This window comes from Aulostomus chinensis, chromosome 1 (genome assembly GCF_037954235.1).
Source record: "Aulostomus chinensis isolate RoL2024-O1b breed Wild chromosome 1, RoL_Achi_v1.0, whole genome shotgun sequence".
In the NCBI taxonomy this organism is placed as follows: domain Eukaryota; kingdom Metazoa; phylum Chordata; class Actinopteri; order Syngnathiformes; family Aulostomidae; genus Aulostomus; species Aulostomus chinensis.
This window is the reverse complement of record NC_141320.1, coordinates 27415841-27478573: the sequence shown is the minus strand read 5'-3', so window position 1 is coordinate 27478573 and position 62733 is coordinate 27415841. Positions and strand designations below refer to the sequence as shown.

Genomic DNA, 62733 nt, shown 5'->3' with positions numbered 1-62733 from the left:
TCATCAAGTGAACCAGCTTTGACAGGTTTACTTCTCTGTGTGTTCACAACTTTGGTCTTTAAACTCCTGACAAACTCACCACGTCACACATTTGGTGAATTAAAGCAACAAATAATGACATCATGATGATTCAGGTTAGGGGGGCACGGCCTGGAGGAAGAGTGGCCGTCTAGCAGAGTTGCTGGTTCAGTTCTCACTTCAGCTGGTGACCATGTTGAAGTGTCCTTGAGCAAGACACTGAGCCCCTCATTGCTCCTGATGACCAGCATCCAAGACCAACAAGCTTCTGATTGTCTCTGATTCTCTGAGCCAAAATCCAACACAGGAAACAGAAAATCTTGAGGTTGTCTCACTTTTTTTTAAAGAAACTCAGCACAGGACAGTGATAGGAGGCTTGTTTCCTTGATGTGGGCTTCACCTCCACTGTTGTCCACATTTAAATGCTGGCTGATGCTGGTCCCCTGTTGAAACCTGGACCAGACCAGGGACCTTCAGACCTTCAGTCTAACGCTGTTCCAGCATTGGATGAAAAAGTCTGGTCCTCTCATCTTCTTCAACATTGACTTGTTCTACCAGGACAAGAGAATCTGAGCTTGGATGTCATTTAGCAGTCAAAGGCTTGTTAAACTGGTCAACATCAGCTGGTGTTCACTCTGATGATGTAGCGATGGTCTGGATTCTTCCTTCTGGAGCACCAAGCTGCTGGGAAGAAGCCTGATGATGTCAGAGTTGTGTTCAGTGGCTCCTGCTGGGTCCATTTCCGACAAATGGGCTCCAAAGAGTTCAGCTGTTTCAAAGGTCAGGGTTGCTGTTAGCAGACGAGGTGGCCGAGTGGTTAAGGCGATGGACTGCTAATCCATTGTGCTCTGCACGCGTGGGTTCGAATACCATCCTCGTCGCAAGTGTCTCTAGTTTCTGCTCCTAGATTATGGAAAGACTCTTAACTGTGAGGCTTTTAACTGACACAGATACCAGTTGAGTCAACTTCCCTTTCACAACCTGACCAAAACAACTCTGACACCCAGAGCTCACATGTGTCAATCACCTCTGGAGAAGGTCCCGCCCCCTTAGAGCCATAAATCCTCCCATCAGTGAAGAAAACTGAAGACGCCTCTTGGATGAGAGCTGAAGCGTCTTCTAGAAACCTGAAACAGTCCACTTGGAACGTTTAAATAATTCTACAATCCTACAGTTTCACTGAGCTTTTGTCCAAAGCCACGTTCATGTATCACATGTATATAAAATATATGTGACACTCGTTCATCTACTCATTAACCAAAAATGCAGTCTAATACCAGTAAATTTGTGCAGAAGAAAACGTTATTTGTGCTGCTTCTTTATTCATTTATTTAGTTTAGTTAGTATTTTTTAATGTGTTTTCTTTCAAGTCACATTTTGTCCATTAACTTCATAATCAGAGTCGCCATCTCATCACATGACTAAAGTCTGGGTTCTGTATTGGTGGTAAAATATCCTTCCATGCCCCTCACTAGTTTGCACACAGAAAAGCATATTTTACTGGTTTCAGACCTCTTAGCTTGTTCTCTCTCTTAAAGCAGCTGAGGCAGCTTTCATTGTGTGATTCATTTTAAAATATAAATATGGAACAGAACCATTGGAATCAGATGTCAGGACATTTGAAGGAATGTCAATCTCCTGTTGAAATGTTGCAGTGTGCAGCTGAGGCTCTCTGGCAGTGGCACCAGGAGCCACAATGGCAGAACCTGGACCCTCCTGGAGGAGAACCACAGGTGAGGGCCTTCTTGGCTCCAGATTGATGGAAATCAAGTGTCTGAGGCTGTTAGCAGCCATGAAGTTGATCTGGTTGGCACTGGTATTTGTTCTTGCTGCAGCTCAGGAGTGATTCAGGAGAAGAGTTTCAGAACAGCCAAGGTTGGGGACTGGAATTTTAGAATTTCCCCTGGAACCAAACAACCTTGGAGGGTAAAAGCTCCAATCATAGCCACTCAGATGCAGCAGCAGAAGAAGCTGTCATCCACCCTGACAGTCAGAGCATCAAGTCAAGGAAACATCACCATCTTGTAGTTCCAAACCTCCACCTGTCAGATTCAGCTACTTGTTATTGTGGGACTTTAAACTTGAACACAATGGAATTTGGACAAGGAGTTTTCCTTCCAGTCCAAACATCATCGTCCAGCCTCCAACCAGAGGTCCATCAGTTATCATGGAGCCACAGGTGGAGTCTGGATTCTTTTCTAGAATGAGACGGCAATGAGAGTCCTGCCAAGTGACATCACTGACATGAATGGATGACTTCAGTCACGTGACTGGAGGACACCCAGATAGCAAAGGTCCACTCATGTGTGTCCTCACTGCTCCACAGGTCTGTCAAATGTTCTGTAAAATAGTTGGACCCAGCAGAGCTGCTAGATTAGGAGTTGATGGAGTCGTTGCAGATACCAGGGTCCAAAGTCCAGCTTGAACCTGGTTTGTGCAGTTCTTTGTCAAGCTAGCAGCCATTCTTTTCACTGCCAAGCTAAAGTGACTTCTGTCAACAAAGGTCAACATACAAAAGGATATTTCTACTGGCAGTTCAAGATTTTGATCAAACTCCTTTTTCAGAGCTGGAACCTTCCTCTTGTGTCAGCTTCCTGTTCCCATCTCTATGGTAACGGTCAGTTTTGACCCACGTCTTCAATCAGCTGTCAAATAAACTAAAACAGTTTTCTATCCTCCAAGTTGTTTCCATCTCTTGGTGACCTTGTTAGGCTTCCTTATCCATGGAAATATTGGTTTGAAGATTTAGTTGTGGGCCTCTGGACCTTTTTTTAGTCACTAAACCCTGGATTTATTTTTTCAGCAACAGAACTTTAATACAAACACAAAATGAAAAGCAGAACAAGCCAGAACCCAAAATATGGATTTGCAAGGTCAACAAACAACAACCAGTCAAGCAAACCAAACCAACAGAAACCAACTACAAATTGTTTGAGTCATGACAAAGTCCAGGACCCACTTTTCACCCTACAATGTAAACCAATGGGAGGCTGTCTCCTCAGACACACATAGCCTCAAACTGACGCTTCTCTCGTCTACACTGTAACTCTCGCCACTTCACAAATAACTTCACTACATTCCTGACAAAAATCCCGACTAAAATATGTTACATTCAACTTTTGACCACAATCTGGGGATTGATGAGCCTTTTTCAAACAACAAACTCTCCAAAAATCCTCTCTCCTCTCCACTCTGACAGAGAGCAGCGGGGGAGGGGCTCTTAAGAGGCTCAGCTCTGATTCTCACTTGGTGTCACACTGAGGCTTCTACCTCCTAAACTACAAGTCCCACCGCTCTCATAAAATACATCCTTGGATTCAGGACGACTCCTGCTACTTTTCTGCAGTGGACAGAAGGAGGCTCAGGCCCAAACTACACTGCCTCCAGCTTTAATTAAGACCTTAGTTTTGTTCTCTGCCTCCATGACAGGTTAATGGACATCAACTGGTCCTGAGTCACCGGGAGACACAGCGATGTCCAGCTGAGTGACATCAGCAGGACTGTGGAGGTTTATACTGAGTCTCCTGACGACAAGTGGCAGTACAGAGATATTAAAGAGGGTCTGAGCTAAAACTGAACCTTGGGGAACTTCAACCTTTGATCTCAGAGTTCTATTTTTAATCTTAGAATTCTTTCTTTGATCTCTCCTTGATTTCTCAATGATTTCTTTGTGGACTCCAATTGTCTCTGATCTCTCAGTGAGACAAAGACAGAGCAGCTCCAACCTCAGCCTCCAGGAGGCCCTGATCCTCTAGTGGTCAGTCCTCTGTGTTGTGGCTGCAGCAACCCTGGTTTGAATCAGGGTCCCAGCAGCAACATTCCTACTGACTAGTGTTTGTTGTTCAACTGGACAGTTTGTCTGGTGAAGCTCTCTCAGACACTCCTTTCTTCATCCTCCCTTCAGGCTCAGCAGCATCAGAGTCAATGTGTCTGACTAGGACCAGAACCCTCAACCTGGAGGCTGTGGTGCAATGAGAACACATCTGACAACCAATCAGAGGAGGGTCTGTTTGACCCCTGAAAACTCCATTAAAGCCTGAGAGGAACTTGTTCTTCATCTCCAAATTCCCTCCCTGCACGTTGTCTCTCCAGAAATCATTCCAGTCCAAGTTGAACCTTAGACTAAAAGCTCCCAGTAGGTGATGCAGGCTTCACCTCACTCCTGGTTCTGGAACCTCACCAGTTCTTGCTCTCTCACCACTTGGATCTCATGTTCCTGACATCTCTGAGCTTGTTTCCTATCCACCTGTCTCATGTTGATGAGGTCATCCAGCCTGATGATCTCCATGGTTCTCCTTTGAGTGGTTCCCTCTGGGAGAGTTCTCTCTCTGTAACTTGTGTGTGTGTTTGCTCGTATCCTGTTTCTCCTTGACAGCACTTTAGTGTTTTTACCACTGGTGTCTCATCTGTGGTTCACCTTTTATTTGACTTCTTTGTCAAAGATGAAGGTGTTTGTGGTCATTCATCAATCATGTGATGGCTCATGTGACTGTGAGTCTGATGGAGAGCTTGTAGCGTCTCTCACTCTGATCAATTCAGGCTATTGAAGCTACTCAGATGTAGCCTGACTAGCTCAGTCGGTAGAGCATGAGACTCTTAATCTCAGGGTCGTGGGTTCAAGCCCCACGTTGGGCGTTCATCTTGAACATCCCTGCTTGTCCTCTCACTTTCTGCAGCTGGAATTGAAAGAAAAATCGCTGAATGAACAACACAGGCTGTGTCTGAAGGTCCACACCTGCACCCGACTCAGAATGAAAAAACCAGTGTGGAATCAATTGTATCCACTGTCAATTCTGATTCTGGAGAAATTTCTTCATATGTATTGATGGGCGCGAGCCAAGCAGAAATTTCCCACAATGCCATAGTGTTTGGTCAGTGTTGAGCAGGCGTCAGTCTGACAATGATCTCATATTATTGTGTCATCACCTGACCAGACCCAAAAGTAGGCTCAGGTATCAGTTTCTTCTCAATGCTAATGTCTGCTAGCTTAGTCTGCTACTTTGATGGCTCTGCCTGCTCAAAGGTCCAGACCCCTGGATGTGGTGGTTCCTACCTGAACGTAGATTCTGTCAGCTCATGTTGTTAAATCAACTCACCAGGAACACCAGTAGATTTCAATGGACTGACAATGAGTCTCATTGAATGGGTGTCTCGTCCAACGAGAAACAATCAGTCTCAGGTTGAAGCTCATCAATGAGGTCTTGTGGATCAGTGGCTTGCATGAATGAATGAGTTGGAAGACTTCTTGGAAATTAAAGAGGATTTAATACAATTAAGAAAACCCTTAAGACAGAGTGATAATTCCAGCAGAGTAATTTAGGCCCATATTGAGTAGCAGGTATGAATTAGCCTGGATTTATCTGAGCTTGAACATGAATGGATGACTTCAGTCACGTGACTGGATGACTTCAGTCACATGACCCAAACAGCGACCATCAGTCTCCTTCCAATCCTGTACTTTGGTAAACAACAAAAACAGAGTAAAAGTCTCTGGCAACATATTTGTTTCCTGTAGGGTTTCTTCATGTATGTGTGGTGTACTTGCTTTCCCAGAGGACTGCCATCTTTGTTCTGTGGGCTGACATGTTTTAGTGTCAGCACAGGTCATCGCGCTGAGACTTAACTCTCATTCTCCTCCAAGTATTATTTCCACCTCACACTCCTGCAGATATTCAAGTGAACAGGGAACACAAATTCATGCTCAACTTCTCCTGTGTATTCATCCACAGTCACTAAACAACAACCAAACCAAACAAAAGAGGTTTGCTAGCATGGCGATCAGCTGTAGTTCACCATCATCTGGGTTCAAATCCCACCACTGCCATCATGTCCCAGGTCACAGGAGAGGTATGGCAGGTCTCTCGCAGCCTTTCCTTTCACTTCCACAGGTATCTTCAAACCTGTGACCAAAAGAAGAAGTAGGTCCTGAAAACTCTCCAGCTGGTCCAGAACACTGCTGCCCGTGTGTTGACTAGAACTAGTAGAAGAGACCATGTCTCTCCTGTACTGGCTTCTCTGCATGGCTCCCTGTCACATTCAGAATAGAATTCTAAATTCTCCTTCTACCATCAAAGTCCTCAACAGTCAGGCTCCTTCCTACCTGACAGAGCTCCTTGTCCCCTATTATCCAGCTAGAACCCTTCGCTCCCAGGATGCAGGGTTACTGTTGGTTCCTAGAGTTCTAGAAGTAGAATGGAGCCAGAGCCTTCAGCTATCAGGCTCCCCTCCTGTGGAACCGTCTCCCAGTTTCAGTGCTCACAGTGGTCCTCAGTGAGCTCAGGGAGCTTGTGAGGATAACCAGACACATGAAAAACTAGAGGGAACATTGGCTGGAGCTCAGTATCTCCTGATGTACATGGCAGGGAAGCTGCTGCTGATGTCATCAAAATGAGCCCTGGAATCACAAGGTTTGCTGTGACGAGAGGCACTGACATCAAGACATGTTTGGAGCTGTTTATGGTTGATGGTTCTGTTCATGCCACTGTCACTAAAAAGAGTCAGCATTGCTGTGACAAACCTCAAAGGAAAAAAAGTCCATGGTGACAAGTGGAAAGACATTGATGAGGGACACCTGGATGCTTCTGTTGGTGTTCTTCTTCTTCCTGGAGTGTTCAGATCCTGCAGTGAGGCCACTGATCGTCTCTGGGACGCATCGACAGGCAGAAATATTTTCCGGGCCACAAGGCCACTTCAGAACTTTCAACAAACATCAAGAGTCCTCAGATTTGACGACAGAGACACCGGAGCAAGAACTGACAAGCTTGCCCCCATTGGGGATGTCTGGGAAAGATGGGTGCAGCTCCTTGCACCAACATTCATCCCAGGGCCAGAGGTGAGAGTGGATGAACGTCTTGTCCCTTTCTGAGGAAAATGCCCCTTCCAGCAGTCCATGCCCAGTAACCAGGAAGGACGGCAGAGCAGAGTTTGTGTTCTGGCTTGTTCTGCTTTTCATTTAGTGTTTATATTAAAGTTCTGTTGCTGAAAAAAAGACTTTTATGCCAAACCCAAAGGTTCATTTTATCATTTTTTTAATTGAAATCGAGGGTTTACTGACTAAAAAAAGGTCCAGAGGCCCACAACAAAATATTCAAATCAATATTTCCATGGATAAGGAAGCCTACCAAGGAAACCAAGAGATGGAAACAACTTGGATGATAGAAAATTGTTTTTAGTGAATTTTACAGCTGATTGAAGATGTGGGTCAAAACTGACCGTTACCATAGAGATGGGAACAGAAAACTCAAATGGAAGCTCAAAAGGGGACTTAGCTCCAATGGTAGAGTGCTAGCTTAGCATGTGGGAGGTAGAGGGATCCATGCCCTCATTCTCCAGAATACTTCAGCTTGGTCTGTTGATCAGAGGAGCTGCTGGGTGATGAATGCTGATGTTTGTCCACTGGTGTGATAAAGTGTCCCCTGTTACTGAGATGAGGATGAACACCTGCTCAGGTCAAAGCTGCAATCAAACCAGGGACTCTGAACCTCCCACACAGTGAAGGAGTTTGTCCTGCAGGTTGATGGACGCTTATTAAGTTCTATCTTTGATCAAATATAAGAAATGTAAAATAATTCAACATTGATTGCATTTCCCTCCTTTCTTTGGTGCCCTCAGACTTTCTGAGAACTGTAGGAGGAACTGCTCTCTGTTCTGTGTTTGTTCTGCTCAGTGTAGGAAGGAACGAAAGACCGGAGCTCTAAGTTTTCCAGTTCCTACATCAGTGAACAGACTTTCTGTGCTGCAAGGAACCAAAGCTACTAAGGAGGATTACAGAGTTTGGGAGTCAGTGACTTAATAGAGTCTAACAAAGGGTTGAACCTGAATGAGACAGTCACCCTTCAACATGGGGCCATGGCAGAGTGAACCAAGAACACTACAATGGGGGTGAGAGTGGAGCCATGATGGATTCACAGTTCATCACCTCCACCATCATGTGGACCACCTGATCACCTCTCCCTCAACCTCTAAATAACTCATTCCCTGACTGGGAACCGAACCCGGGACGCGGCGGTGAGAGCGCCGAATCCTAGCCACTAGACCATCAGGGACCACACTGATCTCTCCAACAACAGAGACTATAGACAATGACTCAAGAACACAGGACTCTGTGGTCTCAGCTTGAGATGCAGAGGGTCCACCAAGACCACCAGACACCTCAGCCTCCTAAAGACAGTCCACCCCAAGGATCCTGTCCCCCTCTGCTCCAACTCAGCCCTCCATTCATAACTGACTTTGTCTCAGTCTCTTCACAATGCCAGTCACTGAAACACTGACAATGTGATGGGGCTTCCTGTCTTTATTACATTTTCTTCAAAGGATCCCGTGTGTCTTCTTTCTCTCTGTCTGTACTGGAGTGTGGTACCAGGCCCAGCTTGAACGGGTGACTGTGTCTGAGTGGGTCGAGGCTGGGCTGCAGGTATTGGGAGGTTAGAACCCATCTGTGAGGCTCCAGGTGGAGCGATCACCTGTGAGGGTCCAGGGACAGCAGGAAGCTGCACAGATGGTAAAGACATGGAGGGGAGACAGGTGGTGCTGGAGCAGTGACAGGAAGTGTCTGGCATTTTGGTTCATCCTGTGAGATGACGTGAGGTTGTGGTTTTGCCTCCAGCCTCACCTCCTCATCAGTGTTCAAAAGGTTCAAAGGTGAAAAAATGGGATTCAACCAAACAGCTGGAATGCAGAGTTGGTAACACTTGCAGAGCTGCAGGGAGCTGGACAGGTCTCACCGTGGGGGGATTTGTCCCACAGATCCTGCTGAAGTGGCTCCTCCTCCTGAGACCTGCAATGCTGGCTGGACCTTTGGAAAAAGAACACAACAAATCTTCATAAACATTTACTTCAGCAGGAACACACAAGAAGGTGGGACTGGTTCCTTTTTCATGTTCACTATTTTGTCGTCTTGGTTCATGTTTTGGTTGTCAAAGTTAATTCTGAATATTTGTGGAAAGTTCGCCTGCCTTTACTTGTACCAATACTTCCTTTAGTAACAAATTAAAAAGCTCAAGCTAAACTTCAGACAGGACAACCATTCTTTCTCATTCTTCGGCCTCTGTTTTATGTCCATGACCATCCTGTCTGTCACCTTTGGTGATGGAGACATCAGTTGATGACATCAGCAACGGTCCTCAACCTAACTGCCTCTGCCAGAAGCGAGCTGTCATCTGTCTCAGGGGACACAGTCAAGTGGACCAGGGCGGATGAGGGCCTGCTGCTTCCTTGAAATATTTCTCAATATTTCAGTTGCAACTGTATAGTGATGGTGGCTCAGTTTAGAGCTGTCAATCAATGTTAATAATTGATCTTAGCATCTGGAGATTATTTTAGGAACACAAATACTTTTACTTCATTCTGAGGATGAGCAGACGTTCAATATAATGATTATTTATTAGTCAAAGACTCCTGCTGGTCAGAGAGGATCTGGGCTGGATTGTAAAGCTTCAGAGAGGGAAACCTTCACTCTGGATTGGACTGAGAACGGAGCAGCCTCAGCTTCCTGGAGCCTGACTTGCCTCTGTGGTCTAAGGTTGTGTGGGCTGACATCACAGTGAAACTACCTAGATCACAGAGCCTTTGAGATCACAGGCTGACTTCCTTTTTTCCCTAAAATGAAGAATAATAATTTAAAAAATGTTGTGTCTGTGTTTGTGTTGCTGAATCAGTTAAACAGTGACTCTGACAGAGGGGATGTAGCTCAGTGGTAGAGCGCATGCTTTGCATGTATGAGGCCCCGGGTTCAATCCCCGGCATCTCCAGCTGGTCCTTTGGAGCCTTCATCTTATCAGCTAAATTGATCTATAAATGTGACAACAGTTGATAACAAACTACCAGAAGAGAAACCAGTCTGTTGCATATCAAAGTATTTGTAGCTGCGTCAGTGTGACTGTGAGCCTTCATTTGTTTCCTCCAAAAAGTTTAAAATGAACTCAATGCTGAATCCCTCGTCGTCATCACTGAGCTGCAGAACTGGTCCATGCAGGAGGCTGAGCAGGTCTTCCTCTCTGGTCCAGTGTCTCAGCACAGGTCAGAGTAGAGAATTAAAACATGAACACAAATCTTTATCAGCTGTTTACTGATATCAGTGACTACCTTCAAGTAAGAGTGTTCGTGAATGGACCCTTTTTAAAGTTTATGTTATAATGTTTGAAAAATGATGCTCACAAAATCAAAATAAAAGTGTTTGTGGTAAAATGATTCCAGTAGATTTTATTGCCATTTTAAGAGTTCAAGCGTAATTTGATGACATTGTTTGATGTCATGACTCTCAGTTACTTTAGCAGGACCATCGTGACATGACATCTTCCTCATCATCCCATATCGACCCTCAACCCCTCACACAGAACCAGGAGCCCTCAACTGAAGGAACCTTTAAAACTGAGAAGTTGGACAGAAAGCAGTATTTTGGTGGAATGAACCTTTAAAACTATAAATTAGAAAGTATTTTGGTGGAATGAACCTTTAAAACTATAAATTAGACAGTATTTTGGTGGAACGAACCTTTAAAACTATAAATTAGAAAGTATTTTGTTGGAATGAATCTTAAAAACTATAAATTAGAAAGTATTTTGGTGGAACGAACCTTTAAAACTATAAATTAGTAAGTATTTTGGTGGAATGAACCTTTAAAACTATAAATTAGAAAGTATTTGGTGGAGTGAACCTTTAAAACTATAAATTAGAAAGTATTTTGGTGGAATGAACCTTTAAAACTATAAATTAGAAAGTATTTTGGTGGAATGAACCTTTAAAACTATAAATTAGAAAGTATTTTGGTGGAATGAACCTTTAAAACTATAAATTGTAAGAGTTGCTAATGAACTCAAAATGATGCTAACAGTAATGTAGTGATAGTTGCTAATCAATTCAGTGATGCTTACCGTAATGTAGTAAGTGTTTCGAATAACCTCTAAGTGATGCTGACAGTCATGTAGTACGAGTTGCTACGAACCTCAAAATAATGCGACAGTAATGTAGTAAAAGTCGCTACGAACCTCAAAATTTTGCGACAGTGATGTCGGAAGAATTGCTAATGAACTTAAAATGATGCTAACAGTAATGTAGTGATAGTTGCTAATCAACTCAGTGATACTTACAGTAATGTAGTAAGTGTTTCGAATAACCTCAGAAGTGATGGTGACAGTCTTGTAGTAAGAGTTGCTACGAACCTCAAAATAATGCGACAGTGATGTCGGAAGAATTGCTAATGATCTCAAAATGATGCGACAGTGATGTAGTAAGAAGTGCTCATGAACTCAAAATGATGCTAACAGTAATGGAGTGAACGTTTCGAATAACCTCAAAGTGATGCTGACAGTCTTGTAGAAAGAGTTGCTACGAACCTCAAAATAATGCGACAGTGATGTCGGAAGAATTGCTAATGATCTCAAAATGATGCGACAGTGATGTAGTAAGAATTGCTCATGAACTCAAAATGATGCTAACAGTAATGGAGTGAACGTTTCGAATAACCTCAAAGTGATGCTGACAGTCTTGTAGTAAGAGTTGCGACGAACCTCAAAATAATGCGACAGTGATGTCGGAAGAATTGCGAATGATCTCAAAATGATGCGACAGTGATGTAGTAAGAATTGCTCATGAACTCAAAATGATGCTAACAGTAATGGAGTGAACGTTTCGAATAACCTCAAAGTGATGCTGACAGTCTTGTACTAAGAGTTGCTACGAACCTCAAAATAATGCGACAGTGATGTCGGAACAATTGCTAATGATCTCAAAATGATGCGACAGTGATGTCTATGAATTGCTAATAAACTTAAAATGATGCTAACAGTAATGTAGTAATAGTTGCTAATAAACTCAAAGTGATGCTGACAATAATGTAGTAAGAGTTGCTACGAACCTCAAAATATTGCGACAGTGATGTCGGAAGAATGGCTAATGATCTCAAAATGATGCGACAGTGATGTCGTAATAATTGCTAATGAACTCAAAATGATACTAACAGTAATGGAGTGAAACATTCAAAATAACCTCAAAGTGATGCTGACAGTCATGTAGTAAGAGTTGCTACGAACCTCAAAATAATGCGACAGTAATGTAGTAAAAGTTGCTACGAACCTCAAAATATTGCGACAGTGATGTCGGAAGAATTGCTAATGAACTCAAAATGATGCTAACAGTAACGTAGTGATAGTTGCTAAACAAGTCAGTGATGCTTACAGTAATGTGATAAGTGTTTCGAATAACCTCAAAGTGATGCTGACAGTAATTTAGTAAGAGTTGCTACGAACCTCAATATAATGCGAAAGTAATGTAGTAAAAGTCGCTACGAACCTCAAAATATTGCGACAGTGATTTAGTCAGAATTGCTAATGAACTCAAAATGATACTAACAGTAATGGAGTGAACCTTTCGAATAACCTCAAAGTGATGCTGACAGTCATGTACTAAGAGTTGCTACGAACCTCAAAATAATGCGACAGTGATGTCAGAAGAATTGCTATTGAACTCAAAATGATGCGAACAGTAATTTAGTGATAGTTGCTAATAAACTCAGTGATGCTTAGAGGAATGTAGTAAGTGTTTCGAACAACCTCAAAGTGATGCTGACATTCATGTAGTAAGAGTTGCTACGAACCTCAAAATAATGCGACAGTGATGTCAGAAGAATTGCTAAAGATGTCAAAATGATGCGACAGTGATGTCAGAAGAATTGCTAATGAACTCAAAATGATGCTAACAGTAATGGAGTGAACGTTTCGAATAACCTCAAAGTGATGCTGAAAGTCATGTACTAAGAGTTGCTACGAACCTCAAAATAATGCGACAGTAATGTAGTAAAAGTTGCTACGAACCTCAAAATATTGCGACAGTGATGTCGGAAGAATTGCTAATGAACTCAAGATGATGCTAACAGTAATGGAGTGAAACTTTCGAATAACCTCAAAGTGATACTGACAGTCATGTAGTAATTGTTGCTACGAACCTCAAAATAATGCGACAGTAATGTAGTAAAAGTTGCTACGAACCTCAAAATATTGCGACAGTGATGTCGGAAGAATTGCTAATGAACTCAAAATGATGCTAACAGTAATGTAGTGATAGTTGCTAAGAAACTCAGTGATGCTTACAGTAATGTAGAGTTTCGAACAACCTCAAAGTGATGCTGACAGTAATGTAGTGATAGTTGCTAAGAAACTCAGTGATGCTTACAGTAATGTAGTAAGAGTTTCGAACAACCTCAAAGTGATGCTGAAAGTCATTTAGTAAGAGTTGCTAATGAACTCAATTTAATGCTACAGTGATGTCGTGAGAATTGCTCAACAACTCAAAATTATGCTAACAGTAATGTAGTGATAGTTGCTAATAAACTCAAAGTGATGCTGACAGTAACGTAGTAAGAGTTGCTACGAACCTTTAAATAATGCAACAATAATGTAGTAAGAGTTGCTACGAACCTCAAAATATTGCGACAGTGATGTAGTAAGAATTGCTAATGATCTCAAAATGATGCGACAGTGATGTAGTAAGAATTGCTAATGAACTCAAAATGATGCTAACAGTAATGGAGTGAAACTTTCAAATAACCTCAAAGTGATGCTTACAGTCATGTAGTAAGTGTTGCTACGAACCTCAAAATAATGCGACAGTAATGTCGTAAAAGTTGCTACGAACCTCAAAATATTGCGACAGTGATGTCGGAAGAATTGCTCATGAACTCAAGATGATGCTAACAGTAATGTAGTGATAGTTGCTAATCAACTCAGTGGTGCTTACAGTAATGTAGTAAGTGTTTCGAAAAACCTCAAAGTGATGCTGACAGTCATTTAGTAAGAGTTGCTAATGAACTCAATTCAATGCGACAGTGATGTCGTGAGAATTGCTCAACAACTAAAAATGATGCTAACAGTAATGTAGTGATAGTTGCTAATAAACTCAAAGTGATGTTGACAGTAATGTAGTAAGAGTTGCTACGAACCTTAAAATAATGCAACAATAATGTAGTAAGAGTTGCTACGAACCTCAAAATATTGCGACAGTGATGTCAGAAGAATTGCTAATGATCTCAAAATGATGCGACAGTGATGTAGTAAGAATTGCTAATGAACTCAAAATGATGCTAACAGTAATGTAGTGATAGTTCCTAATTAAGTCAGTGATGCTTACAGTAATGTAGTATGTGTTTCGAATAACCTCAAAAGTGATGCTGACAGTCATGTAGGAAGAGTTGCTACGAACCTCAAAATAATGCGACAGTGATGTCAGAAGAATTGCTCATGAACTCAAAATGATGCTAACAGTAATGGAGTGAACGTTTCGAATAACCTCAAAGTGATGCTGACAGTAATGTACTAAGAGTTGCTACGAACCTAAAAATAATGCGACAGTAATGTAGTAAAAGTTGCTACAAACCTAAGAATATTGCGACAGTGATGTCGGAAGAATTGCTAATGAACTAAAGATGATGCTAACAGTAATGGAGTGAAACTTTCGAATAACCTCAAAGTGATGCTGACAGTCATGTAGTAAGTGTTGCTACAAAACTCAAAATAATGCGAAAGTAATGTAGTAAAAGTTGCTACGAACCTCAAAATATTGCGACAGTGATGTCGGAAGAATTGCTCATGAACTCAAGATGATGCTAACAGTAATGGAGTGATAGTTGCTAAGAAACTCAGTGATGCTTAAAGTAATGTAGTAAGAGTTTCGAACAACCTCAAAGTGATGCTGACAGTCATTTAGTAAGAGTTGCTAATGAACTCAATTTAATGCCACAGTGATGTCGTGAGAATTGCTCAACAACTCAAAATGATGCTAACAGTAATGTAGTGATAGTTGCTAATAAACTCAAAGTGATGCTGACAGTAATGTAGTAAGAGTTGCTACGAACCTTAAAACAATGCAACAATAATGTAGTAAGAGTTTCTACGAACCTCAAAATATTGCGACAGTGATGTCGGAAGAATTGCTCATGAACTCAAGATGATGCTAACAGTAATGGAGTGAAACTTTCGAATAACCTCAAAGTGATGCTGACAGTCATGTAGTAAGTGTTGCTACGAACCTCAAAATAATGCAACAGTAATGTAGTAAAAGTTGCTACGAACCTCAAAATATTGCGACAGTGATGTCGGAAGAATTGCTAATGAACTCAAGATGATGTTAACAGTAATGTAGTGATAGTTGCTAATCAACTCAGTGATGCTTACAGTAATGTAGTAAGTGTTTCGAATAACCTCAAAGTGATGCTGACAGTCATGTAGTAAGAGTTGCTAATGAACTCAATTTAATGCTACAGTGATGTCTATGAATTGCTAATAAACTCAAAATGACGCTAACAGTAATGCAGTGATAGTTGCTAATAAACTCAAAATGATGCTAACAGTAATGTAGTGATAGTTGCTAATGAACTCAAAGTGATGCTGACAGTAATGTCGTAAGAGTTGCTTCGAACCTCAAAGTAACGCGACAGTGATGTCAAAAGAATTGTTAATGATCTCAAACTGATGCGACAGTGATGTAGTAAGAATTGCGAATTAACTCAAAATGATGCTAACAGTAATGGAGTGAAAGTTTCGAATAACCTCAAAGTGATGCTGACAGTCATGTAGTAAGTGTTGCTACGAACCTCAAAATATTGCGACAGTGACGTCGGAAGAATTGCTAATGAACTCAAAATGATGCTAACAGTAATGTAGTAATAGTTGCTAATTAACTCAGTGATGCTTACAGTAATGTAGTAAGTGTTTCGAACAACCTAAAAGTGATGCTGTCAGTCATGTAGTAAAAGTTGCTTCTAACCTCAAAATGATGCTAACAGTAATGTAGTGATAGTTGCATATCAACTCAGTGATGCTGACAGTGATGTAGTAAGTGTTTCGAAACACCTCAAAGTGATGCTTACAGTCTTGTACTAAGAGTTGCTCCGAACCTCAAAATAATGCGACAGTAATGTAGTAAAAGTTGCTACGAACCTCAAAATATTGCGACAGTGATGTCGGAAGAATTGCTAATGAACTCAAGATGATGCTAACAGTAATGGAGTGAAACTTTCGAATAACCTCAAAGTGATGCTGACAGTCATGTAGTAAGAGTTGCTAATGAACTCAATTTAATGCTACAGTGATGTCGTGAGAATTGCTCAACAACTCAAAATGATGCTAACAGCAATGGAGTGATAGTTGCTAATAAACTCAAAATGATGCTAACAGTAATGTAGTGATAGTTGCTAATGAACTCAAAGTGATGCTGACAGTAATGTCGTAAGAGTTGCTTCGAACCTCAAAGTAACGCGACAGTGATGTCAAAAGAATTGTTAATGATCTCAAACTGATGCGACAGTGATGTAGTAAGAATTGCGAATTAACTCAAAATGATGCTAACAGTAATGGAGTGAAAGTTTCGAATAACCTCAAAGTGATGCTGACAGTAATGTCGTAAGAGTTGCTTCGAACCTCAAAGTAACGCAACAGTGATGTCAAAAGAATTGTTAATGATCTCAAACTGATGCGACAGTGATGTAGTAAGAATTGCGAATTAACTCAAAATGATGCTAACAGTAATGGAGTGAAAGTTTCGAATAACCTCAAAGTGATGCTGACAGTCATGTAGTAAGTGTTGCTACGAACATCAAAATAATACGACAATGACGTCGGAAGAATTGCTAATGAACTCAAAATGCTGCTAACAGTAATGTAGTAATAGTTGCTAATTAACTCAGTGATGCTTACAGTAATGTAGTAAGTGTTTCGAACAACCTAAAAGTGATGCTGTCAGTCATGTAGTAAAAGTTGCTTCTAACCTCAAAATGATGCTAACAGTAATGTAGTGATAGTTGCATATCAACTCAGTGATGCTGACAGTGATGTAGTAAGTGTTTCGAAACACCTCAAAGTGATGCTTACAGTCTTGTACTAAGAGTTGCTACGAACCTCAAAATAATGCGACAGTAATGTAGTAAAAGTTGCTACGAACCTCAAAATATTGCGACAGTGATGTCGGAAGAATTGCTAATGAACTCAAGATGATGCTAACAGTAATGGAGTGAAACTTTCGAATAACCTCAAAGTGATGCTGACAGTCATTTAGTAAGAGTTGCTAATGAACTCAATTTAATGCTACAGTGATGTCGTGAGAATTGCTCAACAACTCAAAATGATGCTAACAGCAATGGAGTGATAGTTGCTAATAAACTCAAAGTGATGCTGACAGTAATGTAGTAAGAGTTGCTACGAACCTCAAAATGATGTGACAGTGATGTCAGAAGAATTGCTAATGATCTCAAAATGATGCTAACAGTAATGTCGGAAGAATTGCTAATGAACTCAAAATGATGCTAACAGTAATGTAGTGATAGTTGCTAATCAAGTCAGTGATGCTTACAGTAATGTAGTAAGTGTTTCGAATAACCTCAAAGTGATGCTGACAGTCATGTAGTAAGAGTTGCTACGAACCTCAATATAATGCGACAGTAATGTTGTAAAAGTTGCTACGAACCTCAAAATATTGCGACAGTGATGTCGGAAGAATTGCTAATGAACTTAAAATGATGCTAACAGTAATGTAATGATAGTTGCTAATCAACTCAGTGATGCTTACAGTAATGTAGTAAGTGTTTCGAATAACCTCAAAGTGATGGTGACAGTCAAGTAGTAAGAGTTGCGACGAACCTCAAAATAATGCGACAGTGATGTCGGAAGAATTGCTGAAGATCTCAAAATGATGCGACAGTGATTTAGAAAGGATTGCTCATGAACTCAAAATGATGCTAACAGTAATGGAGTGAACGTTGCGAATAACCTCAAAGTGATGCTGACAGTCTTGTACTAAGAGTTGCTACGAACCTCAAAATAATGCGACAGTGATGTCGGAAGAATTGCTAATGAACTCAAAATGATGCAAACAGTAATGGAGTGAAACTTTCGAATAACCTCAAAGTGATGCTGACAGTAATGTAGTAAGTGTTGCTACGAACCTCAAAATAATGCGAAAGTTATGTAGAAAAAGTTGCTACGAACCTCAAAATATTGCGACAGTGATGTCGGAAGAATTGCTAATGAACTCAAGATGATGCTAACAGTAATGGAGTGAAACTTTCGAATAACCTCAAAATAATGCTTACAGTAATGCAGTAAAAGTTGCTACGAACCTCAACATAATGCGACAGTAATGTAGTAAAAGTTGTTACAAACCTCAAAATATTGCGACAGTAATGTAGTAAAAGTTGCAACGAACCTCAAAATATTGCGACAGTGATGTCGGAAGAATTGCTAATGAACTCAATATGATGCTAACAGTAATGTAGTGATAGTTGCTAAGAAACTCATTGATGCTTTCAGTAATGTAGTAAGAGTTTCGAACAACCTCAAAGTGATGCTGACAGTCATTTAGTAAGAGTTGCTAATGAACTCAATTTAATGCTACAGTGATGTCATGAGAATTGCTCAACAACTCAAAATGATGTGACAGTAATGTAGTGGTAGTTGGTAATAAACTCAAAGTGATGCGACAGTGATGTAATAAGAATTGCGAATGAACTCAAAAACATGCTAAGAAACTCAATTTAATGCTACAGTGAAGTCGTGAGAATTGCTCATAAACTCAAAATGATGCTAACAGTAATGGAGTGAAACTTTCGAATAACCTCAAACTGATGCTGACAGTCATGTATTAAGTGTTGCTACGAACCTCAAAATATTGCGACAGTGATGTTGGAAGAATTGCTAATGAACTCAAAATGATGCCAACAGTAATGTAGTGGTAGTTGCTAATTAACTCAGTGATGCTTACAGTAATATAGTAAGTGTTTCGAACAACCTCAAAGTGATGGTGACAGTCATGTAGTAAGAGTTGCTACGAACCTCAAAATAATGTGACAGTAATGTAGTAAAAGTTGCTATAAACCTCAAAATATTGCGACAGTGATGTCGGAAGAATTGCTAATGAACTCAAAATGATGCGACAGTAATGTAGTGATAGTTGCTAATTAAGTCAGTGATGCTTACAGTAATGTAGTAAGTGTTTTGAACAACCTCAAAGTGATGCTGAAAGTCATGTAGTAGGAGGTGCTACGAACCTCAAAATAATGCGACAGTAATGTAGTAAAAGTTGCTACGAACCTCAAAATATTGCGACAGTGATGTCGGAAGAATTGCTAATGATCTCAAAATGATGCGACAGTGATGTCGGAAGAATTGCTAATGAACTCAAAATGATGCTAACAGTCATGTAGTGATAGTTGCTAATCAAGTCAGTAATGCTTACAGTAATGTAGTAAGTGTTTCGAATAACCTCAAAGTGATGCTGACAGTCATGTAGTAAGAGTTGCTACGAACCTCAATATAATGCGACAGTAATGTAGTAAAAGTTGCTACGAACCTCAAAATATTGTGACAGTGATGTCGGAAGAATTGCTAATGAACTTAAAATGATGCTAACAGTAATGTAGTGATAGTTGCTAATCAACTCAGTGATGCTTACAGTAATGTAGAAAGTGTTTCGAATAACCTCAAAGTGATGGTGACAGTCATGTAGTCAGAGTTGCTATGAACCTCAAAATAATGCGACAGTGATGTCGGAAGAATTGCTAAAGATCTCAAAATGATGCGACAGTGATTTAGAAAGAATTGCTCATGAACTCAAAATGATGCTAACAGTAATGGAGTGAACGTTTCGAATAACCTCAAAGTGATGCTGACAGTCATGTCGTAAGTGTTGCTACAAACCTCAAAATAATGCGACAGTCATGGAGTAAAAGTTGCTACGAACCTCAAAATATTGCAACAGTGATGTCGGAAGAATTGCTGATGAACACAAGATGATGCTATGAGTAATGTAGTGATAGTTGCGAAGAAACTCAGTGATGCTTACAGTAATGTAGTAAGAGTTTCGAACAACCTCAAAGTGATGCTGACAGTCATTTAGTAAGAGTTGCTAATGAACTCAATTCAAAACTACAGTGATGTCGTGAGAATTGCTCATAAACTCAAAATGATGCTAACAGTAATGTAGTGATAGTTGCTAATAAACTCAAAATGATGCTAACAGTAATGTAGTGATAGCTGCTAATGAACTCAAAATGATGCTAACAGTAATGTAGTAAAAGTTGCTAATAAACTCAAAGTGATGCTGACAGTAATGTCGTAAGAGTTGCTACAAACCTTAAAATAATGCAACAATAATGTAGTAAGAGTTGCTACGAACCTCAAAATAATGTGACAGTGATGTCAGAAGAATTGCTAATGATCCCAAAATGATGCGACAGTGATGTAGTAAGAATTGCTAATGAACTAAAAATGATGCTAACAGTAATGGAGTGAAAGTTTCGAATAACCTCAAAGTGATGCTGACAGTCATGTAGTAAGAGTTGCGACGAACCTCAAAATAATGCCACAGTAATGTAGTAAAAGTTGCTACGAACCTCAAAATATTGCGACAGTGATGTCGGAAGAATTGCTAATGAACTCAAAATGATGCTGACAGTCATGTACTAAGAGTTGCTACGAACCTCAAAATAATGCGACAGTCATGTAGTAAAAGTTGCTACGAACCTCAAAATATTGCGACAGTGATGTCGGAAGAATTGCTAATGAACTCAAAATGATGCTAACAGTTATGTAGTGATAGTTGCTAATTAACTCAGTGATGCTTACAGTAATGTAGGAAGTGTTTCGAAAAAACCAAAAAGTGATGCTGTCAGTCATGTAGTAACAGTTGCTTCTAACCTCAAAATGATGCTAACAGTAATGTAGTGATAGTTGCTAATAAACTCAGTGATGCTTACAGTAATGTAGTAAGTGTTTCGAACAACCTCAAAGTGACGCTGACAGTCATGTAGTAAGAGTTGCTTCTAACCTCAAAATGATGCTAAAAGTAATGTAGTGATAGTTGCTACGAACCTCAAAATAATGCGACAGTAATGTAGTAAAAGTTGCTACGAACCTCAAAATATTGCGACAGTGATGTCGGAAGAATTGCTAATGAACTTAAAATGATGCTAAAAGTAATGTAGTGATAGTTGCTCATCAACTCAGTGATGCTTGCAGTAATGTAGTAAGTGTTTCGAATAACCTCAAAGTGATGCTGACAGTCATGTAGCAAGAGTTGCTACGAACCTCAAAATAATGCGACAGCGATGTCGGAAGAATTGCTAATGATCTCAAAATGATGCTAAAAGTAATGGAGTGAAACTTTCGAATAACCTCAAAGTGATGCTGACAGTCATGACGTAATCGTTGCTACAAACCTCAAAATAATGCGACAGTCATGTATTTAAGTTGCTACGAACCTCAAAATATTGCGACAGTGATGTCGGAAGAATTGCTAATGAACTCAAGATGATGCTAACAGTAATGTAGCGATAGTTGCTAAGAAACTCAGTGATGCTTAAAGTAATGTAGGAAGAGTTTCGAACAACCTCAAAGTGATGCTGACAGTCATTTAGTAAGAGTTGCTAATGAACTCAATTCAATGCTACAGTGATGTCCTGAGAATTGCTCATTAACTCAAAATGATGCTAACAGTAATGTAGTGATAGTTGCTAATAAATTCAAAGTGATGCTGACAGTCATGTAGTAAGAGTTGCTACGAACCTTAAAATAATGCAACAATTATGTAGTAAGAGTTGCTACGAACCTCAAAATAATGTGACAGTGATGTCAGAAGAATTGCTAATGATCTCAAAATGATGTGACAGTGATGTAGTAAGAATTGCTAATGAACTCAAAATGATGCTAACAGTAATGGAGTGAAAGTTTCGAATAACCTCAAAGTGATGCTGAAAGTCATGTAGTAAGAGTTGCTAAAAACCTCAAAATAATGCAACAGTAATGTAGTAAAAGTTGCTACGAACCTCAAAATATTGCGACAGTGATTTCGGAAGAACTGCTAATGAACTCAAAATGATGCTAACAGTAATGTAGTGATAGTTGCTCATCAACTCAGTGATGCTTCCAGTAATGTAGTAAGTGTTTCGAACAACCTCAAAGTGATGCTGACAGTCATGTAGTAAGAGTTGCTACGAACCTCAAAATAATGCGACAGTAAAGTAGTAAGAGTTGCTTCAAACCTCAAAATAATGCGACAGTGATGTCAGAAGAATTGGTAAAGATCTGAAAAAGACGCGACAGTGATTTAGTAAGAATTGCTAATGAACTCAAAATGATGCTAACAGTAATGGAGTGAAAGTTTCGAATAACCTCAAAGTGATGCTGACAGTCATGTACAAACAGTTGCTACGAACCTCAAAATAATGCGACAGTAATGTAGTAAAAGTTGCTACGAACCTCAAAATATTGCGACAGTGATGTCAGAAGAATTGCGAATGAACTTAAAATGATGCTAACAGTAATGTAGTGATAGTTGCTAATAAACTCAGTGATGCTTACAGTAATGTAGTAAGTGTTTCGAATAACCTCAAAGTGATGCTGACAGTCATGTAGTAACAGTTGCTACGAACCTCAAAATAATGCGACAGTGATGTAGTAAGAATTGCTAATGAACTCAAAATGATGCTAACAGTAATGGAGTGATAGTTGCTAATCAACTCAGTGATGCTTAAAGTAATGTAGTAAGAGTTTCGAACAACCTAAAAGTGATGCTGACAGTCATGTAGTAAAAGTTGCTACGAACCTCAAAATGATGCGACAGTGATTTAGTAAGAATTGCTAATGAATTCAAAATGATGCTAGCAGTAATGGGGTGAACGTTTCGAATAACCTCAAAGTGATGCTGACAGTCATGTAGTAAGAGTTGCTTCTAACCTCAAAATGATGCCAACAGTAAATTAGTGATAGTTGCTAATCAACTCAGTGATGCTTACAGTAATGTAGTAAGTGTTTCGAACAACCTCAAAGTGATTCTGACAGTCATGTAGTAAGGGTTGCTACGAACCTTAAAAAATGCAACAGTAAAGTAGTAAGAGTTGCTTCAAACCTCAAAATAATGCGACAGTGATGTCAGAAGAATTGGTAATGATCTCAAACTGATGGGATAGTGATGTCGTAAGAATTGCTAATGAACTCAAGATGATGCTAACAATAATGTAGTGATAGTTGCTAATGAACTCAGTGATGCTTACAGTAATGTAGTAAGAGTTTCGAACAACCTCAAAGTGATGCTGACAGTCATGTAGTAAGAGTTGCGACGAACCTCAAAATGATGCGACAGTGGTGTCGGAAGAATTGCTAATGAACTCAAAATGATGCTAACAGTAATGGAGTGAAAGTTTCGAATAACCTCAAAGTGATGCTGACGGTCATGTAGTCAGAGTTGCTACGAACCTCAAAATAGTGCGACAGTGATGTAGTAAAAGTTGCTACGAACCTCAAAATATTGCGACAGTGATGTCGGAAGATTTCTAATGAACTCAAAATGATGCTAACAGTAGTGTAGTGATAGTTGCTAATCGACTCAGTGATGCTTACAGTAATGTAGTAAGTGTTTCGAATAACCTCAAAGTGATGCTGACAGTCATGTAGTAAGAGTTTCGAACGACCTCAAAGTGATGCTGACAGTCATGTAGTAGGAGTTTCTTCGAACCTCAAAATAATGCGACAGTGATGTCGGAAGAATTGCTAATGAACTCAAAATGATGCTAACAGTAATGTAGTGATAGTTGCTAATTAACTCAGTGATGCTTACAGTAATGTAGGAAGTGTTTCGAAAAAACCAAAAAGTGGTGCTGACAGTCATGTAGTAAGAGTTGCTACGAACCTTTAAATAATGCAACAGTAATGTAGTAAAAGTTCTTACGAACCTCAAAATAGTGTGACAGTGATGTCAGAAGAATTGCTAATGATCTCAAAATGATGTGACAGTGATGTAGTAAGAATTGCTAATTAACTCAAAATGATGCTAAGAGTAATGGAGTGAACGTTAGCATCATTTTGAGTTCATTACAATTCCCTGGTTCAGATTTGACTCGTCTGAATCCAAACACAGCAGCGTTCTTCCACCAGGCCAGATGAGTTGATCATGATAACAAGATATCTTCATGCTACTACAACACACAAACTCATCACAAGAAAAGACTTCATGGTGGAACAACAAATCTCCTCCCAATGGGAAAAACATTGAGTTGAACAATCAACTTTTCCATGATGACATGGAGAGCTTGGCAGCAGCAGCAGGCTTCCATTGGGGGCTGATATGCCAGCTCCACTTAGCCTTCTTTGGAATGGTTTCACCTGGAGTGATGCTGTTATTGAGACCTTTTATCTGGAACAACACCACCTGCATGGGAACTGAGGACTTCAACAGATGCAGATGTTGACCCAGAATAAATCTAAATATTCCAGATGTGTTAAATCAATCCAGCAGCAGTGGTGGGAGCGTCGTAAACTCACTCACTCAGCAGCCGTCAGCCTCCGTACCTGCACGGAGTCCAGCCTGATGTGGTCTCTGTTGTCTGCTCCCAGAGGTGGTCTGTCACCTCTGAACCAGGGGGCTCATCTCTCTGGTGGGAGGTTAGTGGAGGAGCTGCAGCGGGGGAGGCCAGGATGGGCTCCTGTAGGAGGAGCTCTGGCCCTCCTTCAGCACCAGCCAGTGGGAGGGAGTTTGGAAACCTGAGGAGACACAGGAGGAGCTACAGGGGGAGGGAAGGTGGATCAGAACCGTTCTAACAAGAGCGCTGAGGGGACACAGGAGGAGCTACAGGGGGAGGGAAGGTGGATCAGAACCGTTCTAACAAGAGCGCTGAAGGGACACAGGAGGAGCTTCAGGGGGAGGGAAGGTGGATCAGAACCGTTCTAACAAGAGCGCTGAGGGGACACAGGAGGAGCTACAGGGGGGGGGAAGGTGGATCAGAACCGTTCTAACAAGAGCGCTGAGGGGACACAGGAGGAGCTACAGGGGGAGGGAAGGTGGATCAGAACCGTTCTAACAAGAGCGCTGAGGGGACACAGGAGGAGCTACAGGGGGAGGGAAGGTGGATCAAAACCGTTCTAACAAGAGCGCTGTCCCACTAATGTTCCTCACCAGAATCCTCCTGTCAGGGGGGAACTGTCCATGGGTGCTGATGCAGCGGACTGAAGGTTCAACGTAGTCCATGCTGAACTGGTCTTTAGGCACCAGGTGGACTTTGTGCTAAAAACAGCAGAAAAAAAAGACAAAAAGGGGAGAATTTCAACAAAAGTATGCAAATGAGCTGAAGATCAAAATACAAAAAGTAAATCAAGGTTTTTTCAAATGATTGCCAGCTATTTAGCTAAGAGAAGGACAAATGTCAATCAAGATGTCAGAATGGAACGATCCCACTGGCTTCTGGTCAAGGGAACCATGGAGATGCTAACTTCCTGTTGGACTATCAGGGTGTCTCATCCCTGACATGCTAACTTCCTGTTGGACGATAAGGGTGTCTCATCCCTGACATGCTAACTTCCTGTTGGACGATAAGCGCGTCTCATCCCTGACATGCTAACTTCCTGTTGGACGATAAGCGTGTCTAATCCCTTACATGCTAACTTCCTGTTGGACGATAAGCGTGTCTCATCCCTGACATGCTAACTTCCTTTTGGACTATCAGGGTGTCTCATCCCTGACATGCTAACTTCCTTTTCGACTTTCAATCACTTTCATCAATCATCTTTCAATTCATTCGTAGTATTCGTACCTCCGCCGTAGCCTGAAACGCGCCTCCAAAAAATCCTGCTTAAGCATCGCGTCGACGCGTGGTGACGTCAACGTCGAGGACTGTGATTGGTCCGCTCAGAACGTTATTTCCGGTTCAGTCGCAGCACAACACCGCCATTTTCAAAGTTTCTGTGGTGAAGGCTCCAAGAAAAAATGGACCAAGCTGAAGAAAGGATTATCGAGGAGGTGCTCAAGTACGACCACCTCTACAACTCCTCTTCGCGGCACTACAAAGACTGACAAATGGCCAACAATTGTTGTCTGTGACCGGAAGAAAACCGAGGAATCCGACAAGAGCCCCGTAAACAATACAAAGACAAAGCCACACCCCCTAGCGGTTCGGCGGTGTATTGCAGAGCAACGCGTTCCCTCGACGCAGAATAAACCAGGCTTTCCAGTCGCACCTGTTTTACGCCCCCGTGCCAGATAAGGACCCCCATCGGGCTGTGCCACTCTGGAGGGAGCGCGTCTCACAGTCAGTCAGCGGAACCATGCGGATCCGGGCCGGAGCTGTGGGAAGGAGCGCCAATTGTATCGGGTTGTTGTTTTCTGGACTGCAGCAGAACAGGAGCAGCCGGGACTGGAATGTAGACGTAGGTTATCTTGAAGTTGACTCAGTTATGGTGAACGATATTGTGGTTCAACACTTTAATGAGCTTTAAGGCAAACATATTTCATGAGGAAACAACGCCGGAATTGGACGGATTTCAGCGGCACACAACAACGTATCCGATACACCTCATTGGAAACCTGGTGGTCTAAGACTAAGAAACACCAGTCACCATGAAGAAAGGAACTTTTAGCTGAGCACTCATGTTCTTTTCTGCAGGTTGAATGTGTCATTTGTTGGACAGAAGCGTCTCATCTCAACAAAAGCACCTCTTCAGTGCTGAGGCATGATGGGGCCAGGCATGAGAATGAAGTCCCAGATCCACCAGGATGAACTCAGGTATACAGCCACTCTCCAACTGACTCACAGTTGCTTCATTGATCATTAATTCCTCTTCATTTCTTCTCTCCTTCATCTTTAACCATCCAGCTTCCAGGAAGCAGATGCTGGATGAGGCTCTGCTGAATTTCATCCTGAAGGACTGCCAGCCCCTCAGCACTGTTGAGAGGGAAGGGTTCAGGGAACTGGTTCAGGTCCTTGAGCCTCATATGTTTGCCAACCAGAAAGGTTTGTGTGGAAATGATCTAAAGCAGTCGTTGATATCTCCAGTTTATTTCATCTCTAATTTCAATGTCTTGATTTACTCTGGGTGTCATTTTCAGACCATCAAACAAACGGTGGCCAAAAAGTACCAGGAGGAACGGGAAGGAGTGAAAAAGGAAGTCCAGCTGCCATGTGGACATCTGTGGACATGGAGGCTCCCTTGGCTCTGACCTGTCACTGCATTTGTGAGAATGAATGTGTTGGGAGTGCAAGACTTTCCACAAAGTCACCCTGCATCATTTTGAGGTTCGTAGCAACTCTCACTACATCACTTTCAACATCATTTTGAGGTTTGTAGCAACTCTTAATACATCACTGTAGTTTCATTATGAGCTTCATCGCAATTATCGCATCACTGTCGCATCATTTTGAGGATCGTAGCAACTCTCATTACATCACTTTAGCATCATTTTGAGGATCGCAGCAACTCTCACCACATCACTGTCGCATCATTTTGACATTTGTAGCAACTCTCATTTCATCACTGTAACATCATTTCTTAGGTTAGTAGCAACTCCCATGACATCACTGTGGCATCATTTTGAGGTTTGTAGCAACTCTCACTACATTACTGGAAGCATCAGTTTGAGCATCGTAGCAACTCTGCCTACATCACTGTAGCATCATTTCTTCGGTTAGAAGCAACTCTCATGACATCACTTTAGCATGATTTTGAAATTACTATCAACTCTCACCACAACACTGTCAGTATAATTTTTTAGGATAGTAGCAACTCTCACTACATCACTGTAGCATCATTTCTTCGGTTAGTAGAAACTCTCACGACATTACTGTCGCATTATTTTGAGGTTCGTAGCAACACTTACTACATGACTGTCAGCATCACTTTGAGGATATTCGAAAGTTTCACTCCATTACTGTTAGCATCATTTTGAGTTCATTAGCAATTCTTACTACATCACTGTCGCATCATTTACAGATCATTAGCAATTCTTCTGACATCACTGTCACATTATTTTGAGGTTCGTAGCAACTCTTACTACATGACTGTCAGCATCACTTTGAGGTTGTTCGAAACACTTACTACATTACTGTAAGCATCACTAAGTTTATTAGCAACTATCACTACATTACTTTTAGCATCATTTTGAGTTCATTAGCAATTCTTCCGACATCACTGTGGCATTATTTTGAGGTTCGTAGCAACTCTTAGTACATGACTGTCAGCATCACTTTGAGGTTATTCGAAACTTTCACTCCATTACTGTTAGCACCCTTATGAGTTCATGAGCAACTCTTACTACATCACTGTAGCATTATTTTGAGGTTCATAGCAACTCTTACTAAATGACTGTCAGCATCACTTTGAGGTTGTTCGAAACACTTACTACATTACTGTAAGCATCACTAAGTTTATTAGCAACTATCACTACATTACTGTTAGCATCATTTTGAGTTCATTAGCAATTCTTCCGACATCACTGTCGCAATATTTTGAGGTTCGTAGCAACTTTTACTACATTACTGTCGCATTATTTTGAGGTTCGTAGCAACTCTTACTACATGACTGTCAGCATCACTTTGAGGTTATTCGAAACACTTACTACATTACTGCAAGCATCACTGAGCTGATTAGCAACTATCACTACATTAGTGTTAGCATTATTTTAAGTTCATTATCAATTCTTCCGACATCACTGTTGCAATATTTTGAGGTTCCTAGCATCTTTTACTGCATTACTGTCGCATTATTTTGAGGTTCGTAGCAACTCTTAGTGCATGACTGTCAGCATCACTTTGAGGTTATTCGAAACGTTCACTCCATTACTGTTAGCATCTTTTTGAGATCATTACCAATTCTTACTACATCACTGTCGCATCATTTACAGATCATTAGCAATTCTTCTGACATCACTGTCACATTATTTTGAGGTTCGTAGCAACTCTTACTACATGACTGTCAGCATCACTTTGAGGTTGTTCGAAACACTTACTACATTACTGTCAGCATCACTAAGTTTATGAGCAACTATCACTACATTACTGTTAGCATCATTTTGAGTTCATTAGCAATTCTTCCGACATCACTGTCGCAATATTTTGAGGTTCGTAGCAACTTTTACTACATTACTGTCGCATTATTTTGAGGTTCGTAGCAACTCTTACTACATGACTATCAGCATCACTTTGAGGTTATTCGAAACACTTACTACATTACTGTAAGCATCACTGAGTTGATTAGCAACTATCACGACATTACTGTTAGCATCATTTTGAGTTCATTAGCAATTCTTCCGACATCACTGTCACAATATTTTGAGGTTCGTAGCAACTTTTACTACATTACTGTCGCATTATTTTAAGGTTCATAGCAACTCTTACTACATGACTGTCAGCATCACTTTGAGGTTATTCGAAACACTTACTACATTACTGTAAGCATCACTGGGTTGATTCGCAACTATCACTACATTACTGTTAGCATCATTTTGAGTTCATTAGCAATTCTTCCGACATCACTGTCGCAATATTTTGAGGTTCGTAGCAACTCTTACTACATGACTGTCAGCATCACTTTGAGGTTATTCGAAAGTTTCACTCCATTACTGTTAGCATCATTTTGAGTTCATTAGCAATTCTTACTACATCACTGTCGCATTATTTTGAGGTTTGTAGCAACACTTACGACATGACTGTCAGCTTCACTTTGAGGTTATTCGGAACACTTACTACATTACTGTCAGCATCACTTTGATTTTATTAGCAAGTATCACTAAATTACTGGAAGCATCACTGAGTTTCTTAGCAACTATCACTACATTACTGTTAGCATCATCTTGAGTTCATTATCAATTCTTCCGACATCACTGTCGCAATATTTTGAGGTTTGAAGCAACTTGTACTACATTACTGTCGCATTATTTTGAGGTTTGTAGCAATACTTACGACATGACTGTCAGCATCACTTTGAGGTGATTCGAAAGTTTCACTCCATTATTGTTAGCATGATTTTGAGTTCATTAGCAATTCTTACTACATCACTGTCGCATCATTTTGAGATCATTAGCAATTCTTTTGACATCACTGTCGCATTATTTTGAGGTTAGTAGCAACTCTTGCTACATGACTGTCAGCATCACTTTGAGGTTATTAGAAACACTTCCTACATTACTGCAAGCATCACTGAGCTGATTAGCAACTATCACTACATTAGTGTTAGCATTATTTTAAGTTCATTATCAATTCTTCCGACATCACTGTTGCAATATTTTGAGGTTCCTAGCATCTTTTACTGCATTACTGTCGCATTATTTTGAGGTTCGTAGCAACTCTTAGTGCATGACTGTCAGCATCACTTTGAGGTTATTCGAAACGTTCACTCCATTACTGTTAGCATCTTTTTGAGATCATTACCAATTCTTACTACATCACTGTCGCATCATTTACAGATCATTAGCAATTCTTCTGACATCACTGTCACATTATTTTGAGGTTCGTAGCAACTCTTACTACATGACTGTCAGCATCACTTTGAGGTTGTTCGAAACACTTACTACATTACTGTCAGCATCACTAAGTTTATGAGCAACTATCACTACATTACTGTTAGCATCATTTTGAGTTCATTCGCAATTCTTCCGACATCACTGTCGCAATATTTTGAGGTTCGTAGCAACTTTTACTCCATTACTGTCGCATTATTTTAAGGTTCGTAGCAACTCTTACTACATGACTGTCAGCATCACTTTGAGGTTATTCGGAACACTTACTAAATTACTGTAAGCATCACTGACTTGATTAGCAACTATCACTACATTACTGTTAGCATCATTTTGAATTCATTAGCAATTCTTCCGACATCACTGTCGCAATATTTTGAGGTTCGTAGCAACTCTTACTACATGACTGTCAGCATCACTTTGAGGTTATTCGAAAGTTTCACTCCATTACTATTAGCATCATTTTGAGTTCATTAGCAATTCTTACTACATCACTGTCGCATCATTTACAGTTCATTATCAATTCTTCCGACATCACTGTCGCAATATTTTGAGGTTCCTAGTATCTTTTCCTGCATTACTGTCGCATTATTTTGAGGTTCGTAGCAACTCTTAGTACATGACTGTCAGCATCACTTTGAGGTTATTCGAAACGTTCACTCCATTACTGTTAGCATCATTTTGAGTTCATTAGCAATTCTTACTACATCACTGTCGCTTCATTTACAGATCATTAGCAATTCTTCTTACATCACTGTCACATTATTTTGAGGTTCGTAGCAACTCTTACTACATGACTGTCAGCATCACTTTGAGGTTGTTCGAAACACTTACAACATTACTGTTAGCATCATTTTGAGTTCATTACCAATTCTTCCGACATCACTGTAGCATTATTTTGAGGTTTTGAGGTACCTTTGTTTGTAACTGATCTGCTGACCAGCGAGACGCCACCACGCACGGCTGTCAGCTCTGTAAAGGAGGGAGAGGAAGTGGAAAGGACGGAGAAGGGTCGGACCAGGTCTATTTCTAGGTGACCACTCACTATCGTCTGCCACACTGCCCCTCATGGTGGGGAGTGTAGCGCTATCCTGCCACAGTACATTTGTTTCATTCTTTTGCTCTTGCACTTTAATTAAAATGGACTTGACTTGAGAATGTTTTGTTTCAAAATATAGATGAATTCCCAGATTTATAGGTAGCATGAGTATGAAGTTGCACTTGCACCCGGTGGGAAAATGTCCTCTGCATTTGACTCTAACTATGTAGGAGCAGTGGTAGCAGTGTCAGCCTGGGGGCTTGGTCAAGATCAATGACAGGAGTAGCAGACAGGTAATATCCATAGCATGCTTGTTGTTTGAGAGGAGTAAGGGTACACTGTTGGTCTCTCACCTGATGCGCTGTCATCAGCACAAATGATCTGTTCCTAAACATCAAAATCTACCATCCCCCCTGATTGTTTTTTACAACTGGAGTACTGGTTAACTCTTTCGAAAGCCTTCATTCAGAGCTGTGAAGAACCTTGAACCTGATATCCCAGACATCAAAGTGGGCCACTAACTGGCCAGATGACGCTATGCTAGGCTGCTGTACTCTGAAGAGCTAAAGTAGCAGCTTCTGAGAGGGATGCTAACCTGGATGTGTTCATCTCCTACTTTAATGTCAGCCCCCAACTTGGAGCTCTGACAGCCTCCAGCTTGTTGTTCCTGTTTCTGCTTCAGTCAACAGGGAACTCCAACCTGCAGTAGAATCTTCAACAATGGAATAGAAAAGAGAGGAGGAAAAACTAGAATAAACTTACAAAGCTGAGAAATGTTCATGAAGAAGAAAGGCACACGTTATGATTGAGGCCAGAAACTAAAACTCCACACCAAATGTACTTTGACTTGTAGGATAATGAACTTGAATGTGTTGAAACAGCAGATCAATGAATCCACTACCACACAACAAGATGATGACCCCCTACCACAAGATGGCGTCACAGATCCTGACGGTCTGAGCAGGAAACACCGAGCAAAACATTACAACAAAGCTCCTGTTGTTCCCTCCAGGAAAAACTGTGGTTCTGATGAGAAGAAGGATCCCAGCCTCCTCTGAGGATCCATGGCCGCACCATTGGGTAGAAGGACGAGGGGGTCGGCACCATGAGGAACCCTGGTGTCTCCGATGCAGGGAAGATGGAGCAGTGAAGAGACCACATTGTGGCGTGCTAAAGAGGACATTTGGTGGAGCCTGAGACAGCAAACATCACGCCCCCTTCATCAGAAGAACCACAGCACCAGAAGAAAGAATCCTGGCAGTGACGACAGGCAGGATCAGGGTGACCTCCTCACCTCCACCTTTGAACCTTCAAATGAACTTTAAAAAGCTTTAGAGTGGAGAAGGATTTTAAAACCTTTTATTGTTTTTTCCTTTCATTCTCATTTGTGCGATTGTCTGATTTATGAGAAATAAACACTGTCTGCTGGGTTTCCATCGACTGTGATTCTCTTTTTGCATGCAAGTTGAAAGTTCTGCCAATAAAAACACAAGTATTTGAAGACCAAAGGAAGAACCCCCAAAGACAGGACCCTGAGATCAAAGTGAGAGCTCTGATCTCAGAGGTCTGGGATATTTCCCATCCCATGGCCCTTCAAATAAGAGCCCTGTGTCACTGTCTCAAAGTTTTCAACCGTATTTGTTTGTTAAATTAAAACCAGACGACCACTGTGGTCCTTTTTACACGGTAAGTAAAGCACAGATGCCCTGGTGGACCTGTTGGCACCCTGGACTTTGAATCCAGTGACCTGAGTCCAAGTCTCAGTTCCAGCAGGTTTCCTGCAGCCTTCAGCAGAGCTGCCATGTTTCTCTGTAGAGAACTAAGTGATGCTCTCAGCAGGTTGAGGGCACCACCAACAAGTGAGGTGTGAACCTCTGACTTCCTTCTTGTCAAACAGGAAACTCCTAATACGTCATTTGAGTAAAGTACCTCATATTCCTGACATCCAAGTAGTAGTGAAGTGGAGGAAGAAGGTAGGAGATCTCCAACAGGATCCTTCTTCCCTCTGTCCTCCTTGATCTCATGGATCACCACAGTCAAGGGGAGACCCAAGCTCCCGGATGGATCTGGCACTCAGGAACTGCTGAGTTTTCCAGTGGACTTTGTTCCATCCATGGTTCAGGAACAGGACTCCTCCTGGTTAACCTGGTATCTTTCCACCCAACTGTGGGTTCTTGGAGAATTTTTCATGTCATGTCAAGAAATCAGGCTGGTGGGTTTTTCAATGAGAGAAATTCTGGTAACTTAATTAAGTGGCATGTTTGTTGAAGCAGTAATTAACTGATAAATTAAGGAAGGCCTGGCCAGTCTTTGCTCCCAGGTCATACGATGGAGTTAGAAAGTCCTGAATCAATCTGGAGTTCCTTGATTTCCTTGTGGTTCTTGTTCCTTTTGCCAATGTAGTCTGGAACAAGAGCAAGATGAACCTCCAAATATCAACAGGTTGATTGCAGGTGATGTCAAGTGGTATTTTGAGGAACCTCCTCCTTGTGTTTGGTTCCATGGTGGAAGGGTGAGCACTCTGGACTCTGGATCCAGTGATCCCAGTTCAAGTCTTGGTGGGACCTTCCTGTCTGGAATGTGTCCCATGTAACAAACTGATCAAGAGATGCAATGTGGTTCAAATGTTCTGGTTCATTTCTTACTGCCATGAACTCAGACTGTGTGTTTAATGTTAACAATAAATGCAACAAATAAGGAGCCAGTAGCTCCTGTGGAAAAAAATTCTACTTTGTCAGTGAATTAATTCAGTCTGCATCTAAGTTTCTGTCAGGATGGCCGAGCGGTCTAAGGCGCTGCGTTCAGGTCGCAGTCTCTCCTGGAGGCCTGGGTTCGAATCCCACTTCTGACAAAGGACATTTTCTCCACATTCCTATGCATCCACAGTGGTACATTCCAAACCCAGTTGAAGCTGCTCTCCACTGAGGGGAGTGAGTGGTTGAACTGGCAGCAGAGGAGGCAAAGGAGCTTCCCTGTGACGGTCCAACATCGCCTGGTTTCCTCCAACATGGAGCAGCCACCAAACTCTAACTTCAATGTTGGATCAAAGTCTGCTGAAGGAATGTGTTTTCTCTCAATTCACATTTTGTCCATTAACTTCATAATCAGAGTCTCCATCTCATCACATGACTAAAGTCTGGGTTCTGTATTGGTGGTAAAATATCCTTCCATGCCCCTCACTAGTTTGCACACAGAAAAGCATATTTTACTGGTTTCAGATCTCTTAGCTTGTTCTCTCTCTTAAAGCAGCTGAGGCAGCTTTCATTGTGTGATTCATTTTAAAATATAAATATGGAACAGAACCATTGGAATCAGATGTCAGGACATTTGAAGGAATGTCAATCTCCTGTTGAAATGTTGCAGTGTGCAGCTGAGGCTCTCTGGCAGTGGCACCAGGAGCCACAATGGCAGAACCTGGACCCTCCTGGAGGAGAACCACAGGTGAGGGCCTTCTTGGCTCCAGATTGATGGAAATCAAGTGTCTGAGGCTGTTAGCAGCCATGAAGTTGATCTGGTTGGCACTGGTATTTGTTCTTGCTGCAGCTCAGGAGTGATTCAGGAGAAGAGTTTCAGAACAGCCCAGGTTGGGGACTGGAATTTTAAAATGTCCCCTGGAACCAAACAACCTTGGAGGGTAAAAGCTCCAATCCTAGCCACTCAGATGCAGCAGCAGAAGAAGCTGTCATCCACCCTGACAGTCAGAGCATCAAGTCAAGAAAACATCACCATCTTGTAGTTCCAAACCTCCACCTGTCAGATTCAGCTACTTCTTATTGTGGGACTTTAAACTTGAACACAATGGAATTTGGACAAGGAGTTTTCCTTCCAGTCCAAACATCATCGTCCAGCCTCCAACCAGAGGTCCATCAGTTATCATGGAGCCACAGGTGGAGTCTGGATTCTTTTCTAGAATGAGACGGCAATGAGAGTCCTGCCAAGTGACATCACTGACATGACTGGATGACTTCAGTCACGTGACTGGATGACTTCAGTCACGTGACTGTATGACAGTGTAGATGCCAATGTAGAGGTTGGGGAAATAGTCTCTGAGAATCCAGCTTGAACCAACAGCCTCCTTGTTTTCCAAAAACCCAAACAGCGACCATCAGTCTCCCTCCAATCCTGTTCTTGGGTAAACAACAAAAACAGAGTAAAAGTCTCTGGCAACATATTTGTTTCCTGTAGGGTTTCTTCATGTATGTGTGGTGTACCTGCTTTCCCAGAGGACTGCCATCTTTGTTCTGTGGGCTGACATGTTTTAGTGTCAGCACAGGTCATAGCGCTGAGACTGAACTCTCATTCTCCTCCAAGTATTATTTCCACCTCACACTCCTGCAGATATTCAAGTGAACAGGGAACACAAATTTATGCTCAACTTCTCCTGTGTATTCATCCACAGTCACTAAACAACAACCAAACCAAACAAAAGGGGGTTTGCTAGCATGGCGATCAGCTGTGGTTCACCATCTTATCCAGGTCACATGACTCAGGAGTAGCGTGGCCGTCTGGCAACCAAAGGGTGGCTGGTTTGATCCTCACTTTCTCCAGTGACCATGTCAAAGTGTCCTTGAGTAAGATACTGAACCCCTAAATACTTCTGATGAGTAGGTTGGCTCCTTGCATGGCAGCCTTCAGCATCAGTGTGTGAGTGTGTGTGAATGAGAGGACATTGTTCAGCTCCTTGAGTGCTGCTGAGGTAGAAAGGCTCTGTACAAACTGAGTCCTTTTACCATTTCTTTCCTGCTTCTAGCAGCGCTGTTGTCACTTCCTGTGACCGTGGGGGGAAGGGGTCCCCCTTCAGAATAAGTTTGATGTCATGATGTTACTTCCTCTTCAACATGCCTTTGGCAGACCAACTCAGAGAGCAGCACAGTGAGGTAGTGTGGCCGAGCGGTCTAAGGGGCTGGATTAAGGCTCCAGTCCTCTCAGGAGGTGTGGGTTCAAATCCCACCACTGCCATCATGTCCCAGGTCACTGGAGAGGTGTGGCAGGTCTCTCACAGCCTCTCCTCTGACTTCCACTGGTATCTTCAAACCTGTGACCAAAAGAAGAACCCTCCCCATGAGTCCACAGACCTGAGCACCACTGCTCTGACTACCAGGTTACCTCCTGGTGATCAGGGTGAAGTCATGGGGAGGTAGTCAGTTGTTCCTTTGTTTTTTGACAGAGGCTTCATTGTGAATTAAATAATTTTAATTCTTTACTTGAAGTTTCACGCTGTTTCGACTAAAAAAGGCCAGTTCCTGGAGAAGATCTTCTTAGGGTCCAGGTTAAAGCAGTGCCCCAGCTGGCACCAGGTGCTGACCCAGGTCCTGCATGGGAGATACTGTCAGTTCTGTTCTGCCCTGCTCACAACCACAGGCTGGTGTTGAGGCCTGCAGCAACCAGGGCCCCAGTCACCAAGAGTATAAAGGCTGGTCATTGTGGCAGTGGGAGGAGTCAAAATGAAGACAGACCAATGAGAGCAGGACGTTCCTGGAGAAGTCAGAAGAACTTGACCATGTTTCCTACAGTACCCAGGAGGCCTGGTAGTTGTTGGGAAGGAAGCTCCAAAAGCAAAGAGCAGACAGCAGGACATCAAAAGAAAAGATCCAGACACTAAAACTACAAGTAGAAACAAGAAGAAATACTAAAAGCTTTGGAAAGATACTACAAGGTTGGATATACATTATTATATACACTACTATTCTCACTGACTCCTAAAGAGGGACAGGAAACATTAGAATGTGGATCAGATCAGCTGATTTCAGTGTTGAGTCCATCCCTCCATCCACTTTCTGTTCTTATCCTTTAAGGGTCATGGGGGGGGGGGGCGATCCCAGGTGACATTGGGCAAGAGGCAGGGTTCACCCTGGACAGGTCAGAATTCCTGATGATGTCATCAGGGCTTTGACAGTAGCTAGAATTCTGTCTTTGATCTCAGGAGGACATGAAAGAAACACAACTGAGGAAAGTAGAAGAGAACATTCAGCTTCATTAGAAACACTTGAACTGTTGAACAGTAGAATTTGTTTGAAACAGTTTACAACACTGAGTGACAGGATTGAAGAGGGAAGAGTTTTCTACTTTAAATTTAATTCTAACTTAAAACTGTGCATGAACATTTTTAGTCATTCATATTCTAACATACAGAGGAAGTCATGTCATTCCCTTTTTAAAAAAGAAAAACATGTGAAGCTCCTCCCCCCAGCTCCAGATGGACAGACAGACATGAGAGTGGCCAGGAAGCAAAGAAGTGTTGTGCTTCTCTCCAGTGCTCTGGTGTTGTTGTGTTCTTCTCAGCTTCATCATGTAGACCTGCTGGCACTGGGAGCTGGTGGAAGTTTGCAGCTCTCACTGGAAAGTCCTGAGGCTCCTCCCACTCTGAAGCAGGCAGTTGCTCCCAGCCAGCCCACACTTTCACTCTCTGGTGTAGGAGTGAAGAACAAAATCAGAATCAAGAACCATCACTCTTTCATTGGGGCTCCTTTCTCCTTGTTCTGATCCAGAAATTCAACAGCTTCTATCATTGATTGACAGGAAATGTTGATGACACACTGGGATTTTTGTTCTCCTGCTGTCACTGTCAAGTGCAGCTGAACATGAGAGGTAGCAGGATCATTCATGTGTTCATGTTTCCAGCAGACAAGGAGGAAACCTGGGAGGACTTCAGTGACTTTGATCACTGGTTCTCACTTCATCTTCTCAGTATAAAGTTCAAAGCGAGCTGGCCAGGAGTTGAACCTAGAATCTTCTGATCCGAAGTCAGACGCGTTGTCCATTGCGCCACCAGCCCTACAGAGGGGAGGTGCTTATACAAAAAGAGTCAACACCTTCATTTGTATGTCAGAAAATTTCAATGATATGGTGGCATTTTCTGTTTTTGTGCTGTCTGATTGTCTAAATATCAGGTTTAGATCATCAAATTAACACTGGAACAAAACATAATAAACATTAATTATTTAACATTCAAAAAAAATAAGAAAGAGAACCTGCATCATCCCAGCCATGAAGACCTCAACATGGTTGAAGAGAAAGTCTTGTGGTGGATTCTTGTGTTTTGCAGCATCCTTGATGAGTCTGCATAGAAACATTGGTGTTGTGGACCAACATCCACCAGGAGTGGAGCTCAACCAAGAAGAGCAAGAGGAGAATGTTTGTGGAGGAGCTGGGAAGTTCCCTGGTCAAGCCACACACTGAGGGAAGGGAACGGACGCCCCGAGACCCAGACGCTGCAGCCTTGCTCAGACACCTGCAGAGCTCAGCAGCACTCCATCCATGCCATCAGCAACACAGAGAGCATCCACACCAGCGTCCTCCTCAGCAGCCCTGCCTCAACACCAACCAGAACAGCCACAGCCACAACCCCCTCAGGACCTGGTTCAAGACGAAAGAGGGTCAGGACTGCCCAAGCAGTCGGGACAGCAGGACGGACGGATGGTGCTTCAACTGCAGGAACATCTCTGGAAAGAACACACAGAAGTGACACACAAGCATCTGAACACACACACACACACACACACACACACATACACACACACACACACACACACACACAGGCACATACACACACACACATATACACACACATACACACACACACACACACACACACACACACACACACACACATGCATGTTCTTCCACACAGAGACTTTTCCTCTGTTTTTGTTTTTTCCTGGTTTTGAACCAGTAACTGGTTTCTGTTGGTTTGGTTTGCTTGACTGGTTGTTGTTTGTTGACCTTCCAAATCCATATTTTGGGTTCTGGCTTGTTCTGCTTTTCATTTTGTGTTTGTATTAAAGTTCTGTTACTGAAAAAGAGACTTTTTTCTCTTTTTCTTGAAGTAAATATATGAGGTTCTAAACTGACCCGTAACACCATGGATGTTCCAATAGTTAATGATATTAAAATGAATACTAAATCAAACCAGTCCATGTCAGAGATGTGTTCTAACACCCTCAGTAACGGTCAGGAAACACAACAACCTTTGGTTTATTTCTAGGATTTTCTTGAGGTTCATTTTGCCATTTTTTTTAACTGAAATCGAGGGTTTAGTGACTAAAAAAAGGCCCAGAGGCCCACAACTAAATCTTCAAACCAATATTTCCATGATAAGGAAGCCTAACAAGGAAACAAGAGATGGAAACAACTTGGAGGATAGAAAATTGTTTTATTTTATTTGACAGCTGATTGAAGACGTGGGTCAAAACTGACCGTTACCATGGAGATGGGAACAGAAAGCTGACACAAGAGGAAGGTTCCAGCTCTGAAAAAGGAGTTTGATCAAAATCTTGAACTGCCAGTAGAAATATCCTTTTGTATGTTGACCTTTGTTGACAGAAGTCACTTTAGCTTGGCAGTGAAAAGAACGGCTGCTAGCTTGACAAAGAACTGCACAAACCAGGTTCAAGCTGGACTTTGGACCCTGGTATCTGGAACGACTCCATCAACTCCTAATCTAGCAGCTCTGCTGGGTCCAACTATTTTACAGAACATTTGACAGACCTGAGGAGCAGTGAGGACACACATGAGTTGATCACATGATCCACTGAAGCACCATTTTACCTGCCACTGAGGTCACCAACATGAGCTGGAGTTGGGACTCTTGAACTGAACCTGGTATCACAGCGACCCCTACTGCTGCAAAATGGAACAGCAACACTGAACCAAGTACAGGATTGGAGGGAGACTGATGGTTGCTGTTTGGGTTTTGAAGAACAAGGAGGGCGTGGCTTCAAGCTGGATTCTCAGAGACTATTTCCCCAACCTCTACATTGGAATCTACACTGTCATCCAGTCACATGACTGAAGTCATCCAGTCATGTGACTGAAAACTCCCCCCAAAAAATCAATCTCCTCCTAAACCGTAAATGCCAAGGCTTCCAAACTTTCACACATTACTCTCCCAACTGTGCTGATTAAAAGTTGTTCAAGGTTAATATACTACGCGCTCGGTTTGGATTTTATAAGCCGTCAAAGTGGGGGAGACACTTTTCGCCTTACAATTGAAGTCTATGGGGAGAGTGTGTCCTCTCAGGGTACATACTCTCAAACAAATGCTTCTCACATCTACACCATACATTCCACAGCTTTTAAAAACACACCACTGTATTCCTGACAAAAATCCCTACAAAAATATGGTATTTTGTGTGACTTTTGACCAACGTATGCCGACTTATTCAGCTTTTACACACTACATTTCTCTGAATCCTCCACTCTCTCCACTCCAGCACAGATCAGACACAGTGCAGCGGGGGAGGGGTTCTTAAAGGGCCAGCTGGCAGCTCTGCTCTCAGCTCTGCTCTCAGCTCTGACAGAGATGGCAGAGAGCGAGCAGAGAAGGGAGGGGCTCTTAAAGGGCCGGCTCTCAGCTCTGCTCTCACACTGTGCAGCGCACTGAGGCTCGTATCTCCTAAACTACAAGGCCTAGGGATTTGCCGATTACACCGTTGGACTCGGGCCGGTGTCAAGGACGCGGCCATAGGCCGCGCGGGGGCTCAGGCCCTAACAACGCTGCTTGCAGCTTTAATATTTAACCCTGTGTTTTCTCCTGTTCGTCCTGGTTCCATTAAGTTTTGTGACGTTTAGTTTATGTCTGATTCGCTTTCTCCCATCGTCCAGTCTCCCATCATCCAGTCTCCCATCGTCCAGTCTCCCATCGTCCAGTCTCCCCGCCATAATCAATAAACCTCTTTTGTGCACTGCCCTACACTGTCTGCAATTGGGTCTCCATCATTCCCTCACCATCCTCAACCCCCAAATCCTGACAACTTCTTGCCCCAACGCCAGGGACGACACATCTGCGAATGCTGACTCCAGGACAGGGAGACGATCTCCAGAGCTCTGGATTCTTTTCTGTTGATCTGAATAAATTCTTTTGAACCAACTAGAAGGTGTCCTCTCCAGATTTTGAACAGCACAGTACAGAGTCTGTGGGTCCTGATTGATTAATGATGACTTGGTGAAAAATTCCTACACGAGCAAAAATAACAGGGTCTTTGCCCCGGAGGTACCCCGAGGTAGAAGTGGGACAAAGTGAGAGTGCAGAGGGGAGAGTCGAGGCTTGAAGCGCCCCTCCCCCGCTGACGTAAAGTGAGAGCGCAGAGGGGAGAGTCGAGGCTTGAAGCGCCCCTCCCCCGCTGACGTAAAGTGAGAGCGCAGAGGGGAGAGTCGAGGCTTGAAGCGCCCCTCCCCCGCTGACGTAAAGTGAGAGCGCAGAGGGGAGAGTCGAGGCTCGAAGCACCCCTCCCCCGCTGCTCCCTCCCCCTATGTCAGAGGGGAGAGTTGAGGCTTGAAGCGCCCCTCCCCCGCTGACGTAAAGTGAGAGTGCAGAGGGGAGAGTCGAGGCTTGAAGCGCCCCTCCCCCGCTGCTCCCTCCCCCTATGTCAGAGGGGAGAGTTGAGGCTTGAAGCGCCCCTCCCCCGCTGACGTAAAGTGAGAGCGCAGAGGGGAGAGTCGAGGCTTGAAGCGCCCCTCCCCCGCTGACGTAAAGTGAGAGTGCAGAGGGGAGAGTCGAGGCTTGAAGCGCCCCTCCCCCTCTGACGTAAAGTGAGAGCGCAGAGGGGAGAGTCGAGGCTCGAAGCCCCCTCCCCCGCTGACGTAAAGTGAGAGCGCAGAGGGGAGAGTCGAGGCTCGAAGCGCCCCTCCCCCTCTGACGTAAAGTGAGAGCGCAGAGGGGAGAGTCGAGGCTCGAAGCGCCCCTCCCCCGCTGCTCTCTCCCCCTGTGTCAGAGGGGAGAGTCGAGGCTTGAAGCCCCCTCCCCCGCTGCTCTCTCCCCCTGTGTCAGAGGGGAGAGCAGAGCAGGTTTTTAGAGTTTTTCATGTGAAAAAGTGTCCTAAACCCCAGATGTTGTCCAACAGTGGAATGTACCATCATCATTTTGTAGGGATTTGTGTCAGGAATTCAGTGGTGTGTTTTTTGAAGGTGTGGGAGTTTTAATTTGGATGTGACCAGCCTGTGTTTGACAGTCTGGACCAGGAGGGGAGACAGCCTGGACCAGGAGGGGAGACAGTCTGGACCAGGAGGGGAGACAGCCTCCCCGTGCGCTTCCATTGGAGCTGACAGTTCCCAGACAGCAACACTGCAGCAGATCTGCTCCAGACCGTGGATGAGATTTGGTGCAGACCCGTTTGCCAGATCTGCACCGGGGTCTTTATTCACAACGGCCCAATACCGGCAACAATATAGATTACTGATCTGGAACGGACGTGGGCCGGTTGTGGCCCAGTACAGTTAAAAACTCAATGACATTTTTTTTGGATTCAGCACAAATCTGTGATTCACATTTCACATCTGGACCAAATGCGGTCCACATATGCAGCACAACCAGGAACAGATCTGGGCCAGTTCTGGTCCAGCCTACAGCTATGACATTTGGTTCAGATCTGGCACAGAGCCATGATTCACATCTTACATCTGGGCCAAATGTGTACTCAGACAGCACAAAGAAATGCACAAATTGTCTTCAAAAATATTTATTCTTCAGTTCACATTGAAATCATTCACTGGTCTCTTTGTCAGCACAACATTCTTTTGGGCTTTTCAAAATAAAATCATTCAAACTTTGTTGCAAACTGTAGTCTTCAAAAATATTTAGGCTTATTCTTTTATTAACATTTGAAACACACACTGCTCTCCTTGTCAGCACAACTGAGCTTTGATTTTGTTTTTCAAAATAAAATAATTTTAATTTTCTATTACAAAGTGCAGTTTTCAAAAACATTCAGGCATCTTGTTTGGTTCACATTTAAAACACACACTGCTCTCTTTGTCAGCACAACTTTTTATTTTGGCTTTTCAAAATAAAATTATTCCAATTTTGTTACAAACTGCAATGCGTTTAAAACTATAAATTATAAAGTATTTTGGTGGAACGAACCTTTAAAACTATAAATTAGAAAGTATTTTGGTGGAACGAACCTTTAAAACTATAAATTAGAAAGAATTTTGGTGGAACGAACCTTTAAAACTATAAATTTGAAAGTATTTTGGTGGAACGAACCTTTAAAACTATAAATTTGAAAGTATTTTGGTGGAACGAACCTTTAAAACTATAAATTAGAAAGTATTTTGGTGGAACGAACCTTTAAAACTATAAATTAGAAAGTATTTTGGTGGAACGAACCTTTAAAACTATAAATTAGAAAGTATTTTGGTGGAACGAACCTTTAAAACTATAAATTAGAAAGTATTTTGGTGGAACGAACCTTTAAAACTATAAATTAGAAAGTATTTTGGTGGAACGAACCTTTAAAACTATAAATTAGAAAGTATTTTGGTGGAACGAACCTTTAAAACTATAAATTAGAAAGTATTTTGGTGGAACGAACCTTTAAAACTATAAATTAGAAAGTATTTTGGTGGAATGAACCTTTAAAACTATAAATTATAAAGTATTTTGGCGGAATGAACCTTTAAAACTATAAATTAGAAAGTATTTTGGTGGAACGAACCTTTAAAACTATAAATTAGAAAGTATTTTGGTGGAATGAACCTTTAAAACTATAAATTATAAAGTATTTTGGCGGAATGAACCTTTAAAACTATAAATTAGAAAGTATTTTGGTGGAACGAACCTTTAAAACTATAAATTAGAAAGTATTTTGGTGGAACGAACCTTTAAAACTATAAATTAGAAAGTATTTTGGTGGAACGAACCTTTAAAACTATAAATTAGAAAGTATTTTGGTGGAACGAACCTTTAAAACTATAAATTAGACAGTATTTTGGTGGAACGAACCTTTAAAACTATAAATTAGAAAGTATTTTGGTGGAACGAACCTTTAAAACTATAAATTAGAAAGTATTTTGGCGGAATGAACCTTTAAAACTATAAATTAGAAAGTATTTTGGTGGAACGAACCTTTAAAACTATAAATTTGAAAGTATTTTGGTGGAATGAACCTTTAAAACTATAAATTAGAAAGTATTTTGGCGGAATGAACCTTTAAAACTATAAATTAGAAAGTATTTGGTGGAAATGGAAGAAACCATTTATACTATAGTTAAAAATTAAAGGACAGGAAGTAGTATTTTGGTGGAATAAACCTTTAATACGATAGTTAGAAAGGAGTATTTTGCTATCATCTAATTCGATAGGTGGCGCTGTCACCAAAAAACAAAAGTCCAACAAATGCATGTTATCATCCAATTCAGTACGGGGTGCTGTGGGGTCCTGGAACTGCAGCTCTCTGGTGCTGCTGTGGGGTCCTGGAACTGCAGCTCTCTGGTGCTGCAGGATCTCCTCTTGGAAAGCCTCACACTTCAGAGATTTTTGCTCTGTGGGGGCGGGACCTTCTCCAGAGGTGATTGACACATGTGAGCTCTGGGTGTCAGAGTTGTTTTGGTCAGGTTGTGAAAGGGAAGTTGACTCAACTGGTATCTGTGTCAGTTAAAAGCCTCACAGTTCAGAGTCGTTCCATAATCTAGGAGTAGAAACCAAAGTCTCCTACGACGAGGATGGGATTGGAACCCACGCCTGCAGAGCTCAATGGATCAGCAGTCCATCACCTTAACCACTCGGCCACCTCGTCTCCTGACCACCATGATGTGCTGCTTTCTCTGAGCCTTTGAAACAGTGAACTCTTTGGAGCCCATTTGTCAGAAATGGACCCAGCAGGAGCCACTGAACACAACTCTGACATCATCAGGCTTCTTCCCAGCAGCTTGGTGCTCCAGAAGGAAGAATCCAGACCATCGCTACATCATCAGAGTGAACACCAGCTGATGTTGACCAGTTTAACAAGCCTTTGACTGCTAAATGACATCCAAGCTCAGATTCTCTTGTCCTGGTAGAACAAGTCAGTGTTGAAGAAGATGAGAGCACCAGTCTCTTTCATCCAATGCTGGAACAGCGTTAGACTGAAGGTCTGAAGGTCCCTGGTCTGGTCCAGGTTTCAACAGGGGACCAGCATCAGCCAGCATTTAAATGTGGACAACAGTGGAGGTGAAGCCCACATCAAGGAAACCAGCCTCCTATCACTGTCCTGTGCTGAGTTTCTTTAAAAAATGTGAGACAACCTCAAGAGTTTCTGTTTCCTGTGTTGGACTTTGCCTCAGAGAATCAGAGCCAATCAAAAGCTTGTTGGTCTTGGATGCTGGTCATCAGGAGCAATGAGGGGCTCAGTGTCTTGCTCAAGGACACTTCAACATGGTCACCAGCTGAAGTGAGAACTGAACCAGCAACTCTGCTGGACGGCCACTCTGCCTCCAGGCCGTGCCCCCCTAACCTGAATCATCATGATGTTATTATTTGTTGCTTTAATTCACCAAATGTGTGACGTGGTGAGTTTGTCAGGAGTTTAAAGACCAAAGTTGTGAACACACAGAGAAGTAAACCTGTCAAAGCTGCTTCACTTGATGAGAGAAACTGAGGAACTGATAGAAGAGCAACAAAGAAAATGGAGTCAGAAGGTCGTCTTCTTCACCGCTCAGTCACAACACTGACACACACACACACACACACACACACACACACACACACACACACACACACAAATAGTTTGTCTTTGAGAGAGGACAAAAAAATCTTTGACTGTGCTGACATGAACTTTCATTGTCTAATTTCAGTCTCCTACAAAAGTGTGTGAATGTGGTCGTTGTGGCCGAGTGGTGAAGGCGATGGACTAGAAATCCATTGGGGTCTCCCTGCTCAGGTTGGAGTCCTGCCAACAACGTTAAACTGTTGACAATTTAAATTTGACTCATTTTTCCTCCACACTGTCCTTCATCACAGCATTTAACATCAGGACTGCTCCCAGATCAGCTCCATGACCTCATCCCTGCACCAGAGTCCCGCCCAAGTTCATCAAAAACCGCCAAGCATAAATATATAATATGTATATAATGTGAACACACCTGTACAGGTGCGTTAGTGTGCTTAATAATAGAGAATGAGTGAAGGGTTTGTTCAGAGTGGAGTGCAGTACCACAGTCAGGCCAGCAGGTGGGGCTTTCATTGGTGCTGTCTACCTAATTGCAGTATCTGTGCTGTGCCAGCAGAGGTCGTGCTTCCCCACCAATCTTCTAGGGTGTCTGAGTGGTGCCGCCATGTTTAGGTCGTAGCAGGAGGACGTAGGTTTCCGCTTGGCAATTTGGATGTAGCGAAAGTCACGTTATGAATGGAGGGCTGAGTTGGAGCAGAGGGGGGCAGGATCCTGGGGGTGGACTGTCTTTAGGGGGCTGAGGTGTCTGGTGGTCTTGGTGGACCCTCTGCATCTCAAGCTGAGACCAGAGTCCTGTGTTCTTGAGTCATTGTTTATAGTCTCTGTTGTTGGAGCGCTCAGTGTGGTCCCTGATGGTCTAGTGGCTAGGATTTGGCGCTCTCACCGCCGCGGACCGGGTTTGATTCCCGGTCAGGGAATGAGTTATTTAGAGGTTGAGGGAGAGGTGATCAGGTGGTCCACATGATGGTGGAGGTGATGAACTGTGAGTCCATCATGGCTCCACTCTCACCCCCATTGTAGTGTTCTTGGTTCACTCTGCCATGGCCCCATGTTGAAGGGTGACTGTCTCATTCAGGTCCAACCCTTTGTTAGACTCTATTAAGTCACTGACTCCCAAACTCTGTCATCCTCCTTAGTAGCTTTGGTCATTGATGATCTGCAATGGTTCATGGGGGTGGAGCCTATCCCAGCAGCCCTCAGGTGAGGGGCGGGGTTTATCCTGGACAGGTCACCAGTCCATGGCAGGGCCAACACATAGAAACAGATTGATTATAAAAATGTTCATCCCCAGTTTGAAGTTAGAGACAGGATTTAAGTGTGGAAGGTTTTTGTGTCTTCAATTTAATTCTGAGTGTTGTAAACTGTTTCTAACAAACTCTACTGTTGAACAGTCAAAATGTTTTCTAACCAAGCTGAATGCTCTCATATACTTTTTAAAGTTGAGTTTCTTTCATGTCCTCCTGAGATCAAAGACAGAATTCTAGGTACAAATAAATACACTATCAAAGCCCTGATGACATCATCATCAATTCTGACTTTGATCTGGAGGCTCTTGCTTTCTTGCTTCAAATAAAAAAACGTTGTTCCAGGGAAAAGTCTGCACACACACACACACACACACACACACACGCACACGCACACACACACACACACAGCCTGTCTTCAGTATAAAATGGTCTGTCACGTTCTCTCACGTTGGAAGATTTCTCTGACTCCATTGTGAATAAAGAGACTCTTCATCTGCCACCTGAGTCTTGATCCACTGATTCCTCTGATCCACCTCTTTCTGCTCCAACAAGGCTGACATGGATCAGGTGGGTCCATGTCATCCAATCAGGAGGTTTCTCCTCTCAGTTAATTTTCTTCATCCCAGTTTAGATTGATTCTCCTCAGCCTGATGAAGGAGCATCTGATCAGGTGTTTGGCTGCTTGTTGGTTGTAATTCCATAGATTTTAATCTCAGATGTTATAGAATTAATAAGAACATCTTAAAGACCTTCGTCCAACACTTGAAACTCTCCTGTCTGTCCAGGCCCAACTGGCCTTTGGTAGTGAGGTGGTGGATGCATGTGTTTGAAATGAGGCTGGTGTTGCTGTGAGGAGCCACTAGAGGGAGACACCTGTCGTTCCTCCCAGCTGACAACGAGGCTTCACAGCTGCATTTGAAGCTGTCCTTTATTGGTCCCAACTGTCTTGAGCTCAGGGGCCAAACTCACCAACAACACTTCCTCCTGGTCATGTGGTCTGTTTGTCAGGAGATTCAATCCAAAGTTGTTGACACACAAGAGAAGAAAACACGTCAAAGTTTGTTCATTTTTATGAATCAAACTGAAAATGAACAGAAGAGTGACAGTGAAAATGGATTCAAAAATAATGAATAATCATGAATAATGAATAAATACTCAGAATTTACTGGCATTTGACTGCATTTTGTGGTTAATCAGTAGATGAAAGAGGAACATATATATTCTATACATGTGATGTACGTACGTGGCTGTGGACAAAAGCGTCTGCTCAATGAAATTGTAGGATTGTAGACTTCTATAAATGTAGAATATAATTGTAGAAATGCTCTCTCTCACCACCCCCAACGTCTGTGCCAGGGTCTCTGGCCAGTGGTCAGTGGCTCCTATCACCTGCCCAGGATGGATCCAGCTTGCTTGTCTTTGTAATTCTGCACTTATTAGAGACCTGGAAACAAAGGAATGCTGAAAAAGAGAAAATAGGACCTCACACAAATGGGCTTGTGACAGAAATTAAGATCATTTTGTGAATATCCATCCTCTTCAAATGTGTGTGTGAATGTGGTCGTTGTGGCTGAGTGGTGAAGGCGATGGACTAGAAATCCATTGGGGTGTCCCTGCTCAGGTTGGAGTCCTGCCAGCAACGTTAAACTGTTGATGTTCCATGTCAGGGTGAACGTCCTACCTGTGCCTGATTCAGTGTGGTGGCTCACACCTGAATTTATCCAAACTAGCTAACTTCTTAACGCCAATCTACACAGTTTGAATCATCAAAACCTCAAACTGCAGTAAGAATTTTCAATTCTCTCATCCACAACAATCCTCATCAATAAAATCTGGAAGAAGGAACCGCAGAAAGTCTGCAGGAGAACGTAGACGAGTGCTGCCACCGACCCGTCGTGGGGAGGACCGGTAACGTGGCGACCCCACTTCCCAAAAGAAGCTGACCGTCCAGCGCACCCTCATCACCCAATAAGGACCTCGGGGACATCCTGGACTCGGTTGACAGGAAACTAACAAGTTTCCATGCTGGACTCTCTCGTGGAAATCCTCCACAAAGAGCCTCCATGAGTCTCTGGGACTCAGCCAGCAAAAGGTGGCTTCACTGGCCGCTAAAAATCAAGCCCTTAAAGCCTCCAGCCTCCCATCACTGTTTCCTCCCTCTCAAATATGTATCCTGAAATATGGATTTGAGTCTTTAGATGCTGTAACGTCCAAAGATCATATTCTTATTGACCCTCCCCCTTCTTTGTTCCACCATGGAGAGAGGAGAACTTTCTTCTAGTTTAGTGGATGAACATAGAGGGACTACACCTGGATCTCTGTGTTTAACAAACAATTGAGTTAAACATCAGGAGTCATGAGTTTGCTCAAAACTACTGACTTGGACTGAGTTCAGTGAGTTTATAGCCAACAATTCTCCATCAGCCAGCACATCCTGCAAAAGCAAGGATGACAATTTTCCTTTTAAAAAGCAGGAACGTTGCGCAGATCCAGGATCAGTGGGAACGGCTGTTTGCTTTAAATGGTTGGGGAAAGAGTCGATTTATTGTCGAGTCAATGTTATTTATATTGTGCCACATCACAACAAAAGTTCTCTCAAGACACTTGACAGGTAGAGCAGGTCCAGAACCACACTCCTTCAATGAATTCACGTATGTGAAGATATTCAACTGATGTGACAAATTCTCATGACAATGAGTCCAGAGAGCCTGTCAGCGTTGACATTCCCCTGGTGTCAGGGAAGTCATGTCAACGGACCTGGAGCCTGTAGTTGGTGTCCGTCCTTGATATCCTCACAAACAGGTCATCAAACTTGGCCCTCGTCAGCTTGAAGGACAGCTGGAAACGGCCTTCGTCCAGGCACAGTTCTTGGAGAAAGAGAGTTAAGAAGTTTAGAGTTCCAAGAAGCTTCTTCAGTTTGTTCAGTTTGGTCCTGGAGAACTGTTCAATGTGTCATGACTTCAGAAGCTCCAATCCTCTCTAAGGTCCAGTGAGAGTGGAAGAGATTATAAATGAGAGAAGCAGGGCCCTCCCTCAGAACTGAACCAGCTTAGTTGGGAGAGCGTTAGACTGAAGATCTAAAGGTCCCTGGTCCAATCCCAGGTTTCAGCAGAGGAGCAGCATTGACTTTACTTTCCAGTGGAGGAACTGCAGACATGAAGGAAACGAACATCTTGTCCTGTGCATTCTTGTGACATTCAGGACATTTTTGGAGCCTCTTGTTGGATTTTGCCACAGAGAATCAGAGCCAATCAAAAGCCTGGTGGACTTTAACATGGAGGACTGAACAAGTCAAGAAAGCATCAGTTTGACCTTCACAGGTGTTTCTGTTCCTGTCTCAATGCTGTAGAAAGAGCCTGAGGAGCTCAGACGGTAGAGCATCAGACTTTTAATCTGAGGGTCCAGGGTTCAAGTCCCTGTTCAGGTGCTGTGGAGGTTCCAGTGTTTGACAACATGGTACTGGATGAAGTTTAGTGTTGAACAAACTGTCATCATCAAAAGTAGAAGTGTTCTTGTCTTGCCACTGTGGGGCAGTTGCTAGAAAAGTGACCAACAATAATTTCATGTGGCATGCAGTTAACAAAAGACCACAAATGACACTGGTCAAGTTAATTTTATTTGTATTGCGCCAAATCACAACAAAGTTCTCTCATGACTCTTTACTAGTAGAGCAGGTCCAGCACCAAACTCCTTCAATGAACCTCCACCCAACAATTCTCCATCAGCAAGCACATCCTGCAACAGTGGTGATGAAAACCTTCCTTTTAACAGGCAGGAACGTCGAGCAGATCCAGGATCAGTGGGGACGAGGTTACAAACAAAGGTACATCAAAACCTCAAAATAATGCTACAGTGATGTCGGAAGAATTGCTAATGAACTCAAAATGATGCTCACAGTAATGGAGGAAGAGTTGCTACAAACCTCAAAATAATGCGACAGTGATGTCAGAAGAATTGCTAATGATCTCAAAATGATGCGACAGTGATGTAGTGATAGTTGCTATAAACTCAGTGATTCTTTCAGTAATGAAGTGAAAGTTTCGAACAACCTCAAAGTGATGCTGACAGTCATGTAGTAAGAGTTGCTACGAACCTCCAAAAAATGCGACAGTGATGTCAGAAGAATTGCTAATGATCTCAAAATATTGCGACAGTGATGGAGTCAGAATTGCTAATGAACTCAAAATGATGCTAACAGTAATGTAGTGATAGTTGCTAATAAACTCAGTGATGCTTACAGTAATGTCGTAAGTGTTTCGAACAATTTCAAATGATGCTGAAAGTCATGCAGTAAAAGTTGCTACGAACCTCAAAATATTGTGACAGTGATGTCGTGAGAATTGCTCATAAACTCAAAATGATGCTAACAGTAATGTAGTGAGAGTTGCTAATAAACTCAGTGATGCTGAGAGTAATGTAGTAAGAGTTACTAATAACCTCAAAATAATGCTACAGTGATGTCATAAGAATTGCTAATGAACTCAAAATGATGCTAACAGTAATGTAGTGATAGTTGCTAATAAAATCAGTGATGCTTTCAGTAATGAAGTGAAAGTTTCGAATAACCTCAAATTGATGCTGACAGTCATGTAGTGAGAGTTGCTACTAACCTCAAAATAATGCGACAGTGATGTTGGAAGAATTGCTAATGATCTCAAAATGTTGCGACAGTGATGGAGTAAGAATTGCTAATAAACTCAAAATGATGCTAACAGTAATGTAGTGATAGTTGCTCATGATCTCAAAGTGATGCTGACAGAAATGTAGTAAGAGTTGCGAATAAACTCAAAATGATGCTAACAGTAATGTAGGAAGAGTTGAAACTCACCTCAAAATGATGCGACAGTGATGTAGTGAGAGTTGCTACTAACCTCAAAATAATGCGACAGTGATGTTGGAAGAATTGCTAATGATCTCAAAATGTTGCGACAGTGATGGAGTAAGAATTGCGAATAAACTCAAAATGATGCTAACAGTAATGTAGTGATAGTTGCTCATGATCTCAAAGTGATGCTGACAGAAATGTAGTAAGAGTTGCTAATAAACTCAAAATGATGCTAACAGTAATGTAGGAAGAGTTGAAACTCACCTCAAAATGATGCGACAGTGATGTAGTAAGAATTGCTAATGATCTCAAAATGATGCGACAGTGATGTCGTAAGAATTGCGAATGAACTCAAAATGATGCTAACAGTAATGAAGTGAAAGTGGCTATGAACTCAGCGATGTTTACAGAAATGTAGTAAATGTTTCGAACAACCTCAAAGTGATGCTGACAGTCGTGTAGTAAGAGTTGTGACTTACCACAAAATAACACGACAGTGATGTCGGAAGAATTGCTAAAGATCTCAAAATGATGCGACAGTGATGTAGTAAAAGTTGCTACGAACCTCAAAATATTGCGACAGTGATGTCGGAAGAATTGCTAATGAACTCAAGATGATGCTAACAGTAATGTAGTGATAGTTGCTAAGAAACTCAGTGATGCTTAGAGTAATGTAGTAAGAGTTGCTACGAACCTTAAAATAATGCAACAATAATGTAGTAGAGTTGCTACGAACCTCAAAATAATGTGACAGTGATGTCAGAAGAATTGCTAATGATCTCAAAATGATGCGACAGTGATTTAGTAAGAATTGCTAATGAACTCTAAATGATGCTAACAGTAATGGAGTGAACGTTTCGAATAACCTCAAAGTGATGCTGACAGTCATGTACTAAGAGTTGCTACCAACCTCAAAATAATGCGACAGTGATGTCAGAAGAATTGCTAATGATCTCAAAATGATGCGACAGTGATTTAGTAAGAATTGCTAATGAACTCAAAATGATGCTAACAGTAATGGAGTGAACGTTTCGAATAACCTCAAAGTGATGCTGACAGTCATGTAGTAAGTGTTGCTACGAACCTCAAAATAATGCGACAGTAATGTCGTAAAAGTTGCTACGAACCTAAAAATATTGCGACAGTGATGTAGTAAAAGTTGCTACGAAACTCAAAATATTGCGACAGTGATGTCGAAAGAATTGCTAATGAACTCAAAATGATGCTAACAGTAATGTAGTGATAGTTGCGAATCAACTCAGTGATGCTTACAGTAATGTAGTAATTGTTGCTACGAACCTCAAAATAATGCTACAGTAATGTCGGAAGAATTGCTAATGAACTCAAAATGATGCTAAAAGTAATGCAGTGAAACTTTCAAATAACCTCAAAGTGATGCTTACAGTCATGTAATAAGTGTTGCTACGAACCTCAAAATAATGCGACAGTAATATAGTAAAAGTTGCTACGAACCTCAAAATATTGTGACAGTGATGTCGGAAGAATTGCTAATGAACTCAAAATGATGCTAACAGTAATGTAGTGATAGTTGCTAATCAACTCAGTCATGCTTACAGTAATGTCGTAAGTGTTTCGAATAACTTCAAAGTGATGCTGACAGTAATGTAGTAAAAGTTGCTACGAACCTCAAAATATTGCGACAGTGATGTCAGAAGAATTGCTAATGAACTCAAGATGATGCTAACAGTAATGTAGTGATAGTTGCGAAGAAACTCAGTGATGCTTACAGTAATGTAGTAAGTGTTTCGAACAACCTCAAAGTGATGCTGACAGTCATTTAGTAAGAGTTGCTGATGAACTCAATTCAATGCTACAGTGATGTCGTGAGAATTGCTCCTAAACTCAAAATGATGCTAACAGTAATGTAGTGATAGTTGCGAATAAACTCAAAGTGATGCTGACAGTAATATAGTAAGAGTAGCTACCAACCTCAAAATAATGCGACAGTGATGTCAGAAGAATTGCTAATGATCTCAAAATGATGCGACAGTGATTTAGTAAGAATTGCGAATGAACTCAAAATGATGCTAACAGTAATGGAGTGAACGTTTCGAATAACCTCAAAGTGATGCTGACAGTCATGTACTAAGAGTTGCTACGAACCTCAAAATAATGCGACAGTGATGTCAGAAGAATTGCTAATGATCTCAAAATGATGCAACAGTGGTGTAGTAAGAATTGGTAATGAACTAAAAATGATGCTAACAGTAATGGAGTGAAACTTTCGAATAACCTCAAAGTGATGCTTACAGTCATGTAGTAAGTGTTGCTACGAACCTCAAAATAATGCGACAGTAATGTAGTAAAAGTTGCTACGAACCTAAAAATATTGCGACAGTGATGTAAAAAAAGTTGCTACGAAACTCAAAATATTGCGACAGTGATGTCGAAAGAATTGCTAATGAACTCAAAATGATGCTAACAGTAATGTAGTGATAGTTGCTAATCAACTCAGTGATGCTTACAGTAATGTAGTAAGTGTTTCGAATAACCTCAAAGTGATGCTGACAGTCATGTAGTAAGAGTTGCTACGAACCTCAAAATAATGTGACAGTAATGTCAGAAGAATTGCTAATGATCTCGCAATGTTGCGACAGTGATGTCGTAAGAATTGCTAATGAACTCAAAATGATGCTAAAAGTAATGCAGTGAAACTTTCAAATAACCTCAAAGTGATGCTTACAGTCATGTAGTAAGTGTTGCTACGAACCTCAAAATAATGCGACAGTAATATAGTAAAAGTTGCTACGAACCTCAAAATATTGTGACAGTGATGTCGGAAGAATTGCTAATGAACTCAAAATGATGCTAACAGTAATGTCGTGATAGTTGCTAATCAATTCAGTGATGTTTACAGAAATGTAGTAAGTGTTTCGAACAACCTCAAAGTGATGCTGACAGTCATTTCGTCAGAGTTGCTAATGAACTCAATTCAATGCTACAGTGATGTCGTGAGAATTGCTCATAAACTCAAAATGATGCTAACAGTAATGTAGTGATAGTTGCTAATAAACTCAAAGTAATGCTGACAGTAATGTATTAAGAGTTGCTACGAACCTTTAAATAAAGCAACAGTAATGTAGTTAGAGTTGCTACGAACCTCAATATAATGCGACAGTGATGTCAGAAGAATTGCTAATGAACTCAAGATGATGCTAACAGTAATGTAGTGGTAGTTGCTAATCAAGTCAGTGATGCTTACAGTAATGTAGTAAGAGTTGCTACGAACCTTAAAATAATGCAACAATAATGTAGTAAGAGTTGCTACGAACCTCAAAATAATGTGACAGTGATGTCAGAAGAATTGCTAATGATCTCAAAATGATGCGACAGTGATGTAGTAAGAATTGCTAATGAACTCAAAATGATGCTAACAGTAATGTAGTGATACTTGCTAATCAACTCAGTGATGCTGACAGTAATGTAGTTAGTGTTTCGAATAACCTCAAAGTGATGCTGACAGTCATGTAGTGATAGTTGCTAAGAAACTCAGTGATGCTTACAGTAATGTAGTAAGAGTTTCGAACAACCTCAAAGTGATGCTGACAGTCATTTAGTCAGATTTGGTAATGAACTCAATTCAATGCTCCAGTGATGTCGTGAGAATTGCTCATAAACTCAAAATGATGCTAACAGTAATGTAGTGATAGTTGCTAATAAACTCAAAGTAATGCTGACAGTAATGTAGTAAGAGTTGCTACGAACCTTTAAATAAAGCAACAGTAATGTAGTTAGAGTTGCTCCGAACCTCAAAATAATGCGACAGTAATGTAGTAAAAGTTGCTACGAACCTCAAAATATTGCGACAGTGATGTCGGAAGAATTGTTAATGAACTCAAGATGATGCTAACAGTAATGGAGTGAAACTTTCGAATAACCTCAAAGTGATGCTGACAGTCATGTAGTAAGTGTTGCTACGAACCTCAAAATAATGCGACAGTAATGTAGTAAACGTTGCTACGAACCTCAAAATATTGCGACAGTGATGTAGGAAGAATTGCTAATGAACTTAAAATGATGCTAACAGTAATGTAGTGATACTTGCTAATCAACTCAGTGATGCTTACAGTAATGTAGTAAGAGTTTCGAACAACCTCAAAGTGATGCTGACAGTCATGTAGTAAGAGTTGCTGATGAACTCAATTCAATGCTACAGTGATGTCGTGAGAATTGCTGATGAACTCAAAATGATGCTAACAGTAATGTAGTGATAGTTGCTATAAAAATCAAAGTGATGCTGATAGTAATGTAGTAAGAGTTGCTACGAACCTTAAAATAATGCAACAATAATGTAGTAAGAGTTGCTACGAACCTCAAAATAATGTGACAGTGATGTCAGAAGAATTGCTAATGATCTCAAAATGATGCGACAGTGATTTAGTAAGAATTGCTAATGAACTCAAAATGATGCTAAAAGTAATGGAGTGAACGTTTTGAATAACCTCAAAGTGATGCTGACAGTCATGTACTAAGAGTTGCTACGAACCTCAAAATAATGCGACAGTAATGTAGTAAAAGTTGCTACGAACCTCAAAATAATGCGACAGTAATGTAGTAAAAGTTGCTACGAACCTCAAAATAATGCGACAGTAATGTAGTAAAAGTTGCTAAGAACCTTAAAATAATGCAACAATAATGTAGTAAGAGTTGCTACGAACCTCAAAATATTGCGACAGTGATGTCGGAAGAATTGCTAATGAACTCAAACTGATGCTAACAGTAATGTAGTGATAGTTGCTAAGAAACTCAGTGATGCTTACAGTAATGTAGTAAGAGTTTCGAACAACCTCAAAGTGATGCTGACAGTCATTTAGTAAGAGTTGCTAATGAACTCAATTTAATGCTACAGTGATGTCGTGAGAATTGCTCAACAACTCAAAATGATGCTAACAGTAATGTAGTGATAGTTGCTAATAAACTCAAAGTGATGCTGACAGTAATGTAGTAGGAGTTGCTACGAACCTTAAAATAATGCAACAATAATGTAGTAAGAGTTGCTACAAACCTCAAAATAATGTGACAGTTATGTCAGAAGAATTGCTAATGATCTCAAAATGTTGCGACAGTGATGTAGTAAGAATTGCTAATGAACTCAAAATGATGCTAACAGTAATGCAGTGAAACTTTCAAATAACCTCAAAGTGATGCTTACAGTCATGTAGTAAGTGTTGCTACGAACCTCAAAATAATGCGACAGTAATGTCGTAAAAGTTGCTACGAACCTCAAAATATTGCGACAGTGATGTCGGAAGAATTGCTAATGAACTCAAAATGATGCTAACAGTAATGTAGTGATAGTTGCTAATCAACTCAGTCATGCTTACAGTAATGTCGTAAGTGTTTCGAATAACCTCAAAGTGATGCTGACAGTCATGTGGTAAAAGGTGCTACGAACCTCAAAATATTGCGACAGTGATGTCGTAAGAATTGCGAATGAACTTAAAATGATGCTAACAGTAATGTAGTGATAGTTGCTAAGAAACTCAGTGATGCTTACAGTAATGTAGGAAGAGTTTCGAACAACCTCAAAGTGATGCTGACAGTCATTTAGTAAGAGTTGCTAATGAACTCAATTCAATGCTACAGTGATGTTGTGAGAATTGCTCCTAAACTCAAAATGATGCTAACAGTAATGTAGTGATAGTTGCTAATAAACTCAAAGTTATGCTGACAGTAATGTAGTAAGAGTTGCTACGAACCTCAAAATAATGTGACAGTGATGTCAGAAGAATTGCAAATGATCTCAAAATGATGCGACAGTGATTTAGTAAGAATTGCTAATGAACTCAAAATGATGCTAACAGTAATGGAGTAAACGTTTCGAATAACCTCAAAGTGATGCTTACAGTCATGTTGAAAGTGTTGCTACAAACCTCAAAATAATGCGACAGTAATGTAGTAAAAGTTGCTACGAACCTCAAAATATTGCGACAGTGATGTCGGAAGAATTGCTAATGAACTCAAAATGATGCTAAAAGTAACGTAGTGATAGTTGCTAATCAAGTCAGTCATGCTTACAGTAATGTAGTAAGTGTTTCGAACAACCTCAAAGTGATGCTGACAGTCATTTCGTCAGAGTTGCTAATGAACTCAATTCAATGCTACAGTGATGTCGTGAGAATTGCTCATAAACTCAAAATGATGCTAACAGTAATGTAGTGATAGTTGCTAATAAACTCAAAGTAATGCTGACAGTAATGTATTAAGAGTTGCTACGAACCTTTAAATAAAGCAACAGTAATGTAGTTAGAGTTGCTACGAACCTCAATATAATGCGACAGTGATGTCAGAAGAATTGCTAATGAACTCAAGATGATGCTAACAGTAATGTAGTGGTAGTTGCTAATCAAGTCAGTGATGCTTACAGTAATGTAGTAAGAGTTGCTACGAACCTTAAAATAATGCAACAATAATGTAGTAAGAGTTGCTACGAACCTCAAAATAATGTGACAGTGATGTCAGAAGAATTGCTAATGATCTCAAAATGATGCGACAGTGATGTAGTAAGAATTGCTAATGAACTCAAAATGATGCTAACAGTAATGTAGTGATACTTGCTAATCAACTCAGTGATGCTGACAGTAATGTAGTTAGTGTTTCGAATAACCTCAAAGTGATGCTGACAGTCATGTAGTGATAGTTGCTAAGAAACTCAGTGATGCTTACAGTAATGTAGTAAGAGTTTCGAACAACCTCAAAGTGATGCTGACAGTCATTTAGTCAGATTTGGTAATGAACTCAATTCAATGCTCCAGTGATGTCGTGAGAATTGCTCATAAACTCAAAATGATGCTAACAGTAATGTAGTGATAGTTGCTAATAAACTCAAAGTAATGCTGACAGTAATGTAGTAAGAGTTGCTACGAACCTTTAAATAAAGCAACAGTAATGTAGTTAGAGTTGCTCCGAACCTCAAAATAATGCGACAGTAATGTAGTAAAAGTTGCTACGAACCTCAAAATATTGCGACAGTGATGTCGGAAGAATTGTTAATGAACTCAAGATGATGCTAACAGTAATGGAGTGAAACTTTCGAATAACCTCAAAGTGATGCTGACAGTCATGTAGTAAGTGTTGCTACGAACCTCAAAATAATGCGACAGTAATGTAGTAAACGTTGCTACGAACCTCAAAATATTGCGACAGTGATGTAGGAAGAATTGCTAATGAACTTAAAATGATGCTAACAGTAATGTAGTGATACTTGCTAATCAACTCAGTGATGCTTACAGTAATGTAGTAAGAGTTTCGAACAACCTCAAAGTGATGCTGACAGTCATGTAGTAAGAGTTGCTGATGAACTCAATTCAATGCTACAGTGATGTCGTGAGAATTGCTGATGAACTCAAAATGATGCTAACAGTAATGTAGTGATAGTTGCTATAAAAATCAAAGTGATGCTGATAGTAATGTAGTAAGAGTTGCTACGAACCTTAAAATAATGCAACAATAATGTAGTAAGAGTTGCTACGAACCTCAAAATAATGTGACAGTGATGTCAGAAGAATTGCTAATGATCTCAAAATGATGCGACAGTGATTTAGTAAGAATTGCTAATGAACTCAAAATGATGCTAAAAGTAATGGAGTGAACGTTTTGAATAACCTCAAAGTGATGCTGACAGTCATGTACTAAGAGTTGCTACGAACCTCAAAATAATGCGACAGTAATGTAGTAAAAGTTGCTACGAACCTCAAAATAATGCGACAGTAATGTAGTAAAAGTTGCTACGAACCTCAAAATAATGCGACAGTAATGTAGTAAAAGTTGCTAAGAACCTTAAAATAATGCAACAATAATGTAGTAAGAGTTGCTACGAACCTCAAAATATTGCGACAGTGATGTCGGAAGAATTGCTAATGAACTCAAACTGATGCTAACAGTAATGTAGTGATAGTTGCTAAGAAACTCAGTGATGCTTACAGTAATGTAGTAAGAGTTTCGAACAACCTCAAAGTGATGCTGACAGTCATTTAGTAAGAGTTGCTAATGAACTCAATTTAATGCTACAGTGATGTCGTGAGAATTGCTCAACAACTCAAAATGATGCTAACAGTAATGTAGTGATAGTTGCTAATAAACTCAAAGTGATGCTGACAGTAATGTAGTAGGAGTTGCTACGAACCTTAAAATAATGCAACAATAATGTAGTAAGAGTTGCTACAAACCTCAAAATAATGTGACAGTTATGTCAGAAGAATTGCTAATGATCTCAAAATGTTGCGACAGTGATGTAGTAAGAATTGCTAATGAACTCAAAATGATGCTAACAGTAATGCAGTGAAACTTTCAAATAACCTCAAAGTGATGCTTACAGTCATGTAGTAAGTGTTGCTACGAACCTCAAAATAATGCGACAGTAATGTCGTAAAAGTTGCTACGAACCTCAAAATATTGCGACAGTGATGTCGGAAGAATTGCTAATGAACTCAAAATGATGCTAACAGTAATGTAGTGATAGTTGCTAATCAACTCAGTCATGCTTACAGTAATGTCGTAAGTGTTTCGAATAACCTCAAAGTGATGCTGACAGTCATGTGGTAAAAGGTGCTACGAACCTCAAAATATTGCGACAGTGATGTCGTAAGAATTGCGAATGAACTTAAAATGATGCTAACAGTAATGTAGTGATAGTTGCTAAGAAACTCAGTGATGCTTACAGTAATGTAGGAAGAGTTTCGAACAACCTCAAAGTGATGCTGACAGTCATTTAGTAAGAGTTGCTAATGAACTCAATTCAATGCTACAGTGATGTTGTGAGAATTGCTCCTAAACTCAAAATGATGCTAACAGTAATGTAGTGATAGTTGCTAATAAACTCAAAGTTATGCTGACAGTAATGTAGTAAGAGTTGCTACGAACCTCAAAATAATGTGACAGTGATGTCAGAAGAATTGCAAATGATCTCAAAATGATGCGACAGTGATTTAGTAAGAATTGCTAATGAACTCAAAATGATGCTAACAGTAATGGAGTAAACGTTTCGAATAACCTCAAAGTGATGCTTACAGTCATGTTGAAAGTGTTGCTACAAACCTCAAAATAATGCGACAGTAATGTAGTAAAAGTTGCTACGAACCTCAAAATATTGCGACAGTGATGTCGGAAGAATTGCTAATGAACTCAAAATGATGCTAAAAGTAACGTAGTGATAGTTGCTAATCAAGTCAGTCATGCTTACAGTAATGTAGTAAGTGTTTCGAACAACCTCAAAGTGATGCTGACAGTCATTTCGTCAGAGTTGCTAATGAACTCAATTCAATGCTACAGTGATGTCGTGAGAATTGCTCATAAACTCAAAATGATGCTAACAGTAATGTAGTGATAGTTGCTAATAAACTCAAAGTAATGCTGACAGTAATGTATTAAGAGTTGCTACGAACCTTTAAATAAAGCAACAGTAATGTAGTTAGAGTTGCTACGAACCTCAATATAATGCGACAGTGATGTCAGAAGAATTGCTAATGAACTCAAGATGATGCTAACAGTAATGTAGTGGTAGTTGCTAATCAAGTCAGTGATGCTTACAGTAATGTAGTAAGAGTTGCTACGAACCTTAAAATAATGCAACAATAATGTAGTAAGAGTTGCTACGAACCTCAAAATAATGTGACAGTGATGTCAGAAGAATTGCTAATGATCTCAAAATGATGCGACAGTGATGTAGTAAGAATTGCTAATGAACTCAAAATGATGCTAACAGTAATGTAGTGATACTTGCTAATCAACTCAGTGATGCTGACAGTAATGTAGTTAGTGTTTCGAATAACCTCAAAGTGATGCTGACAGTCATGTAGTGATAGTTGCTAAGAAACTCAGTGATGCTTACAGTAATGTAGTAAGAGTTTCGAACAACCTCAAAGTGATGCTGACAGTCATTTAGTCAGATTTGGTAATGAACTCAATTCAATGCTCCAGTGATGTCGTGAGAATTGCTCATAAACTCAAAATGATGCTAACAGTAATGTAGTGATAGTTGCTAATAAACTCAAAGTAATGCTGACAGTAATGTAGTAAGAGTTGCTACGAACCTTTAAATAAAGCAACAGTAATGTAGTTAGAGTTGCTCCGAACCTCAAAATAATGCGACAGTAATGTAGTAAAAGTTGCTACGAACCTCAAAATATTGCGACAGTGATGTCGGAAGAATTGTTAATGAACTCAAGATGATGCTAACAGTAATGGAGTGAAACTTTCGAATAACCTCAAAGTGATGCTGACAGTCATGTAGTAAGTGTTGCTACGAACCTCAAAATAATGCGACAGTAATGTAGTAAACGTTGCTACGAACCTCAAAATATTGCGACAGTGATGTAGGAAGAATTGCTAATGAACTTAAAATGATGCTAACAGTAATGTAGTGATACTTGCTAATCAACTCAGTGATGCTTACAGTAATGTAGTAAGAGTTTCGAACAACCTCAAAGTGATGCTGACAGTCATGTAGTAAGAGTTGCTGATGAACTCAATTCAATGCTACAGTGATGTCGTGAGAATTGCTGATGAACTCAAAATGATGCTAACAGTAATGTAGTGATAGTTGCTATAAAAATCAAAGTGATGCTGATAGTAATGTAGTAAGAGTTGCTACGAACCTTAAAATAATGCAACAATAATGTAGTAAGAGTTGCTACGAACCTCAAAATAATGTGACAGTGATGTCAGAAGAATTGCTAATGATCTCAAAATGATGCGACAGTGATTTAGTAAGAATTGCTAATGAACTCAAAATGATGCTAAAAGTAATGGAGTGAACGTTTTGAATAACCTCAAAGTGATGCTGACAGTCATGTACTAAGAGTTGCTACGAACCTCAAAATAATGCGACAGTAATGTAGTAAAAGTTGCTACGAACCTCAAAATAATGCGACAGTAATGTAGTAAAAGTTGCTACGAACC

At 41.1% G+C, this 62733-nt stretch overlaps 3 non-coding genes across 3 annotated transcripts; 2 read left to right on the top strand and 1 right to left on the bottom strand.

Annotated features, from left to right (window-relative positions):
- The first annotated feature begins 4580 nt into the window (after positions 1 to 4580).
- Positions 4581 to 4653, top strand: trnak-cuu (transfer RNA lysine (anticodon CUU)). The gene has a single exon. It is a non-coding gene; the product is annotated as a tRNA-Lys (tRNA).
- Positions 4654 to 9695: 5042 nt separating this feature from the next.
- Positions 9696 to 9767, top strand: trnaa-ugc (transfer RNA alanine (anticodon UGC)). The gene has a single exon. It is a non-coding gene; the product is annotated as a tRNA-Ala (tRNA).
- Positions 9768 to 38017: 28250 nt separating this feature from the next.
- trnar-ucg (transfer RNA arginine (anticodon UCG)) lies at positions 38018 to 38090 on the bottom strand. The gene has a single exon. It is a non-coding gene; the product is annotated as a tRNA-Arg (tRNA).
- Between the last annotated feature and the right edge of the window lie 24643 nt (positions 38091 to 62733).